This window comes from Nicotiana sylvestris, chromosome 3, assembly GCF_000393655.2.
Source record: "Nicotiana sylvestris chromosome 3, ASM39365v2, whole genome shotgun sequence".
Lineage (NCBI taxonomy): Eukaryota > Viridiplantae > Streptophyta > Magnoliopsida > Solanales > Solanaceae > Nicotiana > Nicotiana sylvestris.
In genome coordinates, this window is record NC_091059.1 from 204,000,423 (window position 1) to 204,072,511 (window position 72,089).

Consider the following 72,089-nt stretch of genomic DNA (forward strand, 5'->3'; position numbering starts at 1 on the left):
ATTCGAGCTTTAAGAGATCTCAGAATCTCTTTACTTACTTCCCTCAAATGTCGATATCATCTTCAAAACTATTTTATTGCTTCATGATTAAGCTAACTTTTAAGACCAGGCCTAAAATTATGCATGCATGTCATGTCGCTAGAGTCAGCAGGAAAAGAACTATAAAAGGAAAAGAGAACTAAACAAACACTGACTAGAAATAATAGAAAATAGAAAATTGCATTAGACAGACGGTGAAAGGGTTCGAACAATAAAACAAGCAAAATAAACTGGGGTACAACCCTGGAACAAACCTAGACAATACTAAACGAGTTACTACGACTAAAGGAACTAGGCAAAATAAAAGGATAGAAGGGTTTGAGTCACAAGACAATATCCGGATTACAACCCTGAAATAACTCGGACAACAAAAATGACAACAAAATGAACCACCAAGACTCCTCCCCGGCTAGCCAAGAAAGGAGCGTCTTTCCAATTACCAAGCTCGGCATCTTAGCCACTAAGTCCCACATCAATATTACCAAGACCATTACCAATTTAAATATCATTAACTTCACCAAGTGGCTCATTGACTCCTTTGACCAACCCTTTGTCATTGCAAACCATCCCAATAATCTGTGCGTTGCCATGTACCTATAGAGGATTATGTGTGACACTTGGGGTATTACTACCTTGGACCACAATTATTCCTTCTTGAATCATTCTTTCTGTTTCCCTTTTCAAAGTATGACAATCTTCAATGCTATGCCCTTGGACATTAGAATGGTACATGCACCGTACAGTAGGATCAATTCCTTTTGCATATGGGTCCGGCGTATAGCCGAGGAGCGGCTCAATCAGGCCAGAATATTTTAACTTTTCAAACAAGTTTGTGTAGGATTCTCCAATTGGCGTGAAATTATCCTTTTGCCTTTATTTCCCTCCATGACCCAGTTTTCTAGGGTTGTTGGATGCTCGAAAATGCTGTGAAGGAGAAAGTGCATTATGCGGTGCTGGCGCTCGCCATGAGGAATGACCCAGTGGTTGGTCAGATGGTCGGACTTTGTTCGGAGGATAATACCGGGGTGGATTATGTGGAGCTCGGCGAGGTTCATGGGGTCGGTATTGAGACTGAAAGCATTTAGCAGGAATGCCCACTGGATGCTGTCGTTGGTGGGGCTCAGCAATCTTGATAGAAAATCTTGCCCAGGCACTTGTACTGAAAGTGTTGCACAAAATCTTGATCATCTCATACCAGGTATGCCACTTACCGACATCTTGATGAGTATGCCATTCCAAAGCTGCCCTAGTCAGGCTCTCACTGAAATACGCCATCAGCACCTCATCTTTCCCTTCAACACTTCTCATTTCACTGCAATAACCCTTCAGGTGGGCTACTGGATCTCCCCGCCCATCATACAAATTAAACTTTGGCATCTTAAACCCTTTCAGGTTTTTGGATATCTCATCTTGTCCACTGCCTTAGCAAGCTTTGCAGTCTCACCGGGAGGCTTAAAATGAGGAGCGTGAGAGTATGGACCCGAGACCTTGAAGATTGGTTCTGGAGCATAGTGTTGGGCATCGAGGACTGATGGTGGAGGACGCCCACTAATCCAGGCTTGGTATATTTCGGCCATTTGTCTTTTCAACCTTAAGACCTCTTCTTTCAACTCAGATTCTGATTCAACAATTCCCTTAAACCGATCAACAACCCCTGTGTCCAAATCTTTGCTAGCCATGGCTACCTTGCTCTTTGACCTTGTGTTGTATAGATGAGTTACTTAAAAACCACAAACCAACCACCCTTTTGCTCAATGGAGATAACAAAAAGGAGCAAAATGAGGTCATCCTGTTAGCATTAGGGCATTTAATAGCTAAAAATATCACATTGTGTGCAATGCACCTAGCAATAATTAACGGTTCTAGAATGACTTCTAGGGTCACAAGGTCACTTGGCATTATCCCAATTTTGTTCATTTCAATCTTCTCTTTTCTTTCCTTTTCTAGCACTTGCTTGCTCATTTTTCTTCCTGTTTTTTTCTAATTATCACTCTTTTCTTTCCTCTCATTTCTCACATCCCCTAATTTTACCCTTTTTTTTGTTTCCTTTTTTTTTCCTTTTTTCTCTTTTTTTTTTCTTTTAATAATGAAATAAAATGAATCGATTGAACCCTATGTAGGTTGCCTACATATCATGACGCCGCATAAATCGGGTCTTTGCGTAGTTCGGGAAGATCGGGAATAAAGTATCCAAACTAACATTCTCATTTTTTTAACCTTAATGACTACTCTGATGAGAAAAGAGAAATAAAAGAAACAAATCTCCTTTTTTTTTGAGTTTTCTAGACTTAGTGTTCTATAACCTATTCTAAACTCAACCTTAAACAAGCATAAATTTTTTTCTTTTTCTTTTTGAAACAGATACTCTATGAGAAATTATTAAGGAAGAACCCCTAGAACAGAAATATTTTTGATTGATTTTTTTTGAAGGAAATCTAAAAAAAAAAATGAACCAAAGAAAAGTATTTTGAATTTTCGCTTGATATCCTGAAGAAAGATTTCGACACAAGAAATGAAAAAGATAAAAAAAATATTTTTGGATTTCAATTTTATTACCTAAGGAAGAAACTCTGAAGATAAACACAAGATGAAGCATGTTTTTTTCCCTATGTCCAATATCCTAAAGTTCTAGTGAAAATAAAAATAAAAAAGATTTTTTTTTCATTTTTGTGAATTTCTCAAAGAAGAACCTCAAAAGAAAATCTTTTTTTTTGGATTTTTGATTTATTACACATCTTTTCTTTCCAATATAAAATAGAAAATACAATATCAAAAGACTCGATATTACTGTACAAAACTAGAAGATAAAAGACGACATATAAAGAAAAACATACTCAAAACATAAAAAGAAAAATCTTTAAGCAAGCTCCTGAATGAGCGATCTTGACTGGATGGTCCTAAGGCATCTGTCATGCCCAAACTCCGATAAGTAGATCCACACCTGTATAAGAAAACTGAAACCAACACTATGTCTGACAATAGCATTCCCTACTAGACACATGCAAGATATAGTTGTGACTATTTTTCTAAAATTAACCTATGTGGCTAAAAGTGGCTAAAATGCAAGATTTGGCTAAGACCCCGCGAAGCCAAGAACCTAAACTCACTAGGAAGACTGGACCCTATGTGGATTGCCTACATATCACGCTCCGAAAGACGAGAATCAGGTATGCGTAGTTCGGGCAGATTGGATACGGGCGAGAATTAAAGAAACAACTAATTTAGAGAAAATATATTTTTTGTCTTTTTTTTTGAAAAATTATGAAACATGTAAACTCTTTTTGGATTTTCTTTCCCCCCTTTTTTTGATTTTTTTTTGATTTTCAGAAAATGATGAGAAAGTGCAAAATCCTTTTTTTTTTTGAATTTTTTTTTGTTTTCTTAACAAAAATGTGACAGAAAACATAACTGGGCCCTACTTGCTTTATTTTCACACTTCACCCTCTTTTTTCCTTTTCCTTTTTCATTTTTCCTCAGCTATCATTGGTCCGCCAAATGGCCATTTTACCCTTGAAAATTGCAACATGTAGCACATGGGATGCATCAGGATTGTCTTTTGTTTTTGGGCACACCTGTCCTAGACGGACCCAACCCCTGTGTTGAGTCCCCAAAGTCAGATACATGTAATGAAAATAAACGTTCCTACTAGGGATCCGGCATTAGTCTGAGTTATTCTAAGTTCAAAACCTAGATATGTTGTTCTAGACTTGTGTACCCGAGCGGACAACTGGAGTTGGGGGGGGCTACGTATTGGGAACCAAAAGGCCATCTGGCTTTGTAACTTGTCCGAGCCTCTTCCTAATTTAAGGTATGACACTAACAGAAAAGGAGTCACGCCAGCGTGCACATCCCCGAAGATGAGAAGAGAAGGGTTTCGTAGCAGTTTATATACAGTTCAAGTAGTATCAAAGCGGTAAAAAATAACATTTAACACATTAGGCCCAAACATGTAATAAAATCAGATAATGAATAAAATCCAAACATAACAATTATTCTAAGCTCGAATTCTTGAACCCTGAACCAAAAGTTTTGGGTTCTTGTCCCCAGCAAAGTCGCTAGAGCTGTCACACCTCCTTTTTCTACCCCCGGAAGGGTACAAAGGAGTTTTTCCCAATGTAAGTAACAATCAAAACGAGATTATTATTTAAGATCAGAGTCACCACTTGGGATAGTTTATGGTGTCCCAAGTCACCGGTTTTAAATCCCGAATCGAGGAAAGATTGACTCTGTTTTACAGTCTGCGAATATAGAAATCCGGGTAAGAAATTCTGTTAACCCGGGAGAAGATGTTAGGCATTCCCGGGTTCTGTGGTTTTAGCACAGTCGTTCAACTATTATTATTGGCCTATTTATCTAATTTTAAAATATTTTTAAACCTATGTGCATTTTATTCCTTTTAAACCGCTCTTAATTATCCAATTTTTATACAACTAATTATTTGATTACACGTCGCAAATCATGTCACGGAACCGTACCCACAATCCACAACATGTTTATTTTAATAACAAGACTAATTTGTGGCCGGGTCACATAAATGTACCCCCGGATTTTTGAAAATAGGCATCACAACTATGTCACGGGAACCGTACCCGTAACTATGACAATTATTTAATTAAACGCGCCTAAAGCAAACTACGAGAGTTCAAGACATTTTTTAGACTAATTTTGTATTTATGTGAGGGCCATACATTATGGATTTTATTTGTGTATGGCGCACCTCAATTTATTTTAGGAAAAGAATTGTATTTAGCTAAGACAAACTTTAAGACTCCTACTTATATGTAAAAAACTAAGTATCATAACCACGTCACGGGAACCGTACCCGTAGTTGTAATAGTTCTATTGCGCTCCTAAAGCAAACTACGAGATTCATTTTAGTAACTAAGTTATAAAATATGAGGGTCATGGGTTAATTTTGATAGCACACCTCAATCTTATTACAAGAATTACTTTAACCAATGATTTAAGGCCATATTTACAAAACTATTAATTAGAAAGGGGCGTGCTGGGGTTTATGAATTTGGGCCAAGCCTGTTATAGTCCTAGTCTACATCAACCGTTAAGTGAGGATCTGGGCTTGAGAACAAGCCCAAAAGAGCTGTAAGGCAACAAATACCCCGTTTCCAAGTGGCCTCGAAGTCTAGGCCCAAAGTAAACCCAAATCCCATGAAAAGCAAAGGCTGAGGAGTGTGGGACTCAGGATCGAGTCCACACAGAACATAAGCAACTTTTGAAACTTGAGAAGACCATCTAAGCCCAATAGGCTATTATCAGTACACAACAACATGATGTAAGAAAAAAAACTTTAAATGTTACCAAACCATATTACACGCCTAAGAGAAGCATTGTTTTGAATTTAATTGAACTAGTGACATGAGCACAAGGCTGTACAACATTCAAGATTTAATTCAGTCCCAAGTTGACTTATAAACAATTATGAAATTTAAACCTCAATCAAACCTTCTTTAATACAGACAATAGCAAAACCCTACGAGACTGTCATGTAACCACCTTGAATCTAAAAATCAAACCAACTTTAAACAGAATTAAAAGCAAACCAAGAGCAATTCAACATATGGCCTAAACCCTCACTACAATAGCCTGGAGCATTTCCTTATCCATGGAAATTTTAAATCAACTCACCACCTAATGGGAGTCACTGAAAACTTAACCTCAACTTAGTAATATGATACTACATCAATAATATGAAAAGACTAGCAGAATGCATATAAAATTAAACTATTACAGGATATGAATGAAATTGAAGAACAAGGAAGTAAAATTCAACAAAACAACTTGTGTTCATCATATATCCACATTCGAATTGCATGTTTACACCTCATATGCCATCCATAGCCCAAGAAATACCTGAAGTTCAAGAGAAAACAATAAGAGTGAGGAATTAGCAACATCAGTAGATCAGCAACATCAACACCAAACATTCAGCCCATTTTAGATCATTTCAAACCCAGATGAACAAAATTCTTTGAAGTTTTCTAAAAAATCTGACTAACAATCGAAATCAAAGATCAAAACTAAGCAGGTTTCAACCACAAGATGCAGGGAATGTTTTAGTATTTTCAGAGTGTGAATGGCTCAGCTGTTTGTATTTTTTCAGTATTCTCACCTCTGCCTTGACAATGAAGGAAACAAGCCTCTTATAGAAAACCCTTAGAGCAGCAGAATTGCTATTTTTACTTTACCATTTACCCCTTCCTCAAATCCCCTTTTGTTCAAATAACACCCTGAATTTTAAAACCCAATTACTGAACTACCCAATCCCCTCTTTCCTGGAAGTTTCCCAATCAGTTATAAAAGATTCCCTCTATAAAAATACTCTAAATACCCTTTAAGCTTCTGTTACTTACCTTCAGAAGATCACATGGGTCAAATTTGACCCAAGACCCAAACCAAAATGAACAGGCTTCTTGAAACGGGTCAGAGATGACCAAAAGGCCCAAAGCTGAAACTTAAATCGACCAAACTGAGCATTGAAGCTCAAGCTCTGACCCAGGTTGAACTAAGGTTGAATTGAAAGAAAATAACTAAGAAGAAAAGAACCGGAATAAAGAAAAAAGAAATCTTATTCAACAAATACTTTAATAAGCTAAGTACCAGTTCAAAATTAATAACTAACCCTAAATAAATCCGGCCAAAATGAAAAATCAAACAAAATAAAAAACATCATAATAAAATATTAATCCTAATCATTCATTTAAACGGTTAGAAATATTAATTTTAAGTAGACTAAAATTAATTCAAACCAACAAAAAACAATAATAAAAAAACAAACACGAAGAAAGGAAAAAAAGAAGGAATGGTACTAATTTAGCCGGAATAAATCGACGAAGGCGACGAATTTGGTCGGGCGTCAGTGGTCTGTTCAGAAGCCTGTGACTCTCGAAATGAGCCAAAACTATCGTTAATCAATTATTCTAAATGAGAACAATCGCTTAACGTAAGTCTTGAGTCGGATCGAGCCTTGGAAGCATAAGAATCAGAATTAGGGTCGACTTAGTTTTTTTTGAATTTCAGATTCGAGATTGAGGAGAAAAGGTGGGGATTTTGGGGAGGCTAATAGAAGGTTAGCGTTTAAGGGGGTATGAGGAGTGTAGGATGGAAATTTGGGATGAGTTGGGGCTGCGCCATCGGTGGATATGGCAGAGGTTTATAGGGCGGCGGGCTCTAGGGTTTCTTGATGGAGGTGAAGATGGGAGGGGAAGGGGTTTGGACTGGGGAGGTCCTAGCTTCAGACAGTTATATACCGATGGAGCCTTAGTTCCCAGCCGTTGGATCAATGGAGATCAACAGCTGGGATTCTAGATAGGAGACGACGTCGTTTCAGTGATGGTGGGGGAGGGGGGAATCGGACCGAGTTGGTATTGGGCCTGGGCGGGTAAGAGAAGAAAAAGGGTTTGGGCTAGGGATTTTCTTTTCGGTCTTGGCCCAATGGGGTTTTAAAAATAAAATTCCTCAATTTCCTTCTCTTTTATTTCTTTTTTACAATTGTTTTCTTTTCTTTTTTCAATTAATAAAAAAAAACTAAATTAGCCTCTTAAATTAAACTAAGCTGTAAAATAAAGTTAATTACTTACTAAGATATTTATAAAAGTTAATTACTCCTAAATTAGAAGAAGAAATTCCTAATTTAATATTAAAAGGTTAAAAATGCAAAAATGAGCCATTTTGTGCGATTTTTCATTTTTATAAAATAACTAATTTACTAATTAATATAAAAATATAAAAGTAAGCCCCATATGCAATGCAAAGTATTTTCGTATTTTTTCATGATTTAAATAAAATAAACATGCACAGACAAATGCAAACAATTAATAAAAATCCTATGAAAAGTCTACAACAATTGCAAATAATGGGAAAACATTATTTTCTTAGAGTTTAATTCATGTGAGGCAAAATTCACGTGCTCACAACTGCCCCTCTTTGCTCGGAAATACGAAGAGTTTTCGTGCAAAGATAAAGTGAGCGGATTTGAGCGATTTTTACCCGTTTGAATACTCCGTGGAAAGAATTTTTGAAAGATTTGACCACACCCTGCTCCCGAGGTTGCCTACATATCCTTGGCTATAAAGGAATCAGGTTAGTGTAGTTCAAGAAGTTTTGGTAGCTGGGACTACCAGGAAGCTGTGATTTCACTGTTGTTGCTGCTGCTACTGCTTGCTGAACTCCTTATTACACCAAGACAAAATAAAAGAAGCTAGACTAAACTATGATCTATGAATCACAAGAATCCTATCTATATCTTCAAACTTGATCTTGCAATTTCTGTTGCTCTGTTGACTTGTACTCTCCAGGTGAACTTCCTTTGTTGCGGACTTGAATTGTATTCTGAGGTGCCTTCCCTTTTTCTCCAGGTGAGCTCTTGATTACCAACACTTGAATTGCTTGCCCTTTGTTCTCCAGGTGGACTCCTGATTACCGACACTTGAATTGCTTTCCCTTTGTTCTCCAGGTGGGCTCCTGATTTTCAAAACTTGTACCGTATTCTCTTGCTCTACAGGTGGGCGCCTGATTGCCAAAACTCTAACCGTATTCCCTTGCTCTCCAGGTGGGCGCCTGATTGCCAAGACCTTAACCGTATTCTCTTGCTCTCCAGGTGGGCGCCTGATTTCCAAAACTCTAACCGTATTCCCTTGCTCTCTAGGTGGGCGCCTGATTGCTAAGACCTTAACAGTATTCCCTTGCTCTCCAGGTGGGCGCCTGATTTCCAAAACTTTAATTGCTCTTCCTCGAAACTTGATTTGTTTTCCCTTTGTTCTCCAGGTGGGCTCCTGATTGCTGAACTTGAACTACTTCCTCTTGCGACTGCTTTTCCTTTGAACTGTCTTCCCTTATTTCTCCAGGTGGGTGCCTGATTGCTTGAACCTGAATTGTCCTTTTCTTGAAACTATTTTTCCTTTGAACTGTCCTCCCTTGTTCCTCCAGGTGGGGGCCTGATTGCTTGACCCTGGACTGCTTTCTATTCTCGAAACTCGTGTTATTTTCCCTTGCTCTCCAAGTGGGTGCCTTATTGCAACAGAATAGACAAAATAAAGAAAATTTTCTGCCCTAGTTTGGTAGCTGGGCACATCTGTGAGTGTTAATTGAATTGCGTTACCCAATATCTCTAAGAATTTAAAAGCTAGATCCCATTATCCAGGAGGGTCCTGAAAATTAAGATCAAATCTCATCTTAAGAGTGACAACTTTAAGGCTAAATTATATTTCCCTACGGCAGAACTTATGCTAAATCTTGTTATCTAATAGAGGTCTTAAAGCTAAGTCCCATTATTCAGGAGGGTCCTAAAAATTTTGAATTGAATCTTATCCTAAGAATGTAAACTTCAAAGCCAACTTATATTTCCTCAAGGTAAAGCTTATGCTAAATCTGTTACTCATGAATATTTTGAATTCTAAACTAGGTCCTATTGTCCAGAAGGGTCCTGAGGATTTACGATCGAACCTTTCTGGTACTTGCTTTCTTTACGGAAGGTTTCTCCGAAACAAACAGAATTTTCTGCCCCTGTTTCAAATCAAAGGAAAATCTTGTCAGTTTAAAATGTGGTGGTTAGTTTGTGACATTCTTGCTGAAGGTGGCCTCTCCACTGCCGCACTTTGCTTTGACTGGTTGCCTTGAACTGGCCAAGAACTATTTGACTTTCTGACTGACTCTCAACCGCAGGACCTTGGATAACCTGAGTGCTCGACACCCAAACCGTTGTTTTACATTTCTGATCCTTCTACCTAAACCTCTGTATCTCCCACAAGATTACTAAACCATTCAATCAATGGAACTTTCACTGACACCTTATTTACCACTTTACATCATGCTATCTCTGGTATGCTTTGGCCGCACTTTGCTTTGTGCAATTTGGAAGTTGGTAGTAAGCTTTGAAATCATTTCTTACTTGCTTAAAAAAGGCTGACACTGGAAAAACCTTAGAGAAATAAACCCAAAAGAAATAAAATGCAATGACCTCGAGAGTTAGGAATAAAGAAGAAAATCCACAACCGGATGACTGTTTGAGGGGGAAAAAGAAAAGAGACTTATCTGAGTAGAGCAATTGGTACCAATGATCATGACATGCATTTCGGATTAATCAGCCCAGCCTATTCAACCAATCTTCTTTCAATCTTCACACTTTTATGCCTGTGGTTCCCATAATCTAACTCCCTTGCCATGTCAACAACCTTATTCGGCTTGCGGTGCCCTGAAGGGATTTCACCAACAAACCTCTCTCATTTATTTATCTCTCAACTCACTGTCGCCTTACAATGCCCCTGGGGATTTTCACCAATAAGACTCTCTCATCTTTGATTTCTCTCAGCTTTCCATCGTCTTACGGTGCCGTAAGGGTTTTCACCAATAAGACTCTCTCATTTTTCACTTCCCAACTCAGAACAGAGTGTTGCCCCTGAAACGAATCACCTCTACTTGCTCGACTTGGCATTTCTCGATGACTGATCGGAAGGTCTTTCTTTGTACCGTAATATGGGCTTTTGGATAGGGTTAGAAAGAAAGGATATCAAAAGGCTCAAAACAATTTGAAAGTGTTCAAAATTACAACTTTTGGAATCAGATTTCTTACAACAACCACAACTTTCTGCCCCAGTTTCATTGCTTGGGACCTTTGAATTTTTATTTTGATAGGGCCGAACCGTGAGGCTGCCTACGTATCCTTAAAAGGAATCAGGTCGAACGTAGTTCATGTCATAGGAATTACTTTGTTGTTGTGATTTTTCTCTTTTCTTTTTCTTTCTCTTTTTTTCCTTTCTTTTCTTTTTTTTTTCCTTTTTTTCTATTTTCTTTTTCTTTTCTCTTTTTTCTTTTCACTTTTTTCCATTCTTTTCTTTTCTTTCTCTTTTCTCTTTTCTTTTCTCTTTTTCTCCTTTACTCATCTTTTGCGCTCGTGTTTCTGAACTTTGCTACTGATTCCAAATGAGGGGTATGAAAGTAAATATATAAGGCTCAAAGGGGTAACAAAGAATAAAGTGTTTAGATAGCAGAACAAAATGTCTTCGTCATTCTAATCTTCAAAACATGCCAAGTACAAACAAACACTATTTAAAAGAAGGAATCATACATAATATCTTTTGATTGCATCAGAATTGATAGCCATATCTACACATTTGCCGTTTATATCTATTAAATACAAAGCACCGTTGGACAACACTCTCGTTACAGTGAACGACCCCTGCCAATTTGGGGCGAACTTGCCTTTTAATTCAGCCTGATGTGGAAAGATGCGTTTCAATACTTGCTGACCAACTTCAAATTTCCGGGGACGCACTTTCTTGTTGTATGCTCTGGTCATTCTCTTTTGATACAACTGGCCATGGCATACTGCTGCCAATATTTTCTCATCAATCAAACTCAATTTCTCCAGACGGGTTTTGACCCACTCATCATCATCAATTTTGGCTTCAGCAACGATCCGAAGGGATGTGATTTCAACTTTCACGTGTATCACTGCTTCTGTGCCATATACCAACAAGTAAGGAGTTGCATCTACTGAAGTGCGAACAGTAGTGCGATAACCCAATAACACAAAGGGCAACTTCTCATGCCATTGCCTGGAACCTTGCACCATTTTCCGAAGTATCTTCTTTATGTTTTTGTTGGCTGCCTCGACTGCTCCATTCGCCTTGGGGCGATATGGGGTGGAATTGCGATGCATGATCTTAAATTGTTGACACACTTCTTTCATCAGATGACTGTTAAGATTAGCCCCTTTATCTGTGATGATCACCTTTGGGATTCCGAACCGACAAATGATATTTGAATGAACAAAATCGACTACTGCCCTCTTGGTCACAGATTTGAAAGTTTTAGCTTCAACCCACTTAGTGAAATAGTCAATGGCCACCAGAATGAACCTGTGTCCATTGGATGCTGCTGGCTCAATTGGTCCGATGACATCCATAACCCAAGCAACAAAGGGCCATAGTGCGGACATTGTGTGTAATTCAAATGGTGAAGAATGAATCAAATCTCCGTGTACTTGGCATTGATGACATTTGCGCACAAAACTGATACAATTTCGTTCCATGGCGAGCCAATAATAACCTGCTCGAAGAATCTTCTTTGCCAGAACATACCCACTCATATGTGGCCCGCAAACCCCGGAACGTACTTCGGTCATGATGGTCGTGGCTTGTCTAGCATCTATGCATCTTAACAATCCAAGATCTGGAGTTGTTTTGTACAAAACTCCCCCACTGAAGAAAAATCCACTTGCCAATCGACGAATTATTCTCTTTTGATCCCATGTGGCCTATACCGGATATACCCCCATTCTGATGTACTTCTTAATGTCATGAAACCATGGTTCACCATCAATTTCTTCTTCAACCACATTACAGTACGCATGCTGATCACCAACTTGAATATGCAGAGGGTCAACATAAGCTTTGTCCGGATGGTGCAACATCGACGCCAAGATGGCCAAAGGATCGACAACCTTATTTGGATCCTTGGAATGTTCCTGAACTCTATTGATCGAAACCGTTGACAAAGATCGTGCAGACATTGTCGATACGGTATAAGATTTAAATCCCGCATCTCCCATACTCCTTGAATATGGTGCACCAGTAGGTCCGAGTCTCCCAAAACCAAGACATCCTAGATTCCCATATCTACAACTAGTCTTAGTCCCAGAATGTATGCCTCGTATTCAGCCATATTGTTGGTACAGTAAAAACGCAGCTAGGCCGTAACAGGGTAGTGATGCCCTATTTCAGAAATAAGCACTGCCCCTAGCCCCGTCAAAGAAAAGTTTCCACTCGAGCTTTTCATCCTTCTCGACCTCATAGATATGCATTACCACTTCATCAGGGAAGTAAGTCCTCAAAGGTTCATATTCTTCATCCACCGGGTTCTCGGCTAAATGATCGGCTAATGCTTGGGCTTTCATCGTGGTCCAAGTCACATACTGAAAGATATACTTCAGAGGATCCAGGTGATAAATGAGGTAAGTGGTGTAGGACGACAAGTAATGCTTCAACTTCTGTGCTACCCAAGTCAGGGCACAACACGTCCTCCCAAAAAGAGTATACTTAACCTCATAAGATGTGAATTTCTTGCTGAGATAGTAGATGGCTTGCTCTTTCCTATCGGTGATGTCAAGCTGACCCAATACGCATCCAAATGAATTATCCGGGACTGCCAAATAAAGAATCAAAGGTCTCCCTAGTTCCGGTGGGACCAACACAGGTGGGTTTGACAAGTACTCCTTTATCTTATCAAATTCCTCTTGACATTCATCAGTCCATTTGACCACAACATCCTTCTTCAGCAACTTAAATATAGGCTGACAAGTTGTCGTGAGTTGAGCAATAAACCTGTTGATGTAGTTCAATTGCCCGAGCAAGCTCATCACCTCAATCTTGTTCCTTGGAGGTGGAAATTCTTGGATAGCTTTGATCTTTGATGGATCCAATTCAATGCCCAGCCGACTGACTATGAATCCCAACAATTTCCCTGATGGAACACCAAATGCGCACTTTGCAGGGTTGAGTTTAAGGTTGTACTTGCGGAGCCTTTGAAAAAACTTTCTCAAATTTTTGACGTGGTCAGAATGCTTCCTGGACTTTATGATCATATCATCCACGTAAACCTCAATCTCCTTATGTATCATGTCATGGAATATGGTTGTCATTGCCATCATGTAAGTTTCCTCAGCATTTTTCAAACCAAAAGGCATGACCCTGTAGCAATATATTCCCTATGGCGTGATGAATGTCGTCTTTTCCGCATCTTCCTTATCAATTAAAATCTGATGATAGCCCGCATAGCAATCAAAAAAAGACCCAATCTCATGCTTGGCACAATTATCAATCAAAATGTGGATATTTGGCAGTGGGAAGTTGTCGTTTGGACTTGCCTTGTTGAGATCACGGTAATCAACGCACACTCTGGTCTTACCATCCTTCTTTGGCACAGGCACAACATTGGCTAACCACGTGGGATACCACGTGACCTGAATGACCTTTGCATCAAGCTACTTTGTGACCTCTTCTTTAATCTTCACACTCATGTCAGTTTTGAATTTTCTCAACTTCTACTTGACGGGAGGGAATGCTGGATCAATCGGCAGTTTGTGGACCACCAAATTGGTACTCAAACCGGGCATATCATCATACAACCATGCAAAAATATCCTTATGCTCAAACAATGCTTTAATTATCTCTTCCCTGATTTGCGGTTCAATATGGATACTTATCTTAGTTTCTCTGACATCATCTAGGTCCCCTAGATTGATTGCTTCCGTATCGTTCAGGATAGGCTTGGGTTTTTCTTCAAAATGCTTGGTTCCTTACTAATTTCTTCAAAGGCCTCATCCTCATCATATTCTGATTCATCATCACACTCTATTTCTTGGATTATTATTTCAGAATTAGATTGACTTTTAAGACTAGGCCGAAGATTCCTCATGCATGTCATATCATTGAAATCAACATAAAAGAACTGTACAAATAAGAAAAGAAAACAAAAATAAAACTATCAGGAGTGATGGAAAGGGAAATTGCATTTCATTAAAATAAAGGATAACAGGGTTTGTACATCAACAAGCGAAAAAATAAAAATCTGGGTCATAACCCTGGAATGACCTAGATAGAAAGAAAAACAAAACAAACTACCAAGACTCTTTCTGGGTAGGGAGAGGAGTAGCCTTCCAATTGTTAAGCTTTACATTCGGCCCGACAAACTGCATGTCCGCTTTGCTAGAACCTTCTCCAAATTCTACCATGTTCACATCATCAAACAACCTCTAGAACCTTTCAATTAACTCTTCATCAATGGCAACCACAGAACTTGGAACTGTCATCACTGGGAGTTTCCTGGCACCGGGCTTGACAAAAACCTGGAGAGACGTCTTTGGAAGTGCCCACGCCTTCTGTTTCCCCTTTTTAGCCATTTTCACATCTGCCACTGTAGGTTTGAATCCAAGACCGAACGTACCCAAATTCTCAGGGAGGGACACTGGCTGTATGATACCCTGCAGAGATGCACCCAGACCTTTACCGGGCACAATGCCATTTTTTAGCATTTCAAAGGCCACCATGACTGATGCGGAGGTTATCTTGGGAGTTGGAACACATTTCCCTTCTGGAACTTTCTCGACCGGCACTGTTTCAAAAACGTGATAGACCTAGGGCCCTTTGTCATCTTCAACCTCAATGAATGGGACAGAGACATCACTGTGAGCACATAAATTATCCTCGCCATGCATGACGATCTCCTGTCTATCACATTCGAACTTGACCATCTGGTGCAGAGTACATTGGACTACTTTGACGGCATGAATCCAAGGTCGACCCAACAACAAATTGTAAGAGACGTCTACGTCCAGCACCTGGAACTCCATGATGAATTCTACTGGTCCTATTGTTAATTCAAGCACTATATCCCTAACCGAGTCTTTCCCTCCACCGTCAAAACCTCGGACGCATATGCTATTCTTGTGAATCCTCTCATCATCAACTTTCAACTTGTTCAGAGTAGAGAGAGGGCAGATATTTGCACTGGAACCATTGCCAACCAGCACCCTGGTGACCACAGAATCTTCACATTTCACCGTAAGGTAGAGAGTTTTGTTGTGTTTAGTACGTTCCACAGGCAACTCATCATCAGAGAAGGTGACCCTATTCACCTCAAATATTTTGTTGGCGATCTTTTCCAGATGGTTTACTGAAATTTTGTCGGGAACATAAGCCTCGTTCAGAATTTTTATCAAGGCCCGACGATGCTTGTCTGAATGGATTAGCAATGATAACAAAGATATCTGAGCGGACGTCTTTCTCAGTTGCTCTACGGTGAAATAATCTTGTACCTTCATCTTTCTCAGAAACTCCCCCGCCTCTTCTTCAGTCACTGCTTTCTTTACTAGGACTAGATTATCTCTGGATGTTTTAGCTTTCCTTAACTCCTCCGGGACAAAGCATCTCCCCGAATGAGTTAATCTCTGGTCCTCATTGACTTCCTCTTTCACTTCCTTTCCCTTATAGGTCACTATCACCCGTTCATAGTTCCATGGGATAGCCTTGCTGTTAATTACCGACAACTAGGTTGCAGGCTTGATGATGACAGGATCCGTACGGGCACCCTCTACAATTATGACAGGCTTGTTTGCCACTCCTGGCACAACCACTTTTGACTTTTCTTTCTTCGCTGCAACATCACTTGGGGATCCTTTCTTGACTACCACAGATGGTTCACCGTTGGTCATGCTCAACTTGTTCACTGATCCTTCAACCATTGATTTTTTGACTGGCTTGACCTCGCTAGACCGAATCATCATAACAGATTGTGAAGGCTTTTTGGACCCCCCTTTGTGTACTATCTCAATCATGTTCGTTTTCTAATGGGTTGGTAATGGATTCCGGTTGATGTTGGGTGCCTCTGGAGTTTGGACTTCAATCCGGTGTGTGTCAATAATTAAGTGAAAACTCCATAAACAGTCATATACGTGTGGAGATTGGAGAAACAAATTTGAGGGTTTAGGGAGTATTCTGTTGGAGAAATGAGAACCGAGTTTGAAAGGCCAACCATGGAACTTACCGTTGGTCAAGAAATTTTCCGGCAAGGTGGAAACGACTTTAAATAAAACCAGTGGAAACAAAATAACGAACAAGAGAAAGAGACAATAAATTAATTAACCATTTTTTTGATATGCACACGCTCAAAGAGAGTATGGAACACATACTTTGCCATGTCAGCAAAATATGTTTAATTGGTACACTTTTTGAAAAGTTTAGATGTTCAATAGGTACTAACCCGAGTTTAAGTGTTTAGACGAAAAAAGGAATAAGTTTAGGGGTCTGCCCATGTATTTGGCCGTTTTCTTTTATCCAAAAAGAGTTTTTCCCCTGATTCAAACAACTACATCGTCCATAGAAAAGATGACACGCAATCCCATGTGGATATTGTTTCAAATCTGACTAAACATAAGCTTTCACCTCAGGTAAAATCATGTGATTTGCAAGACGTACAGATATTAATCCACAATATGAATTTGACACTCCAGCTGATGCTATTCTTAACCACGTCGAATTGGGACAAGTGTCAGCATATTTCTACTACATTTAACACTATTTCATGCCAGTCCTTTTTACTGTCAATTTTTTGTTGTACTAAGATTCTTTAGATGAAAGCTGACTTCTTATAAAGGCCATAAGCCAACGCTTGGATTCTCCAAGAGTTCACCAAGTAATAAGAAAGATAGAATATTCAATAGTTTTAATTATAAGAGTATTTATCTAAATAATTATTTGACTCTATTTTAAACGTCTCATTTACTTAATACTTCACTAATTAAAATAATAGGGATATTATTACTTTTAGCCCAAGGCAAAAATTATTTATATTTGCTAACCGAAAAAGTGTATAAAGTTTGTATAATTTTTGTATATAACATACAGAATATATATAATATAATATACAAATTTTATACATTTTTTTAACTATTACTTTTACGGCGGCTATACGGTTTATTTTCCAAAATAATAAGGGGTGGATCCTTAAAAAAAAGTAATAAGTGCTTCTTGTTTTCAAAATACATTAGTATGTTGAAACAAATTCAGTTTGTCAACCAATAAATAATACAGACAGGAGTTTCAAAAAATATTGATGCTGTAATGCAAAACATTAGAAATATACGATAACAATCTGGAACTGAGAGGCGGACGACTCGGACACAATCTAAAACTGTACAAAATATTACTACACCGAAACATGCAATATGTGTTGATATTCTCTGATTTCCCCAGTTGCCCAAGCACAGAGCAAGGGCTTGTAGATTAATGTAACAATGAAATTAAATTCCCTATGCTCAACGTAACTGTTTAACCAAAAATAGTAATTTCGGTCAAAGTTTTATTATAGAAAAACTCGGGTTACTGATAATCAATAGATAAAATGAATAAAAGAAATTGGCTTTGATAATAATCAGATGAACAGAAGAAAACAAAGTAAATCAGTATATTTCAGTGATATTTCGTGTCCTTCCAAATGATCAATCTTCTCCGTTTATAGCTATTCCTAAGTGGTACGTTTCGTTTCTTACATAATTAAGCCATTATTGTAAATTAATGACATTTAATGTAACGTTACAATCAACAATCATATTTGATTCAATACAGATTCCTTAACGTTTCTGTATTTAATGCCCAGTAGTTCGTATCTATTCCTTATTTCATATCAGATTCATTCTCTTCCGTCATAAAGAGGTTCGAGCACCTGCCTTCATTGCCTTTTATCTGAATGACTGCCCGTGCCTGTTAAAGCTCGTGCCTCTTTGATTATTCTTCATTACCTGTTCCTCTTTAACTGGTCCACGTGTCATGACGTGTTATCTTATAATGAATTCCATATATAAACTTAATTTTTCCCAATATAGATAGTCCCCCCACTTGTCATTTATTCATCAATAGAATATTTGGAAAGTGGACCTTTATTAAAGCGGGAATATTTGCCGCCATTTAATTTTTCCCTGAAACTAATGCTTCAACTATCTCTTCAATTTAATGTCCATGACACATGGCATCTCATGGTTGGCTCTGCAATCTTTCAGCGCCTTTTAAGGCTTTTTTACGGTCAGTTTTCATTATGATATTTTTATCATTGCACTTTTTCCTTTGACGGTTGCTTCTGACTATAAATAACTTTTTACCCTTGCCTTTTTCACAACAGTTCAGAATATTCAATTCTAATCTTCTTCTTCCTCGTACTACTATGTCTTCTTCAAACCCTAATCCTCGGAGAGTTCCCATTGTTGACAACCTTTCTCTTGCTCCTATTAGAAGTAGGAGAGGAGGAAGGCTTCGTAGTTTAGGGTCTTCTTCATCACGAATCCCCTCTCTTCCTTCATCGAGTTCTACTCCTCCGTCTAGAACTAGAGGTTCCCTTTCTCAAAGGTCTTCTTCTAGAGGTAAATAACCCTCTGAACCTTTAGTAGAGGAAATAGTCCCTGCGGAACTATCTTTCTACAACTATAGAGAATATCTTAGAAACCAATTGTCCTCCTTAGATCGTGCTGATACTTATCCGACTCAAATAACTGGAGGTCTGATTTCAATAGTTCGTAGAGATTGCCATTGGAGCCATGACTTTCCCATTATAATCCCTAATGCGAACCAAAGAATCACCTTCTACTTAACTGGGTTTTCTTTTGTTTATACTTACCCTTTCACATTGGGTTTTAAGCCTGCTATTGACCCTGTTATACTTGAATTCTGTTGTTTTTTCGACGTTTGCTTAGGTCAAATTGGCCCTATTGTATGGAGGGTTGTTGCCTGTTTGAGGCATTTGACCAACATGGCTGGCGTGCCTTTTACCTTCTCTCATTTATTCCATATCTATTCTCCGAAGCTCTTTTGCCAAGGAGTCTTTACTCTAATGGCAAGAAGCAAAAGAGTTCTGGTCAATCCAGAAGATGACAAAGACCGTGGCTGGTACGCCCGGTTTATTGCTGCCCCCACTGTTGGTTTAGTGGGTGATGAAAATGTTCCTTTCCCTGAGAAGTGGAATTTTGCACGTGAGTTTTCTTTTTAATAACTTTCTCGTACCTTTTTTCCTCAATTTTGATGATCATTATTTTAATTTTCCTTTTCTTTTCCAGCAACAATGGAAGTTGTTGATGAAATTCCCAATTTCCATGGTTGGGTAGGAAAATTGTTACGTACCGCTCCGATTGACGGCAGATCTTGGAAAAATCTCTCTTATCATTTTGGCTGGAAAGTGAAAACTCACGGTAAGAGTTTTTCTTATTTTACTCATTGTTTTCTTCAGAAATTATTTTGATTATTCTTTTTTTCAGGATTTCCCATTCGAGGCGTAAGTGCTGAGGCCATCGCAACTTCCAGAATTTCTATGAAAAGGGCCCAAGAGATAATTTTGGGTTCTTCATCAAAAAAGAAAGCTTCTGTTGATCAAGGCTCTGGGGAGGAAAAGGAACAAGATGAGAGCTCTTTGATAAAAAGGCCAAGGGCTAGAAGAAGAATTATTTTAGATGATGAAGCATCTCCCCCTCATTCTATTCCTTCCACCGAGCTAGTTGATGACTCGTTGGTGATTTCTGATGATGATACTACCGCTGTTGCTCATGTTTCTGCTGAACAGCTTTTTGCCCCCGGGTTTGGTAGTGAAAGTTTTGGGCCAATTTCTGATGTAGCACCCCTTGCTTCTTTTTCTACACCCGTTCCTTTGATACCCTATTTGCCAGTCGTGACTGTTACCGTTGCTGCTCCTCCCCAGGTTGTTTCTACTCCCCAGGCTGTTTTTACTCCTTCTACAGTTCCTCCTTCTTCAGTTCCTACTTCAACTATCCATCATACCGAGGTTGGTTCCTCAAGTAGAGGTGAAGCTATGAAGCAAGTTACCATTGAAGTTCCTACTGAGGGTAACCTTTTGAGGAAATCAGGTCGAGCTGACGTGTGGTTGAAACTTTTGATTGGTCCAGTTGAAAGAGCTAAACTTGATGGCCACAGTTCCTTGACTTTGATGAATGATATAGTGCATGCTTCTTTAAAGGTATCCCTTTTTCAAGCTTTAATTTACCTTTTTTCTATTTTTCAGAATTCTCATCTTTCCCCCTTTTTTTTAGGTCAATTTAATTGGCACAGAGATGATGAAGAGGGTTTTCCTCTCAGAACAATTAGCGCGTGACTACCAACTGGAGGCGGATAATTGGAAGGAACAGTTTGAAAGTCTTCAAATCGACATGGAAATATTAGAAGAGAGTAAATGTACCTTAGAGCAACATGTAAGGTTTTTAACTTCAGAGTTGGAGGTTCAAAAGGCTTCATCAAATCAAGTAGGTAAAGAGAAGAATCTTCTTGAAACCTTTTTTTCCGAGCAACTCTCCAAGGCAAGTGAAGAGATCAGAGAGTTGAAGGCTCTCTTAGGTAAGAAAGAAGCATATGCTGGTGAACTCGTGCAGACTCTAACTCAAACTCAAGAAGACCTCCGGGTATCTTCTGATAAAGTTTGTTCCTTAGAAAGTTCACATGCTTCTCTTCAAACTTCTTATGATTCTGCCTTGGCTGAGAATGAGAAGCTAAAAAATGAAATTGCTGACTGGGAAAGAGATTACGAGATTCTTGAAGATAAAACTGCAATTGAAGTGAGTTGGGAATTTTTAAATTCTCGCCATGATACCCTTGTTGAAGTAGCCAGGAGAATTTTAACTTGGAATCTGAGTTAGCCAAAATCAAAGAGACTATTGAAAAGACTCAACAAAGCCAAGACTTTCCTTCTCCCGTGGTTGAAGCTTCTGGCGATGTTGAAGATGATATGGGTACCCCAATTCCTTCAAGTCAAATTGAACCTGCTGCTACTGAAGACCCTGCTTTGGTTCCTTCTTCAACTCCTCTGTGACAAGTTAATGATGTGTGACTTTTTTTTCTTTGGTAGAATGTGGTTGCAACCCTTGGTCTTTTTTTAGGGTTTGAAAATATTAAGTCCCCATACCTTTTTCGGGGCATTTTGTATACGCAACTCTTAGTTTATGACTAAGTTCATACTTAGTCTAAACTTTTTAATATTAAGAAGTTTTCGTAGCTATTTTTGAACTTCTATCTTGCCTTTATATTTAAAGACTTATTCGATAATTTGCACTTTTATTTTGTAAAATGCTTTCTTAATTTCATGAGCGTTTCAAATCAATCATGAATTTTATAAAAGAGGGCCCTTTTATATTCGACACTTAATGAAGAAGACGTCTCAACTTTATAATGGTGTTAATGTACGATAAAAGAAATAGGAATACACATATGTTTTGGAATAACCTCGACAAGTTTTTATTTGAACTTTGTCAATTTCTACCTTACATGTATTTAAGTAACTTCTATAACTTTTTCGTAAGTGTTTTCCTTACAGCAAATTCCAAAAAAGAAAATAACACGCAGTTTTATTTATAACCCATTTCAGTACATTACCTTTAACCTTACTATGATAAGGTTTTTCTTTGGCCTTAGCTTGTAACTTTGCTCTTAGCTCGTAACTTTGCTCTGCACATGACTCATTCAATGAGTAAACTTTTCAGGCTTGAACTTTGATTATCTCCCAATCTTCTTTGCCTTCTTTATACATATCTCCATGTATATTATATAGTCCCCCAAGTATTTGAGTTTTGAAGTATGAAGTCTCGAGCACTTGATTACTCCTCTTACTCGGTCCTTTTTCCTGTAAAAGAATAAAACATACGGGACTCAGAGGTACGATAATAGATGAAGACTGCTTAACCCGCATCAATTTCTATCAGAATAGGTGTAACCCTAGACCGAAAATTTTAATTTATTCCACGTGCCTTGCAGGTCGTGATTCATCATTTAGTACGAGCTAGCTTTTTTGCCTATCATCTAAAATTGTTAGTAAAATTTTAACAATTCAAAAATAGAATTTTAAATTAAGGATACCTTATCGTGGGTACTCCTTAGAAATAGTATCTCTTCAGGTGAACGACATTCCAATGTGAAGGTAATATCTTGCCATCCATTGTTTCCTGCTCGTATGCTCATTTCCCTGCAATACCATGAATATTGTAGGGTCCTTCCCAGGTTGGACTTAATTTACCCGCATTGGCCGCCTTCGTGGATTGAAAAGCTTTCTTGAGAACGAAGTCCCCAATCTTGAAGTATCTTAATCATGCTCTTCGATTGTAGTATCGTTCCATGACTTGCTTTTGTGCTGCCATTCTTATTAGTGTAGCTTCCCTTTTTCCTTCAAGTAAATCAAGGTTTATGCGCATTTCTTCTCCATTGGATTCTTCTGACATTTGCGTATACCTCACGCTTGGCTCCCCTATTTCAACTGGAATTAAAGCTTCAACTCCATATACTAATGAGAATGGTGTTTCTCCCGTGCTTGTTTTCGTTGTCGTGCGGTATGCCCATTCTGGCCAATTGCCTTTAGCTTCTTCTAATCGCTTCTTCAAATTGTTAACAATAACTTTATTTATTAATTCAGCTTGTCCATTACCCACTGGATGATAAGGCGTAGATGTAATCCTTTTGATTTGCCAACTTTGAAAAAATTCTGTGATTTGTGCGCCTATAAATTGCGGGCCATTATCACATACGATTTCCTTTAGTACACCGAATCGACATATGATATTTCTCCAAATGAAAGCTCTGACCTCTTTTTCTCGCACCTGTTTGAATGCTCCTGCCTCCACCCATTTAGTAAAATAATCAGCGAGTACAAGCAAACATTTTACCTGTCCTTTTGCTTGTGGTAGTGGACCCACGATATCCATCCTCCATTTCATAAAAGGCCACGTTGCAATGATCGGATGTAATAACTCCGCTGGTCTATGCATGTTATTACCGTATCTTTGGTATTTATCACATTTAGCCACAATTCCGCTTCTTTTTCCATTTTAGGCCAATAATAACCTGCCCTAATCATGGTTCTTACCAGTGATCTTCCTCCTGCGTGATTCCCACAATGCCCCTCATGTATTTATCTCATTACATATTTCGTCTGAGAAGGCCCAAGACATCTTGCTAAGGGACCACCGAATATTTTTCGATAAAGATTGCGTTGCTTTAAACAATATCGAGCAGCCTTTTTTCGAAGCACGTGAGCTTTTTTCTTGTCTTCAGGGACGGTACCATACTGCAAAAAAGCAACAATCTCGTTCCTCCAATCCCAGGTTAAGTTATTAAAATTTACCTCATTTTTGTCTAGATCGCGTACTGAATGAAACAAATGAATTACGAAAGCACTTTCATTGCTTGCCACGTCTGCCGCAGATGCGAGATTGTCTAGGGCATCTGCCTCGACATTTTCATCTCTTGGTATCTACGTGACCTTCCAGGTCTGAAATTGCCTAATCAAATCTCGTACCTTCTCTAAATATTGTTGCATTCGTGCTTCCCTGGCTGTATAAGTCCCCAACATTTGGTTAACTACAATCTGTGAATCGCTTTTGATTACAATCTGATTAATTCTGAGTTCCAGTGCCAGTTCTAAACCTACAATCACAGCTTCATATTCTGCCTCATTGTTAGTTATAGAATGACATTTAATGGTTTGTCGAATGGTTTCACCCGTAGGTGGTACCAAAATAATTCCTAAGCCTATCCCCTTTACATTAGATGAGCCATCAATAAACAAGGTTCAAATTCCTGGATTAGATCCGTTGAACACCTGTAATTCTTTTTCTGCTTCTAATTGCATTCCTTGGCTAAAATCAGTCACAAAATCTAATAACACTTGAGACTTTATCACGGTTCTAGGCTGGTATGTGATGTCATATTCGCTTAATTCTATAGCCCATTTGTCTAACCTACCTGACAACTCATGCTTGTGTAATATATTGCGTAATGGATAAGTAATTACTACGGCAATAGGGTGACATTAAAAATAAGGTCTTAGTTTTCTAGATGCCATGATTAGTAGAAGTGCAAGCTTTTCTAATTGAGGATACCGCGTCTCCGCGTCTAATAATGATTTGCTGAAATAATAAATTGGAGATTATTTACCTTGGTCTTCACGAACTAAAACAACACTTACCGCTACCTCGGAGACAGCAACATAGATGAGCAATCTTTCCCCAACCTTTGGTTTTGCGAGCAACGACGGATTTGACATGTATGTCTTCAAGTTTTTGAGTGCTTGTTGACACTCCTCAGTCCATTTGAACTGATCTTGCTTTTTAAGAGCTGAAAAGAACTTAAAACACTTTTCTAATGATTTGGAAATAAATCTACCCAAGGCTGCAATTCTTCCTGTCAATCTCTGTACTTTTTTTTACTTGTAAGCATGTCAGGAATTTCTTCAATGGCTTTAATCTGTGCGGGATTTACTTCAATACCACGGTTAGAAACAAGAAAACCCAAAAACTTACCTGATGAAACGCCGAATGCACATTTCTCAGGATTTAGTTTCATATTGAATTTTCGCAAGATCTGAAATGTGTCAGACAAGTGCGATATATGGTCCCCTGAATGTTGAGTTTTGACGAGCATATCATCTATGTAGACCTCCATAGTTTTTCCTAAATGTTCTTGGAACATTTTGGTTACCAATCTTTGATACGTTGCACCAACATTTTTGAGACCAAAAGTCATTACTTTATAATAGTAAGTCCCTCTGTCTGCTATAAATGAAGTTTTCTCTTCATCTAGGGGATCTATTTTGATCTGGTTGTACCCTGAATACGCATCTAAAAAGTTTAACAACTCATGTCCTACAGTAGCATCAATTAGTTGATCTATATGTGGTAATGAAAAAGAATCTTGAGGACAAGCTTTGTTAAGGTTTGTGTAATCTACACAAACTCGCCATTTACCATTCTTTTTCGGTACTACAACAGTATTGGCTAACCAATTAGGATACTTTACCTCATGGATAGACCCAGTTTTTAATAATTTTTGGACCTCATCTTGAATCACCTGATTGTTGAAAGTCCCTTGCTTTCTCTTTTTTTGTTTGACAGGTGGATATGATGGGTCTTCATTTAACTTGTGAGTCATTACTTTCGGTGGTATTCCTGTCATATCAGAATGGGACCAAGCAAAATAATCCACATTAGTTTTCAAAAATTCAATCAACTTACCTTTCATGTCATGGCTTAGGTTGGCCCCTACATAGACTTTCCTTTTAGGACATTGTGTAAATAACTCTACAGCCTCCAGTTCTTCAATCGTTGTTTTGATGTTTTCATTTTCTTCTGGTTCTTGAATGGAATCGAGTCTTGAGTCCACATCTGTTTGCCCTTGTTCAGTTGAGGCTTGAATTGTGGTATCCTCAGCTGGGTTCTGTAACTGCTATTTTTCTTCATTTCTCATACTTGAATCTGCTACAGAGTTGATGCTCCTGGATGTCTGTTGATCCCCACGGATTTGACGTATTCCCCATGGTGATGGAAATTTAATAACTTGATGTAACGTAGACGGAATGACATCCATCTCGTGGATCCATAGTCTCCCGAGAATCATATTTTAAGCCATCTCCATCTCTACTACCTGAAACTTTGTATCTTTGACAACCCCTTCTGCGAATGTAGTAGGTGTTATCTCCCCTTTTGTCACAATGCTGGAATTGTCGAATCTAGACAAAGTATGCGCCTTTGGTACTAATTTTTCTTCAGCTTGCATCTCGTGCAGTACTCTTAGCAGAATAATGTTCACAGAACTCCCTGGATCAATCAAAACTCATTTCACATTAGTATCATGTACAATTAGAGATATTACCAGTGCATCACTATGTGGAGTTAACACGCCATCTACATCTGCATCATCAAACGTAATGCTTTCTTCTTCTAAGACATGTCGCACCCGCTTCCCGTGGGTAATTATGACGTTGGAAACTTTATTGGCTGCTGTGTACCTTACACCATTGATTTCTTCACCCCCGCTTATAACATTAACGGTCCTTTTGGGAGAAGGAGATTTAGGGAGCTCCTGCCTGTTCTTCATGTATGCTTGCTTACCTTTCTCACTGAATAATTCAGTTAGATACCCTTGCTTTAATAGATGATCAACTTCTCCTTGTAGCAATCTGCAATTTACTGTTTTATGACCATGATCGTTGTGAAATTCGCACCAGTGATCAGGATTGCGCTTGTTTGGATTTGATCTCATTTCTTTTGGCCAACGCACCTTATCACCCATACCTCTTAACACCACTACCAATTCTGAAGTGTTGACATTGAAATTTTAACCGCCAAATCTTGCCTTCAAGTTCCTATCATCATCTCGAATTTCCTGTGAGTTTCGATCGTTCCCAAATCTCGATGACGAACCCGACTCTCTATTTCTTGATCTACGATCGTACCTTGAATTATCCTGATTTGATCGTGAGTCCTTTCCTGTTGGGCCCATATATGGTTCGTACCTATTTTTACCGAACCTTTTTTCATTTTCTGAATGCCTCGAACTCACCTTCTCCTCTTTCTGAGATCGAGAGATAGTGTCTTCTTCTATCCTCAGCTTCATGCTGTATCTGTTGTAAACATCATTTCAGGTTGTTGCCGGAAATTCATGCAGACTTTCCTTGAGTCGTCTCGTGGCTTCTGAACTTTTCTCATTCAAGTTACTGGCAAAAGCCATAGTTGCCCAACTATCTGGTACGCGTGGTAACATTATTCTTTCATGCTGAAACCTATCCACGAATTCCCTAAGCAACTTTGAATCTCCTTGCTTGAATTTAAAAATATCCTCCATTATCTTTTCAACTTTTTAAGCCCCCGAATGTGCTTTGATAAAAGAATCTGCAAGCTCAGCAAAAGAATTTATAGAATTTTCGGGTAAAAGGGAATACCATGTTAATGCACCCTTGGTGAGTGTTTCACCAAATATTTTGACCAACACTGGTTCAATTTCTTGTTTGGTTAAATCGTTGCCCTTCACACCAGTTGTGAATGCAGTCACCTGGTCTCGTGGATCAGTTGTGCCATCATACTTTGGAATATCAGGCATTTTGAACTTCTTCGGGATTGGTACCGGAGCTGCACTTGGCTTCCATGGTTGTTGTGAGTATTTATCCATGTCTATTCCTTTGATGGTACTCAAGGTATTTGCTCTATATAGTCGCTTTGCTCCTTGAGCTGCTTCTGCAAGGTTAGAACTAAACTTTGTAAATCAGAATTAACTATGTTACCTGGCTCGACATCGCGAGACTCGCTTGGAGTTCCACCAATGCCTGAGTTAACGATCCTAGAATGTGGGTTTTCCAAAGTATTCTGATTCGGAGTTGGTGGTGCAATTGGCAATTGGCTGGTAAAAGCTCGGAGGGCGTTGCTGACTTGTTGAGCAATGAGATTTTTAAGGCATCATCAAGTGCTTGTTCGTTTGCAACCCCATTATTTATTTCAGAGCCATCTCGAGTTCCTTCTCGTGACTAACGTTGTGAATCACGTAGTGAGGGAAGTGGTGTCCTATCACCCGCATCATTCTCCTGATGTTGAATATCTTGGTTGTTGTCGTTGTTATTTGACATGGTAAGTTTTGATGAAAGAATTGATTAAGAAAGTAAACGATTATCAGATTCCCAGTAACAGAACCAATTTGTTTAACCAAAAATAGTAATTTTGGTCAAAGCTTTATTTTAGAAAAACTCGGGTTACTGATAATCAATATATAAAATGAATAAAAGAAATTGGCTTTGATAATAATCAGATGAACAGAAGAAAACAAAGTAAATCAGTATATTTCAGTGATATTTCGTGTCCTTACAAATGATCAATCTTCTCCTTTTATAGCTATTCCTAAGTGGTACGTTTTGTTTCTTCCATAATTGAGTCATTATTGTCAATTAATGGCATTTAATGACATTTAATGTAACGTTACAATCAACAATCATATTTGATTCAATACAGATTCCTTAACGTTTCTGTATTTAATGCCCAATAGTTCGTATCTATTCCTTATTTCCTATCAGATTCATTCTCTTCCGTCATAAAGAAGTTCGAGCACCTGCCTTCCTTGCCTTTTATCTGAATGACTGCCCGTGTTGAAGCTCGTGCCTCTTTGATTGTTCTTCATCATCTGTTCCTCTTTAACTGGTCCACGTGTCATGACGTGCCATCTTATAATGAATTCCATATATAAACTTAATTTTTTCCATTACAGTAACGACATCTCAAATGCCAATTTCACACAAAATTAACTTTACTAATTATAATGTAGCATACATTGTATAATGCATATTAACACGACAAATGCTTAACGTATGAAGATCAAATAAAACAACCAAAATTCAATGGAGAAAGGTAAACCACTTCTATTGCATGTAAAAGTATGTGGATCTGGCTAATGTCAAGTTTCTGTTTCTTGAATTCTTATCACAAGAGTACTACTCCATGCATGGCCCAGCTTTCTTATAGATGTTTCGAGAATTTTTATATTTTTAAATTTCATATTTCCAATATATAAAAATTACCTAGCGAATAAATTTTGAGGTCATTTTGTTATCAATCAACGTTCGCTAGTGGATCAAGTGGAGGAGAATAATGGTTCAGATTTTCTCATCAAGCACACAGATGCAAACATCAGAGAAAGAAGCCAGTGATGGAAGATGGAGAAGTTGAAAGGAAACAAAAAAGGACCACAAAGAGAAAGTTTTTAACTTATATAACAAGAATAATTGAACTACAGAGACAAAAATGTCATAAATAACACTAATAGCAGGTCTTCTTCATTCACGTTGATCTCCATATGTGTCACATATTACAAAGAGGTCCCATAAGAATCCTTAATTTGGACATACAACCAATCAGAATGCTGAGTTCAAGATTGATTTCAAAATTCAGCCAATCAACATTTAGATAGGCTAATTTCATGACCCAAAAGAGCTTAATCTTATTTTTTGCTAGCCAAAAGTGCATGGCTAAACAAGGCAATACAACACTGTAGTATAGCAAAAGTGGCTGTTGTGGGCTCATTCAACTGGCAATTATTGTATCAAGAAGTTATATATCCTTAGTTTCTAATTAGTCCTTTATATATATTGAACTGTTCCAATTAGTTTTGGGGCTTGTTCACACTTTTCTAATCCAATTAAGCCTGTTGCGTCTCCCAATTTCGCCATATTCCTCTTTCTTTTTGTTGAGATTAGGATCTCGTTGTGTTGTTATTCTGTTTTTTTTCTTTTCTTTCGTTCATCTTTCCTGGAACTGTTGAATTCATTAGATACTGATTCCCGTATCAACAGTTCCCTCTTTCAATAGCTTAACTTCTATATGATGACTAGTGAAAGAAAGACGGCAAATGCCATTGGAGGCAAAACAGCTAGAGCTTGTGATAGCTGTTTATCAAAGCGGGCACGTTGGTTTTGCCCTGCTGATGATGCTTTTCTTTGTCAATCCTGTGATGTTTCAGTCCATTCAGCTAACCAATTAGCGAGTCGCCATGAAAGAGTTCGTCTTGAAACATCTTCTAATAAATCAACTGACACCAAATTCGTCGACCAAACTGCTTCTCAACCTTCTTGGCACCAAGGTTTTACTCGAAAGGCAAGAACACCAAGAAATGGTAAGAATAAGAGTACACAAATTGGACAACGGAAAAAGGACGAGGAAAATATGGTACCAGAAATGGGTAGTGAAGAAAACTCACCGGATGATGAAAATGAAGAGCAGCTTCTTTATCGCGTTCCAGTGTTTGATCCTTTTGAAGCAGAACTCTGTACAGTCCCGAATGAAGTTGTAGATGAAACTACTACAATTAATGACTTAGACATTTTGTTGAACAGTGAAGATGCATGCGATGATTTAGGGATTCCTAAATTTCTTTCTTCTGAGATTGAACTTGCTGAATTCGCTGCCGATGTTGAAAGTTTGTTAGGCGAAGAGTTTAGAGTAGTAGCAGAAGAAGAAGACGAAGAACAGAGTCGGTTAATTAGCGGTGTTGTTGAAGATAATAAGGCAATAAAGATTGAGGTTGAAGATGAAGAAATGAGAGCTGTTGTTGCTTGTCATTTGGATCCTGAATTGGACATGGCAAGGGAAGCGCTGAATTGGGATTTTGAATATGAAGAAACAGTTGAACAGAAGGTAAATATGGCTGCAGCAACAGAGTTTGTCCCTAGTGCAGAATGTGGCGGAAGTAAAGCTGATGCAAAAAGGAGGATGCTTTTGAGGCTTAATTATGAGGAAGTCATTAGTGCTTGGCCAAATCAATCTTCTCCATGGACTAATGGAATCCGACCCCATTTCAATCCTGATGATTGCTGGCCTGATTTCTTGGTATTTTATCTTCTCCAATCCATTTTTAGTTCCTCCAAAATGATGGTAGTTATTAGATCATGCAAATAGGATTTAGCTTCTTTAGGCTAATAGTAGTATAATTTTTTTATACTATCAGATCACTTATAAGATAACTATAAAACTGACGATGACTTATTAAATTAGTTATAGTTTATTTCATGGTATCTCTTACTCAGATAACCATAGTAACTCTCTAGAGCTAATACCTGCAAACCCTGCTTCCGATAGTGGCGGAGTCACATGCATTCAAAAAGGGTGTCAATTGAGTACCCTTCAGCGAAAATTGTACTGTGTAGCTAGGTAATTTTTTTTAATGTATATATGCTACATATTGATACCCATTGGTTTATTCGTGAGTGTAGTTCCTTATATTTTGACCCTTCTTAATAAAAATTCTAGTTTCGATATGATTTTCGAAAAGAATGCGTTTATTAGATAAAAGATCGACGGCATCTCTCCCATTGTTGCCATAATTCATGATAACTTGACCAATCACGGGAGCGGACACATGCAATAAAGCAAACAATTTACTATAATAAGTTAACTTACAATGATAATATACAAACAAAAAAAAATTACTACTATTAGTATATATAAGTTAAATCATACGTACTTCAAAAGGGAGCTAATAGCCCGTAAAATTCATATCATGGTTTCACCTCTGATTACCATTGACTTCCTTAATTATGCATCTTTCCTTATGTATGTTTCTCATGTTGATGCAGGAAACATGTATTGGAGAAGGAGGCCATCAACCATATGGTGGGGGAAATGTAAGAGGCGGGGATGGAGGAAGAGAAGCAAGAGTATCACGTTACAGAGAGAAGAGGCGGACAAGATTGTTTTCCAAGAAAATACGGTACGAAGTAAGGAAACTAAATGCAGAAAAAAGGCCTCGTCTCAAAGGACGATTCGTTAAAAGGACGACGTCGTTTTCAGCACCTGGTTTTCCGTACCTCATGAATAAACGATGACGGATCTATCTTGAATAGATCGAGTTGATGAGTATTCTAAAATCGCCATTTTGCTTGCACTAGCAATCTGGAATGACTTAGGTTCTTTTATCATAACCTATGTTTATTCAATCAATAAAATATTGTGAATTAAGCTTTTATCTCAGCAAATCTATTTATTTTCCTTCCCTGTAAGCATGCAATAAGTATCATCGGTTGGAGGGAACAATTTTCACGAGAAGCTCAAACGGCAGCCCGTAACTAGTAAATTTGGTGTCATGTAATTAGGAGGTCACGGGTTCGGACTGTGAAAACAGTCTCTTACAGAAATGCAGGGTAAGCCTGCGTACAATAGACCTTTGTGCTCCGACCCTTTCCCGGACCCCGCGTATAGCGGAAATTTAGTGCACTGGGCTGTCCTTTTTAAGCTCAAAGAGCAGTCCGGTGTATTAAGCTCCTTTTATATGCAAAGTTTGGGAACAGCCTAACCACGTTTGGTCTAATATATGCAAATTTACCTTGCATTTCAACAAGGTTGTTTTCACGGCTTGAACATGTTATCTCCTATGGCAACTTTTAGCGTTGCACCAAGGCTTCCCTTTGCTTAAGCAACAACAACAACGAACCCAGTGTATTCCCATAAATAAGGTCTGGGAGGACATACGCAAACCTTACCCCTATTTTATAAAGATAGAAAGTATGTTTCCAATAGAACCTCGGCTCACGGAATAATGGAACTTAAACTCTAATTTAACCTAACAAATTTCGGAACTCTTTTAATTAGGTTTATATGCAGTTTAGTCTTCTCAATTGTAATGTAAGGAAGACAGCCAAGGAGACTGCGGGCGAGTTGGTTCACAGTTTGCTTGATATACAGTGTCATTTTTGGATATGTTATAAGGCTGTTGAATCTTTCATGAGAATTCTGATCATATATAAGAGGAAAAGAAGCATCACCAGATATTCCCTCAAAAGAAAAGAAAAAAATATATAGGTGAAAAATTGCTTACGTAGTAACGCTATACAATATTTGGTGGGATTGAAACTCACACTGTACGAACTCCACGAAAGCTTCAAGATCACTTGTAACTTCATTATTTTTCATTAGCACCAGACTGCTGGAAATTCATTTTTTTATGTATAATGTATTATGTAACATTTAATGAGATCTTCAATTAATCTGCCACTTCAATTTTAAAAAAAAAATGATGCATTTAATTAGGGGTGGACATCGGTCGGTTCGGTTCGGTTATGAATATTATCGGTTTAACATATTGATTATCTATTTACAAATATGATAAAGCGATAACCGAACCGATTGTGAGCACGTGATTTTTGCCTCACAAGAACTACTCCAAAAGAAATCACAAATAATTTTTTCTTTGTATGCAATTTTTGAATTTTTATGGCATTTCGTCTGTGCATGTTCATTGTTGTTCTAATTAAGGGAAAATACAAAAAATGGTAATGTAGATGCATATGCATTCCGGAATTAATATTGCATTTTTAAAATTAATTAATCATTGGTTTATATAAAAGGATAATAATAAAAATAATATATTTAGGAAATTATAAACCATAGTTTGGTTTTAAAAGAAGGAAAATCACAAAAAATATATAATTGTTATAATTTTTGTCATTTAAGTATGCCTTTGTGTGATTGTGATTTTTAACTACTTGTTTAATTTGTATGATATTTATTGTCAAAGTGTTAATTGATTTTACAATTTAATTAAGAATTGTGTAAAATTAGGAATAAAAGTAGAAAATGAAAAGAGTTGAAAATATAAGGCAAATCGGATATGGGCCAAAATTTTAGACCAAAAATCAGGCCCAAACATTCAAAGGACCCGGTCCATTTCAGCCACTCCCACAGAAAACTCGAACGACGTCGTTTCTGAGTCTCAAATCTGGGTCATTGATTCGTTTCAATCAAACGGTCCAGTTCAGCCCCTGCATAAATGAAATGACGCCGTTTTAGGAGATCAGATCTGAGCCGTTCATCTTCTTTAATCCAATGGCCCCCAGAGCTTGGACCAAACCCGATCCCACAACCCGGTCCACTTTTACCCGGTGAACCCAGTCTCTCAAAGAGACCAAACGACACCGTTTGTTTAAGTGAATTAATCCAGGCCATTGATCTCAATTGATCCAACGGCCAGGATCTATCCACCCCACCCCGTATATAAGTCCTAAACCATACCCCCACCCCCCAAACCAAACACCCCCCTTTCCTGTTCATTGTCTCCTTCAGAGACCAGATGAACCCCACCGTTAACCACCGTCAACCACCCACCGGAAATCGCCTTACGGCGGTTCCGGTGGTCCAAATGACTCCATTTTAACACCCTTAACTCCCCTCAACCTCCCCGTTCCAACCATCATCATAGCTTACCTCGAATCAGACCCCAACATCTCGAATCTTCGATCAAAGTTTGGTCTGAAAACCTAACTTTCTCCGATGGCTTCCAAATCAACACCCTAGCTTATCCCGACTACCCTCATCATAGATCCGGTAATGGTTTAGGTCGAATCTTCCTAGAACTGCTCGAATCTTCATTTGAAGATTCGAGCCAAACAGGAACTGCCCAGATTCTTTTCAAATTCATACCAGGTGACCCCCAGGCCTCCTTTACCCCTAAACCACCCTTGATTCCCTTCGAATCTGCCCAGAAATGTTCAAACCCCAAATCTGAGAAAAAGTGGAACCCTAAAATTCCAAATCAGGGAATTTGTCCGATTAAAAGAAGGTTTGGGGTCTAATGGACCTTAATCAAAGTATTCTCAAATTAGAATACTTCGATTCAGGTCCGTTCGAGCTCAACAAGGTTCAAATCAATTCAAGATTAAGACATATTCTGGGTTTGAAAATTCAGAGGTATTTTCACTATTTTCTTTTGTACGCTATGTATGTATTATTGCCTGTTGTAGTAGTCTGTATAATTTTCCTATTCTTTTAATTCTGTCTCATATCCACTATACCTGTTTATTAGATAAAATTCTTTTTATTGTTTTTGTTTGTTGTAATTGTTCACAATGTGTGTAATCGACTCGATTAATTTCGTCGATTAGTTGTTTTATTATAAATTCTTGTTCCTATTATTGTTGATTGAAACAGCCTGTTCGTTTATTTTGTATTGACTGTTATCGTTTGTTTTAAATAGTCAATTAAATTAGTTCTCGTCAATTAATTCACTCTTGTTTGTTAAATCAACAAGTTCGTTAAATGTTGTTGTGTATATTTGATCCAGGGCCATTTAGTTTCAGGACATTGTCATCCTAATGACAATGAACTTGAATTCCTGATGTTCATTCATGTGCATATTGATTCAAGTTTCAACTTTAGCTTCACTATTTTGTCAAGTTCTGTGTGGTATTAATGTTCAGTTTGGTTTCGTTCAGTGTATTGAAATTGTTCCTTTATTTTGCTTTAGTCAGTATGTTCCCTGAATCCTTCATCTATATTGTAATGCTATGTGATCCAATGTAAGGTCAGAATTATCTGATAGGATTAATGGTTTGAGTCATAATGTTTCTTGTTGAATACTAGGGCCTGATGTGGATATGACATGGGTTTGAATTCAGTTTTACAAGTGTTAATTGGATATTGTTGGGTTAGAAGGTTGCATTTTAGTTAAAATTCAGCCCAGAACTTAGGAGAATTGGTTATAGCTGCAGTTTAAGGGTTTTTCAGGGGCAATTTGGGATTGAAACAGTTAGGTTTATATTATAGTATTAATGCTTTGATAATGGGGGTATTAATTAATATACTAAGGGGGAACAAAGGGTAATGGGGGGCTGAAATTAAGGAAAAAGTTTCCTTAGTGGCTGATTAATTAGAAAAGCAGTCTTAGTGACAGATTTAGTGGAAAAAATCTGTTTTGACTAACAGAAAGGGGTCAAGCACTGAGTTTTAAAAAGGGGGGTAGACTTGTATAAAGAGGGAGAGGCTGGACAGAAAAGAGAGGAGATTATCTAAGAAAACTGAAAAATCAGATAAAGATTTTAGGAAAAAGAACAGATTATCTGAGAGAACTGAATAATTAGACAAAGATTTTAGAAGAAAAGACAGACTAAAAAAAAGAAGAAGAGGGAAGAATTCTGGAACAAAAGAACTCTAATATTCAGAAAAATAAAAAATTTTGGCATTAAGAGTTAGAGTTAGAGTGTTAAGGATGAACTTCTGCATTAAGAATTTCAGGATGCTTTCTTTGAGTGTTTGAAAAAGAGAAAACTACTGCTTCCTTGCATCTGTCTGTGTTTAATTTTGGATTTCTGTTATCATTTCATTGCTTCACTGGATTTCTGGACTGTTTGGTTACTGGGATTGTTTCTGTTGGTTGTCATTCTGTGTTTGGTGCTGGTTGTTGCTGTTGTCTGCTGCTGATCTACTGATTTTCACCTTCCTCTTCTGTTCTATTATCAGGTACACTTTCGAACCACTGTGATGTAGCTGTTAAAGAAAAAAAAATACTCAAGTGGGCGAGTACTTAAGTTGTATATGCAGTTTAATAGTCAAATGATAGGAAGTTGTATAATCTATCTTTGTAACTTAGTGAAGAATATGGACGATATGCTGGATTATAACTGCTTTCTTTTGTTCGTAAACTGCAATTTGTAAATTATTAGTAGTATGTTAGTTAGAATTTCGTTTCGTTGTGAAATAAGTATTGAGTGGTTGATTTGAACAAGTTTAAGTAATCATAGTTGAAAACGGTATTTATTTGAAATCGTAGGTAACATTAAATTGATAATTGATAAGTAACATTAAATTGTGGAACTGAATTCTTTGAAAAGGTATGAACATCAATTAGTATAATATGTGTTACTTATAAGTCTCGCGTGAGTTTCATAGTTAAATAATGCCAATTTTGTTAGTGCTATGTTATCAAATATCTTAGTTCCAAATTATTTTTGGTAAATAATCCATGTAGGATATCAATTTGATATTGGTCGGTTAACAAAAATCTAGCTTTGAACTCGCATACATTGGATTAGAAGTATTTCACAATTTTGTAGTTGTTGAATTTTTAAGTGACAAAGACTCGCAAATTTTAGGCAAACATGGGAATCCTTAACTAGTAGAATTAGCAGGTTTAGCATATTTGAAGAGTAAATATAGCAAGGCTAAGAACATTAATTCAATAGGCATGAGTCGAGTAAAAATGAGTTAATATTGGAGTTCAATATTTTATTTTTATTCTTTTTCGAAAAAGTATTAGTAATTAAGGTTAATTCTATTTGCCAATATTTGTGTCTAATTAATACCCATGGTTTATTCATTTAACAAAATAGGCTTAGGATAGTTACAAGATGTTTATTTTCTTTAAAAAAAAATATATACTACTTGTCAATTTTGTACTTTATTTACAATTTCAATTTTGATGATGTTTATTTCTCGTCAACAATGATCATAAATTGGTAAATAATAAACAACGGCCCGTTTAAGCATGTAAATAAATTAAGGCCTTTTCTCTTTCATTTTGTAGAGACAATTTTAATAGAAAAAATGTAGGCGCTTTAGGATTATCCTTTTAAAATAAATGAGATGAGCCTCGACCAATAAAATGCACAAATTGCGGGGCCCTCGATAAATGTTTAATTAAAATTACTTAGAATTCGGATCGGCCGTTTAGCAAACTCCACGGCCTTATCCAAAATAATAAATACGCTAATTGCTTTAGGCGCGCATCTTAATAATCTTACCTTCTTAAACTCGGGTGTGCATTTCATGCGACCCAAATCTAAATCCCAAAACATTGAATAAAAATGTGTTCCGGATTGCGGGTGCATTTCATGTGACGCAATCCAAAGACATGTTTTTAAACGATGTTCACATTCTTTTGAAATATAATAATAAAAGTGGCTAAGGGATAAAATTTGCACATAAGTTTATAATATGTATTATATCAGATAATCAAGCCGAATATAACAGTTGAGCGACTGTGCTAGAACCATGGAACTCGGGAATGCCTAACACCTTCTCCCGGGTTAACAAAATTCCTTATCCGGATTTCTGGTACGCAGACTGTAATACAGAGTCATTCTTTTCCTCGATTCGGGATTAAAATTGGTGACTTGGGACACCCTAAATCTCCCAAGTGGCGAATCTGAAATAAACAAACAAATCCCGTTTCGATTGTCCTTTAATTGGAAAAAACTCCTTGTACCCTCGCGGGGCGGAAAAAGGAGGTGTGACAGCTCTGGCGACTCTGCTGGGGAGACGACGACCCAGAACCACTGGTTCAGGGTTAGAAATTCGAGCTTATATAAATTGTTATATTTGGTTTATCTGATTTTGTTACATGTTTTGGCTCAATGTGCTAATTGGTTGCCTTTTACCGCTTTGATATTACGTGAACTATATATAAACTGTGCCGAAACCCATATCCTCTCTAAGTCTTCTGAATCATGAAGAAGGGTGTACTTCGTACGACTTCTTTTCTGAATAGTGTCAAATCCCAATTTAGAACGAGGTTCGGACAAGTTGCTAAGCCGGTGAAGCTTCTGTATTCCCGGTACGCTGACTCCCCCTCAGCTCGAGATGTCCGCTCGGGTAAGCCAGGTCTACAACAAACACCGAGGTTCTGAACCTAGAATAACTCAACCTTATGCCGGATCCCTAATAGGAACGCTTATTTGCATCTTATGCATTTTGACTTAGGGGACTCAACACAGGGGTTGGGTCCATCTAGGGCTAGCAACCTGAAATAAAGACCGTCCGGAGGCATCTTATTTGTTTTATGTGCATTTATTTGCTCAATCTTGCATGTTGACCGGCTTCTGAATCTTGAAAAAAAAATAAGAGTTAAAAATTCAAAAAAATATTTCTTTAGACGTCTTACTTTTCAAAAAAAAAAAAAATCTTCGTCCTCAAAGGCCGTATTTGAAAGCCGGGTCATTTTGGAATATAGATAGTTTTCGAGTCAAATAAAAGTTTTTCCTTCTTTAATCACTATAATAAATGTGCAGGATGAGCACAAGTCAAAATGAACCGTTCTCAGTCTGTAGCGAGGTCCCTTTGCAACTCCACATGTGGTGGAATGATATGGAAAATGATAGTAAAAAGATAGTGGAAAGAGTTTTGGGAGGTTTTGTCGATCTACTGAATATCAAGCCAAGGACCGATATCATTGAGGCTCTAATACCGTTCTGGGACCCGACCCGCAATGTATTCCGTTTTGTCAACTTTGAACTTTCACCTACACTAGAGGAAGTCGACGGATATGCGGGGTTGAATGGGAAACTAAGAGGGCAGTATTTACTTTCACCAAGACCAGTATCTCCGCACACGTTCTTGGATTTGCTAAGCATTAGTCGGAAGGTACAGAATGATGATTTGTCGATAGGATGTTGTACTCTCCAATTCTTGTATCAACGGTACGGAACTCCTCAGGGTTTTGAAGAACCAAACCTCGGATTAATTCACACTGGGAACAGAATCAAGTGGGAAGCAAGACGTACTTTGGCATTTATCACAGCATTTCTGGGAGTTGTGGTCTGTCCCCGCAAAGATAAGAAAATAGAGATAGGCCTGGTAGGGATGGCCGATGTTGCAATCAAAAGAACCGACAATACTGTGGTTCCTTTGATTTTGTCCGAAATCTACCGAGCTTTAACTATTTGCCGAGAAGGAGGCAAGTTCTTTCAGGGATGCAATCTGTTACTCCAGCTGTGGATACAAGAACACCTCCATCACCGAGTGGGATACATGAACCACGGGTTGACTGAGAGAAACTGCATTAGCGGCTTTGAGAAACGAATGACAGGTGTCATATTTCCCGAAGGCGTCGAAGCATGGCTTACACGATTGAGGTCAACAACAGCCGACCAAGTTGAATGGGCATTTGGGTGGCTGAATGATACTAAGGTAATATACATGGCGGCCGAGGAATGTCATGTTCTTTTGATGGGACTTCGCAGCATCCAACCATATGCTCCTCATCGGGTACTGCGCTAGCTAGGAAGATTTCAGGTAATTCCCACTGATGAGGATCTAAGCAAGCATGCCATTGAGTTGAGTCCAGGAGTCGTATTCCCCGAAGGAAAAATTAGAAAGTTGTGGCACGAATGTAGATTCCTTGAGCCCAAGACTATGGTTCGAGAGCTGGCTAAGGGTGAGGTAGACCCAAAGTACGATGTTTGGTTGGGGAAAAGGTTCCAGATTCATCAGAGACCTACTAAAAGAGCTCACGTCCCACAATTTGCGGACGATTCGCAAGAACAGTGGGGCTGGTTAGTGAGAGAGGAAGGCTACCGGGCTGAAATCGGGAAGCTGAAGCGACAAATTGAAAGGCTTATGTTTGAAAACAACATTCAAGTAGCCTCAGAGCAGGGTGAAAAGAACAAATTATCCTAAGAAAACCAGGCACTGAAAGCCCGAATTCGCCAAGTCGGTAAGAGTGATAGCGACCGACAGAAATGTCGCTCTGATGAAAGGTTGATAGCGGAATTGAGAAATCAAGTCAGCAAAAGCCGAGAAGACTTGGAGAGATCCAAGGCTTGTATAACAAGAATGTGGGTCAGGTGGGCCAAAGTTACAGCATCACGGAGAGAGCACCTATGGCAAGTAAAAAGCGACTACGAAATGAGTGTTGCGACATTGAGAGAGATAAACTCCATTCTCAATAATCGGGTCTTCAAACAAGCCCGAAATGCTAGAATAGATAGGGAACGCTGCTATGAGTCAATAGCCCGAATGGAAGAACAAATGGAGAGGTTCCAAGATCAGCTCATTGATAATACTCGGATATTGGGACTAAAGAATCAACGGATAGAACAGATGTGCATAGAGAGGGATAGAATCAGGGGTAGGATCAATGATATAGGGCGCTATATCACCACAAAGTGCCTAGCATGTGAAGAGATGCCCCGTGATATCCTTTTTTCCTCAGTCATGGATTATGTCCACCGGATCATGGAGGAACTAAAAAGCTTGCAAAGAGGACTGGCACCAAAGCCCGCGGAAAGGCCGAACGATGCCTCGCGGGCACCAAAATTCAAAGCTTTAATGTATCCCTAGCTCAATCTTGCACTTGTTTGAGTCTGTTGTCTACCCTTATGTTCTCTTCAAACGTTCTTAAAAAGAAAAGTATGGAGTCTGTATTTTTTGTTTTTTTTTATGATGGCTTGTAATCGCATATTTGAATAATAAAAGTTAAAATTGAGTCTTTATTTTTATGGCACGAACTACGCTTGGTCTGATTCGTGCGGGGTCACGATACGTAGGCAATCTTTATAGGATTCGATCGCAAATATATGCATATATATATATATATCTGTCAGAACAAAATAAGCCGGGATGATGCATGCGGTCAGAGCAAAAGCATGTTAGAAATGATTAACTGCCTAGGAGCATTGCATCCCCCTAACGTGCAATTACAATATCTGTTAAGACTCTAACACTGACAAGTTTGTTGTTTTTCCAATCAATATCAGTTAGTTGTTAGAGCGTACTGGCACCGTACCATTATCAGACAAGATCAAAAGGTCCTATACCAGAAAGCATGACTGGGTCAGACAACAGCGTTGAGTCAGAAAAAACGGCCAATCAGATGCTGAAGGAAGCCCTGGAGAAAATGGAAAAAATGAGGCTAGAAATGAATGAAATGCAGATAGCCTTAGCTAGAGCCCAGAAGGGGCAAGAACTACCCGTTACTCCTACCCTCCAACCAGTACACACGCCGGAATACCCCTCTCCCGGTCCTTCAACAAGTTTCCCAAGCCATCACTATTATCAGGGAAGAGAGGCTTATGATTCCCAAGCTCCACCACCCACTCAAAACCCTCCTCCACCAAATGTTCCCGTCTTTGTGGCACCTCCCCCAGCCCCATTGCACAGATCATCTAGTGAGCCACTGTTTCAGGCTCACGATACACAATATTACCCCCCTGAACTCACATTCAAAGCACCCGAGCCACATACCTATAATCCCCACTTTGAGGTCCCGGCGGAGATTGAAAAGCCGGCTAAGAGCCCAGAGCAGGACGAGGTGATGCGGAAATTTAAAAGCCTGGAGCAGTCCTTCAGGAACATACACGGGTTAGGCAACCAGGTCAGCGTGGCCTACAAGTATCTATGCCCTTTCCCTGACGTTCAATTACCAGCAGGGTTCAAAATGCCCAAGTTCGATTTGTACGAAGGGCATGGCGATCCTATGGCACATCTACGGGGCTTTTGTAGCAAAATGAGGGGAGTAGGGGGAAAAGATGAGCTACTGATAGCTTACTTTGGCCAGAGTTTGAGTGGGTCGGCACTGGAGTGGTATACAAGACAAGATCCGAGTAGGTGGTACACCTGGGATGATTTGGCACAGGCTTTCGCAGGACACTTCCAATACAACCTTGAGATAGTCCCAGACCGTCTCACATTGCTAAAGCTTGAGAAGAAATCCGAGGAAAGCTTCAGGGAATTTGGGTTCCGATGGAGAGAACAAGCAGCCAGAGTTGATCCTCCAATGAGAGAAGGAGAAATGGTAGATTACTTTCTACAAACTCTAGAGCCGACTTACTTCGGTCACTTGGTGATGTCAGTCGGAAAATCCTTCAATGAAGTGGTGAAAATGGGAAGCATGATAGAAGAGGGACTTAAGTCCAATAAGATCCTGAGTTACTCGGCAATTAAGGCAACAACTCAGGCCATTCAGAGTGGTGCGGGAGGTGCGCTCGGAAAGAAAAGGAGAGAGGAGGTCACAACAGTAGAGGCGGGCAATTGGTCCAGATCTAAAGGCCCTTCCCCTCATTACCAACCCAGACCCCATCATCTAAACTACCCACACAATCCATACAACTCTCCACAACCCTATTACCCACAACAAGAACAACATTTTTCCATACATCACGCCCAAACTTACACCCAACCTCCGGCTCGTCTGCAATGGAGTGTACAGGCTCCCCAACATACATATCTACCTCCATAAAGCACATATCCACCACCGAGGGCCTACAGGAATCCTTCAGGGCCAAACTTCCGCGGAAATCAGGCTTTCAGAAATGAAAGGATGCAGAAGACAAGAACATTCACTCCGTTGGGAGAAACCTATACTACTCTGTTTCACAAGTTGAAGCAGATAGGCCTACTAAATCCTGCTGAAACCAAATTTCCAAATCCCCTTCCTAGAAATCTGGACCATTCAGTGAGCTGCGAATATTGTTCGGGTGCTCCCGGGCACGATACTGAGAAATGTTGGAAGCTAAAGACTGCTATACAAGATCTTATTGACACAAATAGGATCGAGGTTTAGGCACCAGGGGCCCCCAACATCAATGAAAATCTGTTACCGGTGCACCATGAAGCCCACATGATCGAATTAGTGCACGAGGGAGGGAAACCAAAAACACCCTCACAAACGGTAATGATGATTCGCGCTAGTACTAAAGAAGAGTCAACCAGTGGAAAGACAGTTGTACAGTCAGGAAAGGTATATGACAAGCCCTTTGTGATAGTATGGAAAGGGCCATCTATTACTGCGAAGAGGCCAGAGTCAGTTAAAGCAGTATTGCAGGGAGTAGCAAACAAACCAAGGTTGGTAGTAAAAGGGGTCCATGTGTGACCAGTTGTTATCAAGCCGGTCATACAGTTGCCGATAACAAGTGAGAAGGCTATGCCGTGGAGCTACAGTCAAGTGACTGACGCATAAGGGGAAGGAGGTTGTGGAAGACATATGCGAGGTTAACTCGATCGGGAAGGTGTTTTGCTCCCGCAGAGTTGAGAAGAGTCAATCTTGAAACAATAAAGAAGCCTATAACAGAGGAAGAGGCAGAGGAATTTTTGAAGAAGATGAAGGCGCAGGATTACTCAATTATAGAGCAATTGAGAAAGACCCCAGCCCAGATTTCGCTGCTATCCTTGTTAATCCATTCAAGCGATCATTGTCAGGCCTTAATGAAGATTCTAAACGAGGCCTATGTCCCGGACAAACTCTCAGTAAACCATTTGGAGAAGGTAGCGCACAAGATCTTTGAAGTAAACCGAGTGACATTCTCTGATGATGAGTTACCGGTAGAGGGTACTAAGCACAACAAAGCACTCTATCTGACGGTAAAATGCGAAGAATCAGTGGTCACTCGAGCATTAATTGATAACGGGTCAAGTGCCAATATCTGTCCTTTGGCCACTCTCAACAAGCTAAAGGTTGCTGATGACAGGATCCGCCAGAACAGTGTCTGTGTCCGAGGTTTTGATGGAGGCGGCATTAACACAGTAGGTGATATCGTACTGGAACTAACCATTGGTCCAGTTGAGTTCACCGTGGAATTCCAAGTAATAGATGTGGCAGTGTCGTACAATCTTTTGTTGGGTCGACCATGGATCCATGCAGCTAAGGCAGTACCTTCTACACTACATCAAGTGGTCAAATTTGAATGGGATAGACAAGAGATTGTGATACACGGGGATGATGGCACAATCGCCATCAGTGATGCTATTGTGCCCTTCATAGAAACCGACAATGATTAGGGCCCGTGGGTTTATCAAGTTTTTGATGCAGTCTTGGTAGACAAAATTCCTGAGGGCGAGGGCCTTCCACTTCCCAGAATCACAGCTGTAGCCTTCATGATAACAGCAGAAATGTTGAATAATGGGTTTGTACCAGGGAAAGGTCTGGGGGTTGATTTGCAGGGAATGATCCAGTCAGTTTCTTTGCCCAAGAACCTGGAAACTTTTGGGTTAGGATTCAAGCCTACCACAGCGGATGTGAAGCGAGCCCGCAAATTGAAGAAAAGAGTTTGGGTCCTTCCTAAACCAATCCCACGCATGTCCAGATCATTTGTCAAAGCAGGGTGCAGAAAGTTGCCAGTCCCAGAAGTTCTTGGACCTCTGATGGGGCCAAATGAAGATTTGAATGAAAGCTTTGGAAGAGTGCTTGCCGACATCAACATGATAGAAGCTGGAGAGGGTTCCAGTAAGGCAGACATACAGTTTGTGGGTCCAAAAATTAAGGTCAACAATTGGATGGCTACTCCTCTTCCTACTTGGAGGGAGTCTTGGTAGTTGATTCTGATTTTCCTTTTCTGTTTTCTGGATTATTCCAGGGTTGTAATCTAGATTTCTTTTTATTATATCGAATACAGTGTGAAACCTTGTTATCCCATAAATAAAACGAAAAGTTTTTTTTCTTTATTTCTTATCTTATTTTCCATTATTTTAATCTTGTTTCTTTCATTTCTTTTTCTGAACAGTTCTTTTCATACTGGTTCTAATGACATGGCATGCACAACGGATCTTCAACCTAGTCTAAAAGATCAATCTGATTCCGAGCTAACCATACAAGAGGTCGATTATGATAATGAATCGGAATACGATGAGGATGAAGCATTTGAGGAGATAAACAGGGAGTTAAGCCAGTTTGAAGAAAAATACAAACCCAACTTAAATGACACAGAAGCCATCAATTTAGGGGATGCCGGCGATATCAGAGAAACTAAAATAAGCATCCACATTGAACCAAATATCATGGAGGAATTGATCAAAACACTTATTGAATTCAAACATGTTTTTGCATGGTCATATGATGATATGCCGGGATTAAGCACAGATTTAGTGGTTCATAAATTGCCCACTGACCCGGCATGCCCTCCCGTCAAGCAAAAGTTGAGGAAGTTCAAAACGGATATGAGTGTGAAGATTAAAGAAGAAGTAACCAAGCAGCTGCAAGTAAAGGTTATTCGTGTCACTCGATATCCTGATTGGTTGGCTAATGTGGTGCCGGTACCAAAGAAAGATGGAAAGATCAGGGTGTGTGTCGATTACCGCAATCTAAATAGGGCAAGCCCTAAAGAAAACTTTCCTTTACCCAACATCCATATCTTGATTGACAATTGTGCCGGACGTGAGATCGGGTCTTTTGTGGATTGCTATGCTGGGTATCATCAGATTCTGATGGATGAGGAAGATGCGGAAAAGACAGCCTTCATTACGCCGTGGGGAACTTATTGCTACTGGGTAATGCCATTTGGTTTGAAGAATGCTGGGGCAACGTACATGAGAGCAATGACCACTGTGTTTCATGACATGATCCACAAAGAAATCGAAGTGTACGTAGACGATGTAATCATAAAGTCCAAGCATCAGGAAGACCACGTAGCAGACCTAAGGAAGTTCTTTCAAAGACTTCGAAGGTATGATATTAAGCTCAACCCGACCAAATGTGCATTTGGTGTTCCATCTGGGAAGCTTTTGGGATTCATCGTCAGTCGGCGAGGTATTGAACTGGATCCATCAAAAATTAAATCTATCCAAGAGTTGCCACCGCCAAAGAACAAGACCGAAGTAATGAGTTTGTTGGGAAGGTTGAATTACATCAGCAGATTTATTGCTCAACTCACAGCAACCTGTGAACCCATTTTTCGGCTATTGAAGAAGGATGTTGCAATAGGATGGACGGCGGAATGCCAAGAGGCGTTCGACCAGATCAAAGAATATTTATCAAATCCACCTATATTGGTTTCCCCTGAGCCAGGAAGACCATTAATTCTTTATCTAACGGTCTTGGAGAATTCTTTTGGTTGCGTGTTGGGGCAACACGACATTACAGGAAGAAAAGAGCAAGCCATCTATTATCTCAGCAAGAAGTTTACAGTATACGAGGTTAAGTGCACTCAACTCGAGAAGACATGTTGCGCCCTAACCTGGGTGGCCCAGAAGTTGAAACATTATTTATCCTCATATACTACTTATCTCATTTCCCGTCTGGATCCGTTAAAGTATATTTTCTAGAAACCTATGCCCATAGGAAGGTTAGAAAAATGGCAAATATTACTCCCGGAGTTTGACATCGTCTACGTGACGAGGACAGCCATGAAGGCCCAAGCGTTGGCAGATCACTTGGCTGAGAATCCTGTTGATGAAGAATACGAGCCATTGAGGACGTATTTCCTGACGAGGAAGTAATGAATATAGATGAGTTGGACTTACCCGAGGAACCAGGTTGGAAGCTTTTCTTTGATGGAGCCGCAAATGCAAAGGGAGTTGGAATCGGAGCAGTGCTTATTTCTGAAACAGGACATCATTATCCTGTTACAGCTCAACTACGTTTCTATTGTACCAACAACATGGCTGAGTATGAGGCGTGCATTTTGGGTTTGCGATTAGCGGAAGACATGGATGTCCAGGACGTCTTGGTCTTGGGGGACTCAGATCTCCTGGTGCATCAAATTCAGGGTGAATGGGAAACACGGGATCTGAAGCTCATACCATATCGACAATGTTTGCACGATCTGAGCAAACAATTTCGATCAGTGGAGTTCAGACACATCCCAAGAGTTCACAATGAGGTTGTCGATGCATTGTCCACTTTAGCATCAATGTTGCATCACCCAGAAAAAATTCATGTTGACCCATTGCACATCCAGGTTCGTGATCAGCATGCCTATTGAAACATGATAGAGGAAGACGTGGATGGCGAGCCATGGTTTTATGACGTCAAAGAGTACCTCAGGATGGGGATATACCCGGAGCAGGCCACCGGAGATAAAAAAAGAGCCATTGGGCGATTATCAAATGGTTTCTTCCTCAGTGGAGGAGTGTTGTACAAACGAACCCCAGATTTGGGATTACTGAGATGTATAGATGTCAGTCAAGCCACGACAGTTATGACAGAGGTACATGCTGGAGTTTGTGGGCCACACATGAGCGGATATGTATTGGCGAAGAAGATTCTTCGAGCAGGATATTATTGACTCACTATGGAGCATGATTGTATCAGTTTCGTACGGAAATGCCATCAGTGTCAGATACACGGCGATCTGATTCATTCTCCACCAACGGAATTGCACACAATGTCAGCACCCTGGCCATTTGTGGCGTGGGGCATGGATGTCATTGGGCCTATTGAGCCGGCAGCTTCGAACGGTCACAGATTCATTCTGGTGGCCATCGACTATTTTACTAAGTGGGTTGAAGCCAAAACTTTCAAGTCAGTAACCAAGAAGGCAGTGGTGAATTTTGTCCATTCCCATATCATCTGTAGATTTGGGATCCCGAAAGTAATAATCACGGACAATGGTGCTAATCTTAACAGAAATTTGATGAGAGAAGTATGTGAACAGTTTAAGATTACACACCGTAATTCCACACCTTATCGTCCCAAGGCAAATGGAGCTGTTGAAGCGGCCAACATGAACATCAAGAAGATACTGAGAAACATGGTAGAAGGATCCAGGCAATGGCATGAAAAATTACCATTTGCATTGTTGGGTTATCGCACTACCGTTCGGACCTCAGTAGGTGCAACCCCTTATTTGTTGGTATATGGAACTGAAGCAGTAATACCGGCGGAAGTGGAAATTCCATCCCTTCGGATTATCGCCGAGGCTGAGATTGATAATGATGAGTGGGTCAAAACCCGTTTGGAACAGTTGAACTTGATGGATGAAAAGAGATTGGTAGCTGTGTGTCATTGACAGTTATATCAAAGGAGAATGGAAAGAGCCTACAACAAGAGGGTGCGCCCCAGAAAATTTGAAGTGGGGCAACAAGTGTTGAAACGAATCCTGCCACACCAAGCAGAAGCAAAGGGCAAATTCGCCCCGAATTGGCAAGGACCATTCATTGTAACCAGAGTATTGTCCAATGGCGACTTATGTTTAACAGATGTCGAAGGAAAATGCGTCGACATGGCTATCAATTCTGACGCAGTTAAGAGATATTATGTATGATCTCTTTTGATTGTAATTGCCATTTGTTTGTGTTTGGCATTTATCGGAGAATGAAATGACGGAGGCAATTCTTTCTTATATCAAAATACTTTAACCTTTGCTTACCCTTTTGAGCCTTATTTATTCTTTCATATCCCTCTTTTGGAATCAGTAATTAAAAAAAATAATAAAAGATAAAAACAGAGAAAAACATTAAGACAAAAGAAAATCACAAGAAAAACAAAGAAAGTGGGAACTACGTTTGACCTGATTCCTCAAAGAAGGATACGTAGGCGCCTCACGGCTCGGTCATAGTGTAACAAAAAATAAGAATCCCCAAGCAAGAAAAACTGGGGCAAAAGTTGTGTTTATACTTTTGGGAAAGAAAGTTTGATTCCAAGAGTTGTAATGTTTTACCCGTCAAAATTATTTTGAGCTTTTTTGATAGCCTTTTCTTTTAACCCCACACAAAAACCCTATTGATGTCCAAAAAAGACCTCCCGATCAGTATCCGAGAAGTGCCAAGTTCATGCACGTGGAAGTTGGGAACAACACTCTGATCCCCAGCAGAGAAAAGGATCATTAACTGGAAATGAACTGATAGCCGAAAGAATCCCCAACAAAGAGCGTCATATCGACAAACGCTCCAGTCCCCAACTGAAAAATAAAATAAAATGAGAGAGTCTTATTGGTGAAAACCTTTACAGGCACCATAAGGTGACGGGAGTTGAGAAAAATGAGAGAGTCTTATTAGTGAAAACCCCTCGAAGGGCACTATGAGGCGACAAGGCGAGATTGGCGGAGAAGGTCCACCTTTGTCAAAAGTTGAGTATTTATTTATCCCCAGCAAGATGAGGCCATCCGAAAGATTGATGGATACAAATAGACTAGGTTGATCAATCCGGAATGCACGACATAATCATTGGCATTGGTTATATCTTTCAGATAAGTTCTTTTCTTTCCTTTTTCCTCAGCGTTTGTTCAGAAAGGCTTCTTCTCTATCTTTAAAGTTTCCAATCTTTCTTTTCTTAGTTTAAAAGATTTTATTTCCCTAGTAGTTTATTTTGAAAAGGATTATCAGAGTTTACTACCAATTGCCAAAATGATGCAAGGCAAAATGCGAAAAGGACATACGAAAGATAAGGCGACAAAGCGAAAAGTAGTTTGTCGCAAAGACCAAATGATGAATGGGTCTAGATCCTAAGAGGCCCAAATTTCCAAGGGAAATTACGGATCGAGTTCCAAGATGATCCTCAGCAGATTTGCAAGATACAGGAACAATTCCGGCAGATTCTTGACCAAGCTCCGCAATGGTCGGACGACACGGAGTGGGGAAGGAAGAGAAATGACAACCATCCCCAGCAGGAATATCAGCCTTAGCAAATCAATATTCTTCCCAGCAAGTTTTATAGCAATGCAAGGAAAGGAAAAGGGAAAAACCATCCTCAGCAGAAGTGGCACGACCACTCGCCCCATTTTAAACTAATGAATTTTTCTTTGATTTGAAACAGGGAAAAGAAATATTATTGACCGCAGGAAGACAGGGTCATAGAGAAGATCATCAAGCTGGGGCAGAAATTTTTCTCTCATTACGAAAATTTTCTTAAAAACCAGATAGTCATTTGGGAAAGAGAGAGGATAACACAAGTGTTGAAGAAAGGAAAATCCCCAGCAGTATACGAGAAGGGAGAAACAAGTTTTAAGAGAAAAGCAATCTTGGAAAAAGCAAGATAATCAGTATCATCCCCACCATTATTAAAAGGAGGAAGATAATTCCCCAGCAGTGTTATTCCCGACAGGTTTCAGGGAAGCAAAAGCACCAGCTTTAAAGGAAATAGTCATTGAAGAAGGAACATGACATATTGGTGAAATAAAATAACGGTGTTATCCCCAGCAATTTTCGGAGAAATAAAACACCAGTTTTGAAGGAAGCAGTTAAAGAAGTCAGGAGTCCGCCTGTAGAATGGAAGTGTTAAAATTTAAGAGGTTATTGAAGTCAGGAGCCCTCCTGTAGAACGGAGGTCGTTATATTTTTAAGTTGAAGAAGTCAGGAGCCCGCCTGGAGAATGGAGGCTGATTTATTTTTAAAAATTAGAGAAGTCAGGAGTCCGCCTGGAGAATGGAGGTGATAAAATTTTAAGAATGTTGAAAAAGTCAGGAGCCCGCCTGGAGAATGGAGGTGTTAGAATTTAAGAAGTTGTTGAAGTCAGGAGCCCGCCTGGAGAATGGAGGTGATAAAATTTTAAGAATGCTGAAGAAGTCAGGAGCCCGCCTGGAGAATAGAGGTGATAAAATTTAAAGAAGTTATTGAAGTCAGGAGCCCGCCTGCAGAATGGAGGCTGAATTATTTTGAGCAATTGTTGAAGTCAGGAGCCCGCCTGTAGAATGGAGGCGTTATTTTTAAGGAATTGAAGAAGTCAGGAGCCCGCCTGTAGAACGGAGGTTGTTATATTTTAGGTTGGAGAAGTCAGGAGCCCGCCTGTAGAATAGAGGTGTTATTTTTAAGGAGTTGAAGAAGTCAGGAGCCCGCCTGGAGAATGGAGACTGATTTATTTTTCAAAGTTAGAGAAATCAGGAGCCCGCCTGGAGAATGGAGGTGTTAAAATTTAAGAAGTTATTGAAGTCATGAGCCCACCTAGAGAATGGAGGCTGGATTATTTTGGGAAGTTGAAGAAATCAGGAGCCCGCCTGGAGAATAGAAGTGTTAAGATTTGAGGAAGATGTTGAAGTCAGGAGCCGCCTGCAGGACAGAGGAATACATTTCCAGATCAAGCAGAAATCAGTAATCAGGAGGAGTACAACGAAGATCTCCAGCATAACAAGCTTTAGTATAAGAAGCAGTTATCCCCAGCAGACAGAACGGAATAAAGCTTATGCTCAAAAGGCAAAAGGCCAGTGTTGTCCCCAGCGGTTTTCGAAAGAAAGGCACCAGAGGAAACGCAAGCCGACAAGAGCGAGGCAACCAGAGCAAGGGAAGACAGATAAAATTTTTTAATTCCTAGCTTAGTCTAGCTTCTTATTTTCTTTTGGCACGGTGTAATAAGGAGATCGGGAGGCAGTGGCAACAACAAGCAACAACAGTAATAGCAATCCCATGGTAGTCCCAACTACCAAAACTTCCTGAACTACATTGACCTGATTCCCTTTTAGCCAGGGATATGTAGGAAACCTTTGAAGCAAGGTTCGGTCAAATCTTTCAAAAATGCTTTACTCGGAATAGTCAAATGGGCAAAAATCGCTCGTATCCGCTCACTTTATCTTTGTACGAAAACTCTTCGTATTTTCGGACAAAGAGGGGCAGCTGTGAGCACGTAATTTTTGCCTCACAAGAACTACTCCAAAAGAAATCACAAATAATTTTTTCTTTGTATGCAATTTTTGAATTTTTATGGCATTTCGTCTGTGCATGTTCATTGTTGTTCTAATTAAGGGAATATATAAAAAATGGTAATGTAGATGCATATGCATTCCGGAATTAATATTGCATTTTTAAAATAAATTAATCATTGGTTTATATAAAAGGATAATAATAAAAATAATATATTTAGGAAATTATAAACCATAGTTTGGTTTTAAAAGAAGGAAAATCACAAAAAATATATAATTGTTATAATTTTTGTCATTTAAGTATGCCTTTTGTGTGATTGTGATTTTTAACTACTTGTTTAATTTGTATGATATTTATTGTCAAAGTGTTAATTGATTTTACAATTTAATTAAGAATTGTGTAAAATTAGGAATAAAAGTAGAAAATGAAAAGAGTTGAAATATAAGGCAAATCGTATCTGGGCCAAAATTTTAGACAAAAAATCAGGCCCAAACATTCAAAGGACCCGGTCCATTTCAGCCAGTCCCATAGAAAACTCGAACGACGTCGTTTCTGAGTCTCAAATCTGGGCCATTGATTCGTTTCAATCAAATGGTCCAGTTCAGCCCCTGCATAAATGAAACGACGTCGTTTTAGGTGATCAGATCTGAGCCGTTCATCTTCTTTGATCCAATGGCCCCCAGAGCTTGGACCAAACCCGATCCCACAACCCGGTCCACTTTTACCCGGTGAACCCAGTCTCTCAAAGAGACCAAACGACACTGTTTGTTTAAGTGAATTAATCCAGGCCATTGATCTCAATTGATCCAACGGCCAGGATCCATCCACCCCACCCCGTATATAAGTCCTAAACCATACCCCCACCCCCCAAACCAAACACCCCCCCTTTCCTGTTCATTGTCTCCTTCATAGACCAGATGAACCCCACCGTTAACCACCGTCAACCACCCACCGGAAATCGCCTCACGACGGTTCCGGTGGTCCAAATGACTCCATTTTAACACCCTTAACTCCTCTCAACCTCCCCGTTCCAACCATCATCATAGCTTACCTCAAATCAGACCTCAACATCTCGAATCTTCGATCAAAGTTTGGTCTGAAAACCTAACTTTCTCCGATGGCTTCCAAATCAACACCCTAGCTTATCCCGACTACCCTCGTCATAGATCTGGTAATGGTTTAGGTCGAATCTTCCTAGAACTGCTCGAATCTTCATTTGAAGATTCAAGCCAAACGGGAACTGCCCAGATACTTTTCAAATTCATACCAGGTGACCCCCAGGCCTCCTTTACCCCCTAAACCACCCTTGATTCCCTTCGAATCTGCCCAGAAATGTTCAAACCCCAAATCTGAGAAAAAGTGGAACCCTAAAATTCCAAATCAGGGAATTTGTCCGATTAAAATAAGGTTTGGGGTCTAATGGACCTTAATCAAAGTATTCTCAAATTAGAATACTTCGATTCAGGTCTGTTTTCGACCTCAACAAGGTTCAAATCAATTCAAGATTAAGACATATTCTGGGTTTGAAAATTCAGAGGTATTTTCACTGTTTTCTTTTGTACGCTATGTATGTATTATTCCCTGTTGTAGTAGTCTGTATAATTTTACTATTCTTTTAATTCTGTCTCATATCCACTATACCTGTTTATTAGATAAAATTCTGTTTATTGTAATTGTTCACAATGTGTGTAATCGACTCGATTAAGTTCGTCGATTAGTTGTTTTGTTATAAATTCTTGTTCCTATTATTGTTGATTGAAACAGCCTGTTCGTTTATTTTGTATTGACTGTTATCGTTTGTTTTAAGTAGTCAATTAAATTAGTTCTCGTCAATTAATTCACTCTTGTTTGTTAAATCAGCAAGTTCGTTAAATGTTGTTGTGTATATTTGATCCAGGGCCATTTAGTTTCAGGACATTGTCATCCTAATGACAATGAACTTGAATTCCTGATGTTCATTCATGTGCATATTGATTCAAGTTTCAACTTTAGCTTCACTGTTTTGTCAAGTTCTGTGTGGTATTAATGTTCAGTTTGGTTTCGTTCAGTGTATTGAAATTGTTCCTTTATTTTGCTTTAGTCAGTCTATTCCCTGAATCCTTCATCTATATTGTAATGCTATGTGATCCAATGTAAGGTCAGAATTATCTGATAGGATTAATGGTTTGAGTCATAATGTTTCTTGTTGAATACTAGGGTCTGATGTGGATATGACATGGGTTTGAATTCAGTTTTACAAGTGTTAATTAGATATTGTTGGGTTAGAAGGTTACATTTTAGTAAAAATTCAGTCCAGAACTTAGGAGAATTGGTTATAGCTGCAGTTTAAGGGTTTTTCAGGGGCAATTTGGGATTGAAACAGTTAGGTTTATATTTTAGTATTAATGCTTTGATAATGGGGGTATTAATTAATACACTAAAGGGGAACAAAGGGTAATGGGGGGCTGAAATTAAGGAAAAAGTTTCCTTAGTGGCTCATTAATTAGAAAAGCAGCCTTAGTGGCAGTTTTAGTGGAAAAAATCTGTTTTGACTAACAGAAAGGGGTCAAGCACTGAGTTTTAAAAAGGGGGGCAGACTTGTATAAAGAGGGAGAGGCTGGACAGAACAGAGAGGAGATTATCTGAGAAAACAAAAAAATCAGATAAAGATTTTAGGAAAAAGAACAGATTATCTGAGAGAACTGAAAAATTAGACAAAGATTTTAGAAGAAAAGGCAGACTAAAAAAAAAGAAGAGGGAAGAATTCTGGAACAAAAGAACTCTAATATTCAGAAAAATAAAAACTTTTGGCATTAAGAGTTAGAGTTAGAGTGTTAAGGCTGAACTTCTGCATTAAGAATTTCAGGATGCTTTCTTTGAGTGTTTGAAAAGGAGAAAACTACTGCTTCCTTGCATCTGTCTGTGTTTAATTTTGGATTTCTGTTATCATTTCATTGCTTCACTGGATTTCTGGACTGTTTGGTTACTGAGATTGTTTCTGTTGGTTGTCATTCTGTGTTTGGTGCTGGTTGTTGCTGTTGTCTGCTGCTGATCTACTGATTTTCACCTTCCTCTTCTGTTCTATTATCAGGTACACTTTCGAACCACTGTGATGTAGCTGTTAAAGAAAAAAAAATACTCAAGTGGGCGAGTACTTAAGTTGTATATGCAGTTTAATAGTCAAATGATAGGAAGTTGTATAATCTATCTTTGTAACTTAGTGAAGAATATGGACGATATGCTGGATTATAACTGCTTTCTTTTGTTCGTAAACTGCAATTTGTAAATTATTAGTAGTATGTTAGTTAGAATTTCGTTTCGTTGTGAAATAAGTATTGAGTGGTTGATTTGAACAAGTTTAAGTAATCATAGTTGAAAACGGTATTTATTTGAAATCGTAGGTAACATTAAATTGATAATTGATAAGTAACATTAAATTGTGGAACTGAATTCTTTGAAAAGGTATGAGCATCAATTAGTATAATATGTGTTACTTATAAGTCTCGCGTGAGTTTCATAGTTAAATAATGCCAATTTTGTTAGTGCTATGTTATCAAATATCTTAGTTCCAAATCATTTTTGGTAAATAATCCATGTAGGATATCAATTTGATATTGGTCGGTTAACAAAAATCTAGCTTTGAACTCGCATACATTGGATTAGAAGTATTTCGCAATTTTGTAGTTGTTGAATTTTTAAGTGACAAAGACTCGCAAATTTTAGGCAAACATGGGAATCCTTAACTAGTAGAATTAGCAGGTTTAGCATATTTGAAGAGTAAATATAGCAAGGCTAAGAACATTAATTCAATAGGCATGAGTCGAGTAAAAATGAGTTAATATTGGTGTTCAATATTTTATTTTTATTCTTTTTCGAAAAAGTATTAGTAATTAAGGTTAATTCTATTTGCCAATATTTGTGTCTAATTAATACCCATGGTTTGTTCATTTAACAAAATAGGCTTAGGATAGTTACAAGATGTTTATTTTCTTTAAAAAAAAAATTTACTACTTGTCAATTTTGTACTTTATTTACAATTTCAATTTTGATGATGTTTATTTATCGTCAACAATGATCGTAAATTGGTAAATAATAAACAACGGCCCGTTTAAGCATGTAAATAAATTAAGGTCTTTTCTCTTTCATTTTGTAGAGACAATTTTAATAGAAAAAATGTAGGCGCTTTAGGATTATCCTTTTAAAATAAATGAGATGAGCCTCGACCAATAAAATGCACAAATTGCGGGGCCCTCGATAAATGTTTAATTAAAATTACTTAGAATTCGGATCGGCCGTTTAGCAAACTCCACGGCCTTATCCAAAATAATAAATACGCTAATTGCTTTAGACGCGCATCTTAATAATCTTACCTTCTTAAAATCGGGTGTGCATTTCATGCGACCCAAATCCAAATCCCAAAACATTGAATAAAAATGTGTTCCGGATTGCGGGTGCATTTCATGTGACGCAATCCAAAGACATGTTTTTAAACGATGTTCACATTCTTTTGAAATATAATAATAAAAGCGGCTAAGGGATAAAATTTGCACATAAGTTTATAATATGTATTATATCAGATAATCAAGCCGAATATAACAGTTGAGCGACAGTGCTAGAACCATGGAACTCGGGAATGCCTAACACCTTCTCCCGGGTTAACAAAATTCCTTATCCGGATTTCTGGTACGCAGATTGTAATACAGAGTCATTCTTTTCCTCGATTCGGGATTAAAATTGGTGACTTGGGACACCCTAAATCTCCCAAGTGGCGACTCTGAAATAAACAAACAAATCCCGTTTCAATTGTCCTTTAATTGGAAAAAACTCCTTGTACCCTCGCGGGGCGGAAAAAGGAGGTGTGACACCGATTAGATATCGGTTATCGGTTATCGGTTAATCGGTTATCGATCATTATCGGTTCAGTTATCGGTTTTCCCGATAAGATATAACTCAATATAGATTTAAGCAAAAAGAGAAGACAATTCACTAGAGTTAAGCAAAAAAGAGAAGAATTCACATATAATATACTACCTATTTCTGCGTTCTGACCACAACTAATATTTGAAGCATGCTTCATTTTGGCAAATTCAAGACCTGTGCAATCCCCAAAATTGATACTACAACTCCACAAACATTCCATCTCCAATTCACTGGAAATAGCAGTTAACAGGAACATAAATAACAGTTTTTTTGTTTTCTGCCAAAAAATTGAATTTTGAAGAAGAACTGATGAAGAATTGAATCAGAGTCCGAAGAGTGAACTGTGAAACTTCAATCTTGAATGCGGCTGGAAAAATTGGGAGAAAAAGAGAGAATGAAGCCCTAGATGTATTTATATACTTAAGGGTAAAATCATAATTTTATTAAATCTTATTGGGTTATCGGTTAACCCGTTAAAAAATTGAGCAAACCGAGTCCCAAATCGAGTCCCGAACCGATAACTCAATAGTAAAAAAATACTAAATCGTTACCGAACCGTTAACCCAATTACCTGATATCGTTACCCCAATAATCTTTTTTCGGTTCGGGCTATCGGTTATACCCGATATATGCCCCACCCTAGTTCTAATACACAGATTAGAAAGAGTTTATTGGCATATCCCTGAAAGAAGTAGACTATCATATTCAAGTGCATGCATCAAATTAAAGCATATGATAACACCCAAATAAAATATGATCACCAACTTAATTATGCTTAACTCATGTAACAACTTCACAAAATTTAAGGAGACGGGTTTCCTTATTACTTCTTGGACCAAATCAAAATAAGTTTGCTTATCGTACTCCTAAAAGAAGAGTACCAAAGTAAAGAAGAGAAGGATAGAGCAAGAGAAAACAGATATGCAATGACTTTGATATAACCAAATAACTGGAACTTGTTACACAGTTGAATGATAAAAGATAATACACGGCCAATATATGTCAATCAACTAAGGGGTCATGTGGCGCACAACAATATTTATCATGATATTATATTTATATTGATAATTAAAATTAATAACTAAACACAAAATATATAAATGTAATCTCATAATTTATATCAGATTGGTGTTCTAATCCGGTAATCAAACAACCCTTAAGATAATTAGGTCCGTTAAACGCGTAAAAATTGCACACATTTTTTTTTTAAAACTTTTAACTTGTATCTACTTTTTAAATAATTTCAGCTCCCTTTCTCCTCCTCATTCTCCTCCTACATTTTCTTCTTCTTCTTCTTCTTCTTCTTCTTCTTCTTCTTCTTCTTCTTCTTCTTCTTCTTCTTCTTTCTTCTGATGTTGTTGGTATTGCTATGCGACTTCAGTTCATGGGATGATTGCCATAAATATGTTTATCAGATTATTTTAAAATAAATTATAAATAAATTATTTAAAGCGACACCTAGATGATTAACTAAACAACCCTTAATTAGTTGGTGAACCTGAATATTGAATGAAAGATTAAAATTTAGAAGAAAAATTGTAAATGGTTTGATGCTCCAGACACAGACAGGATCAAAGGTTTTCGCCATCGTTGGATCATTTTTGCATCTGTCGTTGTGCAGAAAATTTTACTTTGTTTCAGAAAGCCAATGAACAGTTTCGGTTCTAAAATTGAGACTCTGGTTTAACTATCCTTGTTGCAATGGTGCCTATGCGTGTATTGTATCCAATGTCGTGTTTCTGTAAGCAAATGTAGACTAGAGCTGAAATTTTACAAAAACAAAAACTTAAGTTTACCAGTTACAAACAAAAACTTCAGTTCTAGAGCTGAAATTCGCCAGTTACAAAGAGCTGAACTTCAGGCCCGGCTACTAGAATGCTGAAGTTTTGCGTGATTGTCTTTGCTACTTCAGCCCCGTATGCTGAAGTTATGCGAAAAAGCGGGTACGCTTGCAATTTTTTTTGCAAAGCGAGCACAAATTAAAACGTAACATAAAAAGCAGGTATAGATGCAAATCAGTCTTCTCATTCTCTTGGGCCTTGGCCCATGTATGTTTCTCTATTCATATCCTTACGTAAAAATTGCACGGGCGCTCTATTTGGTCGCCCCCATTTAACCTATACTCATTTTTTAATTTTTTTTTAACTTGTACTAACTTTTTAAACAATTTCAACCTTTCTTCTTCTTCTTCTTCTTCTTCTTCTTCTTCTTCTTCTTCTTCTTCTTCTTCTTTCTTCTTTCTTCTGCTACTTTTGGTGCTGCTATGAAACTTCAGTTCATAGGGATGAACTTTCTGTTGCTGTTGATGCTGCTATGTCCAGTAATTATTGTCAACGTTCAACAATACTGCTGTTTATGAATTTTTAACTCAAAAGTTCTCTTGTCTCTGTCTACCTATAATACAACCCATAGGCATAATACCATTGAAATAGCTTGCACTCAAATAGTGACCAAAGATTGGAGTCTTTGGGTGGAAAATATTAGTGTTTATACGTAATTTTTGTCTTCATCTATAACAGGTTATCATTCTTTATGATCTATCTTTTTTTTTTTTTTTGCATATTGAACCAAACTATTGATATTTTTGTGGATGTATAGCCTTATTGTAAGAGCTCCTAAATGATGAAGTTCAGCATATATAAATAAAAACTTCAACTCCTAGAATGCTGAAGTTTAGCAAATACAAAATAAACTTCAGCCTTGAAGTTCATCACAAACATAACAAAATTTCAGCTAAAACATGCGGTAGTTCAGCAAATATAGAACAAAACTTCAGCTAAAACATGCTGAAGTTCAGCAAATACAGAACAAAACTTCAGCTATTAGAATGCTTAAGTTCAACAATTACAAACAAAAATTTCAGCCAACACATGAAATGAAGTTTGCCATTTGCATTATGAACTGAAATTTGCGTGATTGCTTTTGTAAGTCAGGCCAAACTTCATGCAAAAATATTTGAAGTTTTGCTACACTTCAGGCAAAAAATTTTGCTACTTCAGGCTGGTATGCCTGAAGTTACGCGAAAAGTGGGTACTCTTGCAAATTTTTTTTGAAAAGCGGGTATAAGTTAAAACGTGACCCAAAAAGCAGGTATAAATGCAAATGCCCCTATCCTTCTTAGTTAGGACAAAAATTACTTTTAGCCCGCAACCGAAACTATTTATATCCATTAGCCGCAATATATATATATATATATATATATATATATATATATATATATATATATAGTAAACCAAGCAGAATCTCAAATATATCCAGAGAAATTTATGCACTGTAAACAAAATATGAAGATTTAAAAGAAGAAGGGTAAAAAAGATAGTGGACCTAACTGGACCTCAAAATTTAATTTTACACCTTTTGTATCTGCAGAAGCTAATTTAACATCATATGAGAAGATACATGTTTGACAAAAAAAAATATTAAATATTTTAATTAAACCAATTAATGATGAATTAAAGGATGAAGGGTAAATCTTAGTCAAACATAATTAACTCAAAATCTGAACACGTTGAGCACCGCAATCGAAGGAGACCAAGTTTATATAAGATTCCATAAGATTATTGAGAGATATCAAATGTAAATAACAAGCTTACATATTTGATATGTTTATACCATACTTGTAATAGCAAAGAAGGAAAAGATGGGAAGTTGTTGATAGCTAAGAAATTTATCTTTGTTGATCCAGTGGTGATGATTACAAGAAGTTGTAGCCAAAATCTGGGCTGTTGGTTTTTCGCTGAGGATCTCCTCTTGTTCTTCTCTTTAATACACTGCTTCTCTCTCTTTTTCTTAATGGAACCCATCCACCTCTTTTTGCTTTATCTTCCTTATATATACTATCAATTTTCCTTTTACCCAACAATTCTTAACCAACGTACCCTTTCATAAGCGTTATGTTCTGCTATGTAAGCCTTCCGACGGCTCGACTTTGGCGGCGGATGCGATACACGTTGTCGTGGGCACGACCATGGCTTGGTCAACCCCTAACCATTCACTTTAATTGATAGCCATCTGATAGTCAGATTTTGACCTATACAGTTAGTCCCTCCGTCCATTGGGGTCGTCTATTGGCGAGCACGATGGGCGGACATGTTGATTCAAGAGTTAGGAGTAATCTGAACATTGTGCGGGGGACGAGGTCCTTATGGAGAGGTGGCCACATGACGCCTTAAGGACTTTATTGGGCCGTTATGACAGTTCGTAGTTGGATCATCACGTTGATTTAGGATACCATGAATACATGTTATGCGTCATTATGACGCGTATTTCGCAGGCACCGTATCATTTCTCATGCCCTTTCAGTTTTTCGATTGGCGGCTCTCGGGTTTCTTGCTCAAGATATTTGTGTTCCTATAAATAGGAGGAATCCCTCATTTGATTTTTATGCTTTGCAATTTACCTGAGGTAATTTTACAAACTCCCACATTTTTCATTCTTTCATACTTCTGCTTTCGTCAGAATTCGACATGATCATTCTCCCTTTTCTTTCACCATTCTTGTTTATTCCGAATAAGACAGGCAAATGGATGGTACTTCTTCTCAGACTGATAGATTTGTCGAAGCTTCGGTGCCGGAAATGACGTGCGCCTTCTTGAAGAGGCAATAGAGGTGATGGAAAACGAGGGATTTTCGATAGTGGATGAGATAGTTCCCCGCCCGGGGAAATTAAGGACTGACTTCAATAGCCCTACCAGAAGCGAATCGGAGCATGTTCCTTCCACCATGGATGAAGCAGCGATTACAGCGCCCAAGTCCAAGTGGGGAATCCCAATTCATATTGAAATGGTACCGGCGGCGGGGAAGGACATTGTACATTTGCACCGCCTGGGGTACTGCGCATTTTACGTGTACCCTTTAGTTATCGGATACACGCTTCCTCTACCCTCTTTGGTGGTATACTTCTACCGCTTCTACAAAGTGTTCCTGGCAGCTCTCTCCGGGCGCGTACAAACTCTTCCTCATGCTTATCAAGTACGCGGAGCTTGCCAGTCAAAGGATTACTTTGGGGCACATACTTTATATCTTTTCCCCTTATTTTCTCCGGGGCAATGATCCACATGTGCCATCGAGGAACCAAGAATTTGGTGGTAAACATGGACGATAAGGCTAATCTCTGCTTCTGTGAAAGCTACTTTTATGTGCGGACAGAGCACCTTGTGGCGGACTCGGCAGGGTTTCCTGAGCTATGGAACTTTGCTCCTAAGTTTTCCTTTGTTTATTTTGTGATTCCTCTTAGGCGGTCGTCGATCGTTCTTCTTTAGGTGATATTGATAAGGACTTGTGTTTGCTTTTGCAGCCAAGAGATTACCTCCCCCGCTAGTTGACGATATCTGCGAGTGGGTGAGCGCAATTCTCCCCCATACAATGGGGATCTGTGAGTGGGCGTCCTTCCATGAGAATATGGGCATAAGCCTCTCACTTGTGAGTCGGCCCGCTGCAGTTTTTCCTTTTATTCTTTGCCTTGTAGTTTAATCTTGTCATTATATGATCATCTTTCTTTGTCGACATGGAGGGTATGAAGGACGAGGGCTCCTCCACTCGTATTTCTTCAGCCGACGCCCATTGCCAGACCTATGCCGGGAGTTGCTTCCTGGCATGCACCGAGAGCTACTGTCCAATCTGCGCCTGCTGTCGAAGCCGTACGTGCGGATTTTACTCCTCATCCAGAGACTCCGGTTCCTACTACCCGTTCAACGGGCAAATCTTCCCCGTGCCAATAATGGAAAGGCCCCATCGAAGAGGCGATGAATGGTGTTGGAAGCGGCTCCTCAAGCCGAAACATCCTCGATGGGCGACCTTGCCTTGGCGGTGCCCGAAATCGGCAGGGATGCCAACCCGGCCACAAAGGTTACGCCCGTCATAAGCGAACAACATGCTAATATGGTAGAGAGATGGAGTCCCGAGGCTGTCATAGCTGTCTTAGATGGTCCTTCGATATCCCGGCCAAACCGTACTTCTTTTTCAGCTGAAGAGAGGGGAAATGCGTCATGGTTGACGAGTATGAGTCTGAATCCGACATTGATCCTGAGGATATTAGGATGTTCGATAATGGCTTTACTTGAACTATAGTGAGAGCGGGAGGCCCTTCCCAAATACTCGAAATTCTATCGGATCTCAACCTTCTCCAAGAGACGATGGATTTTGTGCCGCAGTTTGACCTTCTATGCTTTGCCGCAGAGATCAGAGTTCTTCAGGATGTCAATGCCGTCGAATTGTATTGTGGTGTGGCCGCGATGGGCCTAAGGTAAACCTCCCTCCTTTTTTGTTTATTTTTTTGTTTGATTTGTGACTTTGATATTTACCAACTCTTTTCCGCTCTTTGTTTTTAGTCTTACATGCTGGAGTTCGAGAGTGCCCATAGAGCCGAAATCGGGCCGAATATTTTTTAAAGATACTTGAAAAGTATCGATGGCATCACAACAAATGCCATGAGATGCACGAGCGGCTTAGGGCTCATACTGACACCCAATCGATTAGGGAGGAGTTGGAGAAAAGGGATCATGAGTTGATGCAGTCCATCCGCAGATACAGTGAGCTCGAGGAGCTGCTCCGTGCCAAAGACGAGGAATTCGAGGTAGGCAAAGGGGTTTCCGTGGAGTGCGAGGACCTTCAGGCGAAGGTGTTGTATCTGCAAGCCGAACTCGAGCAGAATGTTTCTAGAGTCAAGGCCTTGAGCGCATAATGGATGGGGAAGTTGGCCGAGCTGGAAAAGAAGGTGGCCGAAATAGAGAGTGCCTAAGAGGCTCGGAAATCGGCTTTGTTGAGGAGCAGGAATCTGAGAGGGCTACATCCATGTTAAGGGAGGCACGGTTCGAGGAGAGAATTGGCAAAATCAACGGGGAGGCTTTGAGCCTAGGAGACCAGGTCGTGGCACTCGAGGCCGAGAAGGAACAACTGTTGGCCCAGGTCGAGTCTGCCTCTGTCGCGTTCCCATGCCACCTATATGAGCTATGGGTCCACGCCGAGGTCCAGCGAGATATTTACAAGGGCTTGTGGGAGGCGAGGACTGTCCTAGAGGCCATCTTTGAAGATGCTCGGGCAAAGGCACGCGAGGCTCGCACTGCCTATGGGTATGACCCTGCGACTTCGGATGCTGGGGAGGGCATTGAGAACGAGGATGAGCTCCCTTATGATGGTGATGATGATGGGGAGAATGGAGGTGGGGATGATGCGGAGTGAAGCTTTTGTTGCATTCTCTATACTTGGTTTTTATTTTGTTCTTTCATTGTTTGTTTTCATCTTTTCCCAAGGGGCCGTTTCGGCCCTTTGGAAGTTGCGGCTATCGCACATGTACATTTGAATAAAATAGTTGTTTCTTCTTCATTTGTGTATCTTTTGATTTTCACTGCGATGAGTCCCTTTCTCTTTAGATTGCAAAATCAAACTTGCGAGTTTGGGAGAGATCAACTTCTAATAATCCAACTCAGGCGAAACCAACCTTACTTTGGACGAGGTCGAATTTGGATTCGCCATGTTGGGTGAAGTCAATTACGATTTGTATACTTGAGCGGGAATGAATTCTGACCTACTAATTTAGGCGAAGTCAACTTTTCCATGTATATTCGAGCGAGGTCGAACCTGGATTTGCCATCTTGGGTGAAGTCAATTTTTGACATATATTCGGATGAGGTCGAGATTATAACCCATTGTGAATTTGAGCGAGGCTAAACCTTCCTTTCATACGGCGATGGCCGATGGCCGTGGGGGTGTTATTTCGAGCAAGGTCGAAATTGTAACCCGTTGTGAATTCGAGCGAGGTCGAACTTCTCTTTTGGCGAAAGCCGATGGCCATAAGGGTATTATTTTGAGCAAGGTCAAAATTGTAACCCGTCGTGAATTCGAGCGAGGTTGAACTTATTTTTTGGCGAAGGCCGATGGCCGTGGGGGTATTATTTCGAGCAAGGTCAAAATTATAACCCGTTGTGAATTCGTGTGAGGTCGAACTTCTCTTTTGGTGAAGGCCGATGGCTTTAAGGGTGTTATTTCGAGCAAGGTCGAAATTGTAACCCGTCGTGAATTCGAGCAAGGTCGAACTTCTTTTTTGGCGAAAGACGATGGCCTTAAGGGTGTTATTTCATGCAAGGTCAAAATTATAACCTATTATGAATTCGAGCGAGGCCGAACCTTCCTTTCATATGGCGATGGCCGATGGCCGTAGGGGTGTTATTTCGAGCAAAGTCGAAATTGTAACCCGTTGTGAATTCGAGCGAGGTCGAACTTCTTTTTTGGCGAAGGCCGATGGCCATAGGGGTGTTATTTTGAGCAAGGTCAAAATTGCAACCAGTCATGAATTCGAGCGAGGTCAAAATTTTTTTTTGGTGAAGGCCGATGGCCGTGGGGGTGTTATTTCGAGCAAGGTCAAAATTGTAACCCGTTGTGAATTCGAGCAAGGTCAAACTTTTCTTTTGGTGAAGGCCGATGGCCGTAGGGGTGTTATTTCGAGTAAGGTCTAAATTGTAAGTCGTCGTGAATTCGAGCGAGGTCAAACTTTTTTTTTGGCGAAGGCCTATGGCTGTAGGGGTATTATTTCGAGCAAGGTCGAAATTGTAACCCGTTATGAATTAGAGCGAGGCTGAACCTTCCTTTCATATGGCGATGGCCAATGGCCGTGGGGGTGTTATTTTGTACAAGGTCAAAATTGTAACCCGTCGTGAATTCAAGCGAGGTCGAACTTCTTTTTTGGCAAAGGTCGATGGTCGTAGGGGTGTTATTTCAAGAAAGGTCAAAATTGTAACCTGTTATGAATTCGAGCAAGGCCGCACCTTCCTTTTATATGGAGATAGCCGATGGCCGTGGGGGTGTTATTTTGACCAAGGTCGAAATTGTAACCCGTTGTAATTCGAGCGAGGTCGAACTTCTCTTTTGGCGAAGGCCGATGGCCATAGAGGTGTTATTTCAAGTGAGGTAGAAATTGTAACCCATTGTATTATTTTTGTTGGGGAACATTACCCGTCGCCGTGTTGTTTACGCAAGTGTCGGGGCAAATCCCGGTTTGTTTAATTTTGCTTTCATTTGGAGACTACTATGCGCTTTATGGGCGAGTCCTAGTTTGCTTAATTTTGCTTTCGTTGGAGATTTTTTTTCAATAGTCGACATGTGCCTAGCTATTCTTGTTATTTGAAGTATGGTGTGGCTTAGAGAATTTTGCTCGGTCGTTACTTGCGAGATGGCATGGTACGGAACCCTTTTCTGGGGTGTTTTGGCGGCTTTCGTCCCTTGCTCGCGTACTTATATGAGTTCTCGTGTTCCTGTTTTGAACCAACAAAAGAGTGTGATAATATAAAGCCCAAACGAAATCGTTTGTTACCTTGGCCTGGTAAGGCGGTGAAAGAAGGAGCGGCATTGTAGGGTTACTCGCTTCGCCTCGTACCCGAATGGTGGTTTCTGGTTTGGCAGCCACTGTTAGCTTTGCCATTTGATCGCGTCTAAACTTCTCATGAGTTGGGATTACCTCACCCATTGGGATGCCGAGGCCGAGTCCTAGTCCGATATACGCAAACAATAAGGGAAGCTAGTTATACCTTGTTCATAAATCATCTAGTGTGCGTGATACGAAAGTAAGGTAGGATATGCCCGCTATTTCAAAGGGGTCACACAATAGGCTATTCTTCTCTCTTAAGAGGTGGGAATACGGGCCGGTACGCAAGAGGAACACGTCATATGGGGTTGTGGTCACGCCAAGTGCGTAGTGACCGTGATCCTACTTTAAACATGCATGTGACGTGACACACCCATTGCTATGGGTGAGGTGTGGGTTTTGCATAGACATCGATCGCAAATTCTATTTTATGTAGAGATCTTACCTAGATTTGCACTGTTATCTCAGAAGCTTATCTACTGTTTCTTTCGAGTTGGTATTTATACCGAGATGGTGAGGTTGTGACAGCCTAAGAGTGATACTTGGCTGGTCCTAGATCTAAAGGAAACTAAAAAATTTGGCTAAGAAATCCCCACAGACGGCGCCAAATTGTTTGACCAAAAAATTATTAAACCTTTTAGTTAAACCAATTAATGATGAATTAAAGGATGAAGGATAAATCTTAACCAAACATAATTAACTATAAATCTGAACATGTTGAGTATCGCAATTGAAAGAGACCAAGTTTATATAAGATTCCATAAGATGATTGACAAATATCAAATGTAAATAACAAGCTTACATCTTTGATATGTTTATACCATACTTGTAATAGCAAAGAAGGAAAAGAGAGGAAGTTGTTGATAGCTAAGAGATCTATCTTTGTTGATCTAGCGATGATGATTACAAGAAGTTGTAGCTAAAAGCTAGACTGTTGGTTTTTCGCTGAGGATCTCCTCTTGTTCTTCTCTTTGATACACTGTTCCTCTCTCTTTTTCTTAATGAAACCCCCCTCCACCTCTTTCTGCTTTATCTTCCTTATATATACTATCAATTTTTTCTTTTACCCAACAGTTCTTAACCAGCGTACCCTCTCATGACTATGCTCTTCCTCACTCGCCTAAGCGTTATGTTCTGTTATGTAAGCCTTCTGACGACTCGACCTCCGCGACGGCTGGGATACTCGTTGCCATTATGCCTCGTGGGCACGACCATGGCTTGGTCGATCCCTTACCATTCCCTTTAATTGATAGACATCTGATGGTCAGATTTTGACCTATACAATACTAACTCATTCACTCAAGTACTCAACCAATATTGAACACTTTTTTATGCCCGTTCAGACCTATAACTCATGAGAAGTATTCAAAAACATATAAAAATATAACTAATATTTATTATTTGAACCAATATATATAGCACTTTAACAAGGAATTTTTACCCCATATAGCAGAGGTTAACACCTTATTTATTTTAAATAAATACCATTTAATAAAATTATATTCTATAGATACCTTTTAATATTTATAGCAATATATCTAATTTTGGTTACCTTCTAACCCTAAGCCACTAAATATGCTATTCAGTTACACTATTTTCTTTCTCTCTCTACTTTGATACATGTCATTCTCTTTCCCCATTTCCTGAAAACACGATGCTCAATCTCAAAATTCCTCTCACCCACATCACCTACGTTCTCTTCGATCCCAATTTCTCCAATTCCATCGGAGCACGCATATATGTTACCACGTCAAATGTGTTGACATATGGTTTCGACAATTTGGACAAAGTCCATTCAGATTTTCTATGTTGCCGTAGAGGTTAGGCAAACATCCGTTCATCCAATCTCCGTCGGAAATTAGGCTGTCAGATTTTGTATGCTGTCGTAGAGGTTAGGCAAACATCCGTTCATCCAATCTCCGTCGGAAATTAGGTTGTCAGATTTTCTATGCTGCCGGAAATTAGGCTTTGTTCTCTTCCATCCAATCTCAAAGTTTGGTGCATCCTGCTTCACAAGCCCATTTCTTAATTTTCTATCGTGAATCATCTCTGACTTTCTTCGTTTCTCTATTGGGAATTTTTCTGGGCTGATTGTTGTTTCTGAAGTTGGTGTGGGACAGAGGAAATTGGGGTCTGAAGAGTTGGGTGTGGGATTGTATTTTCATGTATTTCATTGTATTCATTATCTTTTTTTTTATTATATTTCAATGTATCTCGTTGTATTCTATGTATTTCATTGTATTCACTGTCTCGTTTTGTATTACATGAATGTATTCATATATTTTTTTATGTATTCAGATGTATTATATAATTTCTCTGAAGATTGCTATATTTTTGGGGTATTTTTTGGTTTAGGATCTTTTTTATAACTGAAAATACAAAATTTGTGTGTTATAATTGAGTTTGTTGAGTTATATATTAGGAGTCTATTATGTTAATTGATTCACTTTCCATTTAAAAACAGTGTAATTCCCTGTTTCACGCCGTAAATACAGTCGAATACAATAATCTGTCTAGCTGTAATCCCATGTTTCACACCATGAATATAGTCGAATACACTCGAATACAACAACTGATTAGCTGGACTTCCCTGATTCACGCCTATTTTTGCTATTATATTCATGAATATAGTAACTTAAATACATCTTATAACAACAAGATACTTATCTACAATCCATAATATAGCAAATGATACATAGTGTTTTATGAAAATTTCTCCTTTAACTGAGGAAAAGATACCAATTTTCTGTTTCTCTACGCATGCTTAAGAAATGAGACAAGACAACCAGAAAGAAACAGAATAGAATCATGGTACATGGTAATTTAGGAGATTGAATCTGTCAAGCAACGATTAAAAAATCCAAGAAGGCGGATCACATTGGGAAGTATAAAGGGAGAAAAGTTTACCAATGTAAGCTAAAGTCACAATCTCATAAAAAGGGGAGAATCCGAATCCTGAGTCGTTTGATGGAAGACAGATACAAAAGGTCCCTCGCATTGCATTGCATTGATGTAGAGATTCTGAAACATTCCTACTCATTTCACACTAGTTTTCCTTTCTCGATTATATGACACGTTTTCTTTATTTGAATGTTGCATATCTCATCCCAAACAGTAGTAGAGCAATATTACTATTGGTACGGCTAGATTTAGTACAAGATTTCTCATATAGATTGCAGCAGCTTTTTTCCCTTTAGTCATATCATCATGTGACATCCAGAAATTTATAATTTCTTTAATTAATAGATCTCCTTTTTGTCTGATCCCTTCGTAATTTACCTTTCCTTGGGAAACTTGTGTGGTTATTCTCAATTTATCATTCACGGGCCTGCTTCGCAAGGCAGCCGAATAGCCAACGGAGTCTTGATGTAAATTTGAGTCCAATCAAATCCAATATACTCTCTCTCCGTTTTAAAAAGATTGTCTTAGTTTGACTTGACACAAACTTTAATAAAGAAATGAAGATTTTTGAAATATGTGATCTTAAATAATCCATAACATTTGTGTGATTATAAAACTTTTAAAATTTATAATCTAAAACCTTTTGTGTCTATAACTCTATAAATGCTTCATATTAAGAAAATATTAAAGGATGGTAATCTTTTTGGAAAAGACTAATAAGGAAATAGTGTCAATATTTTTTAAACAGAGGAAGTATGTAGTATTGTTTTGGTGAGAGAGGCATGCTAATACATAGGCGGACCTATTCTTTCGATTATGGGTTCAACTGAACCAGTATTTTTGACGTGTTCTATTATATTGAAATGATAAAAGGAAATGAAGTGTGAGTTTTGACGTCACACGAAATAGAGTTAATAGTTTAATATTTGTCCAGATGTGTGATGAATTGTCTCATTGAGATCACAGTAGTGATTTGGCAAGGCATGATTTGAGCAGTTTCTTCAGCCAAAAGTATTTATCAATCAATGGACAGAAGCATCTCCCATGAATCATGCATTATGGAGTTGAAAGATTCCACACCTAGCTACCACCATTTTAACTAAGAGTAGGATGGGGATTCTTTTTTTAAAATTTACTGCTATAAATAGTAGGGAGGAAGCTTAAATTTAAGTCCCATCCCACAAAAAACACAACTGAGAATTGAGAGAGTTTCTAAGTGTGCATATGTAGCTAAGGAGCTCCTTTCAGGCCAAGACCGAGGGTCGAGTAGCGGCAAGAGCTGTCATGTCATGCATATTGGTTAAGCTTAAATTACTAGCAAAAATGTTTAAGAATAACCATTTGCATGACGGGGGAGCAACTACTTTCGCTAATTTGACCCACTCATTGGACTGAAGGGAGCTCCTCTTTATTTATTATACTCCATATATCAGCTTTCACATATGATATCGAGTGTAGAAAATAGATTGGCAGTGATATGCATTTTTGTTCCTTACGTTACATTTTTTTCTTCTACTTATGCATGACGTTATTCATAGTTAAGAAATACTAACGTTACTGATCTTTCCATTGCGTTAAAATTGGTGCTATAAAGGTAAGTATTCCAATTTGTTCGATTTGTTCTATCTTTGTTATCTTCCAATGATTTATTATGGTACGTGTTCTATTTGTTCTGGCACTCGAGGTATGTCTGTCGTATTCTTGTTAAACTGGAAACAATAACTAAATTCATTTTTCTCTTATACTGCGCAGGAGAATGATTGTGGTCGCATTTCATTTCAATAGGTTGGAAGAAAAATTAATCTGCGGCCAAAAAGTACTCCAACTTGCTACTTGAGGCAAAAGAAATATTGGGTGATTTTTCTTTACATCAGTTCAAGTCTTTGGTGGATAGAATAATTAACTAATATTTGTGTTAGTATTAATTGAGGTGTGCGCAAGCAGATGCGGACACCACGATTATAACCAAAAAAATCCTAACTTGGCTGTCTAGGCTCTTTGAGTGACTCTTGATGGTGATATTTTCGGTTGTCATTGTCCCTATTAAAGAAAATTTGTTAGCTGATTATTCTGGAATAACTTATTCATAAAAATCTTCTTTTGCTTAATTTCTCTTCGTTACATCTGTTTCTTTTCTGTATCTAAAGATTAATGAGCAATGAACAAGCGGTTTTCCCCTATATATACAACAAACGCTGCGCCTGCTGATACTTGCTTGCCTGGGTTTAAATACTTATTAACTAATCTTGTCAAATCAATGAAAGATCTATCTTAGAGAGAGTGGGGAAGAGGCAACCCAGTTTTATATGAGTGAGGCTATTAAGTTCAAAATAGGCTAAATACATAGACAACCCCTTAAACTTGACACCAATTATCACTTATACACTTAAACTTAGACTTATTCCTATTAGATACACTAACTTCATTTAATCTGTATCTATTAAACCCCTCATGAATAACTAGTACAAAATTTACAATGCATGAGCTTCACACCCGCTGACATGGCAAAAATAACAAATGAAAAATCGCTACATGGATTTTAAGTTAAAAAGACTTTTAAGCAAAATAAAAATAAAATAAAACTGCCCCACCCTGCTCAATATTTTCCACAATTCTCAATCTTCTTGCCTTGAAACAAAAAAGATTGCTGAAAATTACTGGTTGTGGCAATCAAATTTATGACCGGCGAGGGTGGTTCAATAGTGAAAAGTTGAAGAAGGTGGTGGCCATGGAAACTGCAGGGGCATACGCAGAACTTTTTGCGAGCGGTGTCACATTTAAAAAAGGAACAAATAGCCTAATTATTTATTATTGTTATAAATAGAATTTTATTTATGGTGAATGTCCATATTTAGAGAGATTTTAGGGTTTGTTACTTGGTGGTCAAGTCACCCTCTCCCTATAAATCGAGGGTTCTATTCTATTGTAAATCATCCCATATCAATAAGAATTCTCTTCTCTCTACTTTTCTCTGCAATACTCTTCTTCTTCTTTTATTGTTTCATAACACGTTATCAGCACGGGACTCTAACCAATTGAGTAGAAGATTTGAGATTGAGCATAATGATTGTCAATTATTCTATGAACTTCCTTCATGATTAAATTCTGGATTTAAGGTAATTATTTTACTTTTCTCTTTCAAATTCTTGACATTCTATAATTTGATTTTAAATACAAGCAAAGACGATAAATTTTGATTGCAACTCTAATGGAGTTTGAAAGATATTATAACCACCCAAAGTGGTAAAATTTCTATGCTTTGCCATG

General features: G+C 38.8%; 1 protein-coding gene across 1 annotated transcript; it reads left to right on the forward strand.

The window, feature by feature from the left end:
* The first annotated feature begins 29,550 nt into the window (after window positions 1-29,550).
* LOC104244583 (zinc finger protein CONSTANS-LIKE 6-like) lies at window positions 29,551-31,862 on the forward strand. Its single transcript, XM_009800036.2, has 2 exons — window positions 29,551-30,727; window positions 31,474-31,862. The coding sequence occupies exons 1-2, from the start codon at window positions 29,723-29,725 to the stop codon at window positions 31,720-31,722; spliced, it is 1,254 nt and encodes a 417-aa protein (XP_009798338.1). The 5' UTR covers window positions 29,551-29,722; the 3' UTR covers window positions 31,723-31,862.
* Window positions 31,863-72,089: the final 40,227 nt, after the last annotated feature.

Coding starts and splice junctions, on each gene's coding strand:
- LOC104244583 (XM_009800036.2), top strand. CDS start 29,723: ATGATGACTAGTGAAAGAAAGACGGCAAATGCCATTGGAGGCAAAACA. Junction 30,728..31,473: donor ATTGCTGGCCTGATTTCTTG/GTATTTTATCTT, acceptor ATGTTGATGCAG/GAAACATGTATTGGAGAAGG.